Raw genomic sequence first — 72,089 nt, 5'->3', positions numbered from 1 at the left:
TTATGTGTTTACATGCCTGACTAATTTCTTGCTCTGGTAAGCAGTTAGAACTTAAGTGGTGGAGGATTCTGTCATCTGCTATACAGATTCACAAGATATTATCGGGACATCTAATTTCACCCATTCAGAGAACTTTCTGTCACTTTTGAATTTTTCTGTGATACATCCTTCATATGGACTTCCGCACATATTTTTCACTTGCTTTTATTCAGATTGCACTGGTGATTTGTGTGCATCACATACAGCATAATTGATTGTTTATGTTGATTCATTTTGCAGCGCAGCTTTACCTTTTTTATTTGTATTTCTATGTTTATCTGACATATGAGCTGCAGCAGCTTTTTTTATTATTTTTATTATTTCTTTATTTTTCATTTAGTATTATTATAGTGTCATCACTATTCACGTTCTTTTAGACCTGCGCAGTATTTTCCAATATACACCCTATTCCACATGTTGTGGTCTTGCAGGAAATTAGCCAAATTTTGGGTTACCATTTTTTCAATTCTCCAGCAGGTCACAGGGCTACACATACAACCCTCTCCATCTTTAGCCATATTGAACTTAGGCATTGTAGACATACCACCCCCTTTCAGGAAGTTCACCACTCACTTGTTCCTAGCTGCCAAACTAGCAATGCTCAGATTATGTAGGTCATCTGCGACTCCTAGAATAGATGAAGTCATCCGAACGTTATTGTTACATTTTACATATGAAAGCATGTTAGCATCTATACGCAAACTTTTATTCCTAATGGAACCCGTGGATAGAATGGTATGAAGCTTACAAAGTCCATCACCAATAATGTTAATAGCCCAACTCAAAAACATATTTAAGGACTATTAACTAATTATAAGAAGTCCTGAATAACATCAACATGAATTAGGCAGAAAAGGTGCTAGTTCCTTCTTTTTCTTTATGTTTCTGTTATTTCCCCCCCCCACTTACAAGTTTATGCACCCTTATTTTCTTTTCTGTATCCAGAATGGATAACACATATGTCATATGTCATATACGTGCACACGTTTATGGATAGGCACACGGACCGATAAGATAGTCTTTGTTACTTTGTCCATTTATTCCAACTATGTTTAGCTAGTTCTGATCCCACAGGTCACAGTTAGTACCCAATGGGGTCACCTGGTGAGCGGAGAGGCTCTTGAAAGTTGCTTAAACTGTTGGATTTCCGCACCATCCTGTGAATGTGGTATCGAATTGTAATCTTACCGTAATGATGATTTTCTTAATTGTCTGTTACATTGGATATCTACATGTAATATGTCTTGTGTTATTTGTTTGAATTTAAAACTCAATAAAAAGGTATCGATTAAAAAAAACAAAAAAACACAGAGAGAGTTTTTAACCATGTCCTCTGATGTAGATCCATCACCAATCACGCTGCCACTTCCGGTCCCGAAAAATAAAAATAAAATCTTCGCTGTCAACTAAGGCAAGCCTCTGAATGCCTGGCTCCCCGTTTGACAGTTCTTATATAGGAAAGGGCGCGATCGCTCGTTACAGAGCGAGGACCGGGAGCTGTGTGTGTAAACATACAATGTCATTTCCCCTAGTGAGTCCACCCCCCTACAGTTAGAACACACCCAGGGAACATACTTAACCCCCTAGTGTTAACCCCTTCCCTGCCAGTGGCATTTTTATAGTAATCCAATGCATTTTTATAGCTATAAAAATGCCAATGGTCCCAAAAACTTGTCAAAAGTGTCCGAAGTGTCCGCCATAATGTCACAGTAGCCAAAAAAAAATGCTGATCGCCGCCATTACTAGTAAAAAAAAAATATTAATAAAAATGCCATAAAACTTCCCCCTATTTTGTAAACACTATAACTTTCTGTGCAAACCAATCAATAAACGTTTATTGCAATTTTTTTTTACGAAAAATATGTAGAAGAATACGTATCGGCCTAAACTGAGGAAAATTTTTTTTTTTTATATATTTTTGGGGGATATTTATTATAGCAAAAAGTAAAAAATATTATTTTTTTTTCGAAATTGTCGCTCTATTTTTGTTTATAGCGCAAAAAATAAAAACCGCAGAGGTTATCAAATACCACCAAAAGAAAGCTCTATTTGTGGGAAAAAATAGATGTCAATTTTGTTTGGGAGCCACGTCGCACGATCGCGCAATTGTCAGTTAAAGCAACGCAGTGCTGAATCGCAAAAAGTGCTCTGGTCTTTGACCAGCAATATGGTCTGGGGGTTAAGTGATTAAAATCGCTGCTCCCTTAAAAATAATATTTTTTTTGTTTCCTTGCATTAATACATGTCCCCCAGGGCAGTACCCACAATCCCATACCCTTTTAATGGCCAAATACTTACAGTATATATAAGCCTTCAAAATGGGGATTTTTGATTTTTCTGGGTCGTGTTCTATAGACTTTAACCACTTCAGCCCCGGAAGATTTGCCTGCTTAATAATCCGGCCATTTTTTGCAATATGGAACTGCGTCTATTTAACTGACAATTGTGCGGCCGGGCAATGCTGTACCCAAACAAAATTTACATCCCTTTTTTCCCACAAATAGAACTTTCTTTTGGTGGTATTTGATCACCTCTGATGTTTTTATTTTTTGTGCTGTAAACAAAAAAAGAGCAAAAATTTTGAAAAAAACTCTATTTTCTACATTTTGCTATAATAAATATCCCCATTTTTTTATAATTTTTTTTCTCAGTTTAGTTTTGGTAATACAAATTGCAATAAGCGTATAGTGATTGTTTTGCGCAAAAGTTATAGGCCCAGCTTCTCAAAGATTTACGATGGCGTATCTCCAGATACGCCGTCGTAAGTCCGAATGGCCGCTGTCGTATCTATGCACCTGATTCATAGAATCAGTTACGCATAGATTTGGCCAAGATACGAGCGGCGTAAGTCTCCTACGCCGTCGTATCTTGGGGTGCATATTTACGCTGGCCGCTAGGTGGCGCTTCCGTTGATTTCTGCGTTGAATATGTAAATGAGCAAGATACGCCGATTCACGAACGTATGTATGCCCGTCGCAATTGGTTACGCCGTTTACGTAAGACATATGCCGGCGTAAAGATAAAGCTGGTCTCTAGGTGGCGCAGCCCATGCAAGGTATGGACGTTGGAAAAAGCGTATCTTTTTACGTTGTTTACATAAGGCGTACGTGAATGGGGCTGTGCGTAGGTTACGTTCACGTCACAGGCATTGAGCCGGCGTATCTTTGAGCGTAAATACGACGTGATACTGAGCATGAACGCGCATGCGCCGTTCGTTCGGCCATGCATCTACATGGGGTCACGCTTAATTTAAATACAACACGCCCACGACCTGCCTACTTTGAATTACGCGCGCTTACGCCGGACGATTTATGCTACGCCGCCATAACTTAGGACGCAAGTGCTTTGTGAATACAGCACTTGCCTCTCTAAGTTGCGGCAGCGTAAATAATATAGGCTACGCCCGAACAACATTATGCCGTCCTACGTGAATCTAGGCCATAATGTCTACAAACTATGGCAAAGATTTATGGCATTTTTATTATTATTATTTTTTTACTAGTAATGGCGGTGATCTGCGATTTCTATCGGGACTGTGACCTTATGGCAGACAGATCGAGCACTTTGACACATTTTTGGAACCATTGACATTTACTGTATACAGTGATCAGTGCTATAAAAAATGCACTGATTACTGTGTAAATGTCACTGGCAGGGAATGGGTTAACACTAGGGGGACTGTGTTCCCTCATGTGTGTTATAAATGTATTGGGATGGGACTGACTAGAGGAGATGGCAGATCATTGCTCCTAGCTAGTAGGAACACACAATCTGTCTCTCCGATGTACAGCTATGTGGGATTGTGTCGACCTGATGCTGTATAATGACAGCGGATGGTCAGAAAGTGGTTAATAGGGTTCGTCGTTCAGATGACAACTTTTTCTCCTTGGGAGTTCTCTTGCAAATCGAACAGGGGGGGTGTTTGGCCCATCTCTAATTTCTAACACACATACTCAGATATTTATAATTATACCCTAAAACTCATTTTTTTACATTGTGGTGATACCACATGTGTGAGACTTTTCACAACCTAACAACATAGAAAGTACCACCAGGGCCCCCCTGGGGGTTACCCAATGACGTGGACAGGTTACCCCGCCACCTCTTACGTGTCATGGGGGTTTCGTTCCTCGCTGGAGAATGAGTGGAGACTGCAACGTCACTGGAGAATGGATCATCGTTCGACATCACTGGAATCTATTTTTTATTTTTAAATAAATGACTTATCCAGCTGTGTCTGTGTGTTTTTTTTTTTTTACACTTTCTTTGTGAAATGGTAGGGGTACAATGTACATTGTACAAAGGGGACTTCCAGATTTCGATAAGCCCCCCGCCCACAGACCCCCACAAGACCCCCAAGGGTTGTGGGGATGTGGCTCTTGACATCCTCCCCATGTTGAAGGCATGTGGCCTGGTACAGTTCAGGAGGGGAGGTGCTATATCATTCCCCCCCTCTTTTCCTGCGGCCTGCCAGGTTGCATGCTCGGATATGGGTCTGGTATGGATTTTTTGGGGAACCCTACCCCATTTTTTTTATTTTGGTGCGGGGTTCCCCTTAAAATCCATACCAGACCTGAAGGGCCTTATATGGAATTTGGGGGAACCCCATGCTTTTTTTTTGGCGACTTTGATCTGTATTCCCGGGACCGACAATTCATTAATAGCTGCGAGTAGTTTTAAATTACTTTTTTTCCTTTAGAAATTACATTTTGTGCAGGGACAGTTCTAAACACGGGAAACATGTGCTACATTACAGGCATACTATACACACCCCTCAGGCCCCGTACACACGACCGAGGAACTCGACGTGCCAAACACATCGAGTTCCTCGGCGAGTTCAGTGTGGAAGCCGACGAGGAGCTCGGCAGGCCGACTTTCCTCATTGAACAACGAGGAAATAGAGAACATGTTCTCTTTTCGGCCCGACGAGTTCCTCGACGGGTTCCTCGCTGAAAAGTGTACACACGACCCAGTTTCTCGGCAGAATCCAGCTCCGACCGAGTTTCTGGCTGAATTCTGCCGGGAAACTCGGTCGTGTGTACGGGGCCTCAGATATGAAATTTAAAGGAATATTTCACTTGTATTGTTTCACTTTAAGCATTATTAAAATCACTGCTCCCGAAAAAATTGCAGTTTTTTAAAACTTTTTTTTGCATTGATATATGTCCCCTGGGGCAAGACCCAGGTCCCCATACACTTTGTATGACAATAACTTGCATATTAACCTTTAAAATTAGCACTTTTGATTTTTCATGTTCGTGTCCCGTAGACTTTAACGGTGTTCGCGTGTTCGAACACATTTTTTGCCTGTTTGCATGTTCTGGTGCGAACCGAACTGGGGGGTGTTTGGCTCATCCCTACTGAAGAAAGTAAGAACAAGAGTTCCTGTGGTTCCAGAATTGCAGTTGTCCACAGGGGATGGCTGGGACTGGTGTTTAGCAGGAAAATAGCCAGTCTGACGTGCAGATGGCTGGGGTCTTTCGTTACTTGGTACAAAAGGACCTCCCGAAAGTGAACTGGACAATTAAAGGCAGAGATAATCTCGGACCAGAGGAATGTGAGGCCCTTGTGGAGCTCCAAAGTGCTGAAGGGGTAGTCATAAAACCAAGTGATAAAGGAGGCAACATGGTGCTTCTCTATTCTGAGAAATATGAGAGAGAGGTATGCAGACTTCTCTCTGCTGACTCTATATACAGTAAGTTAGATCTGAATACCTTTGAATCTGTAGTGGCCCTTGTCAATGACAAATTGAAAAGGGCATTTGAGGCTCACTTAATCACTAAAAAAGTGTTGAATTACCCTCCTGGACGGCCAATTGTTTCTGCGATCAGGGGACCATTAGAGATGGTCGGAAAATATATTGACTCCCTTATAAAGGACCTAGCTAAACAGAGAATATATTACACCAGGAATAAATAATAGTTGTTGCCAACATCCAATATGATATTTAGAATAGTTTAATCTTAAATATTTAAGAAGCCAAACATGTGGCAACATGTAATTGACTGATGAATAAAATTCATTAACAAATCAAAATACATTAAAACATAATAAATTGAATATACAATTGTCTCCAATCTGTAGGTGAGGCCTCACCCACAGATTGGAGACAATTTTGTATTCAATTATATATGTTTTAATGTATTTTGATTTGTTAATGGATTTTATTCATCAGTCAATTGCATGTTGCCACATGTTTGGCTTCTTAAATATTTAAGATTAAACTATTCTAAATATCATATTTTTGTTATTTTTTGGTTGCCTTAAAAGTCCCAGTCCATTGTTAGGGGGGCACCTTCTTTTGTTCTTATAAAGGAAATGGTAATCACCTTACCCTCATATGTACACGATACTGGAGATGTACTTTACCGGGGAGGTCCTCCTGGTGGGGATTGATGTAGAAGCGTTGTATACATCGATACCGCATTAATAGAGCATCCCAGCAATGTTCTTTTTAGAGAAAAAATACCCCACCATGGGTGCACAAAATTAATTTGTTATCAAACTCAATGGGAAAGCCTTGGGCACCCACATATGCCTGTCTCCACTTGGGATGGTGGGAGGAGGAGGTGGTTGTAACGGCTACCCGGACTAGTGAGAGGGTCTCAGCCGTTGGAGACGTCCTTTTCCCTGGCAAGCTGCGATATGCAAGTACCGCCGGTATATCCCATCGAACGCCCTTTCAAGAAACGAGACGGGCTACGTTTGCAGAGTCAAGCAGGACTGACTTTTAATGCCACATTTTACCTCCTTATATCTGGTTACAAACTGTACAGAAACAAATGACACTCCCCCCCCCACCCAGGGGGGGCTTCAATACACATACTTTGAAATAATGACATTCCCTTGAGCCAATCAGCCACTAGACGTTTTGGCTCCTAAACTTAGCTTGATCAGACAATAGAATTCAATTAACCTTTAAAACAATTATAACTCACACATAATCCCCATCAGCATACACCTCACAGGAGGCTGTTACCTACACAACAGAGAGTTCATTAGCTATGCAAAGGGAACATTAGCATTCAGCAGTGAAAGAGACCCTTGTCCAATTAACCCTTTGAGCTCAGAATACAATGTGGTACATCCAATTGTGACAAGCCATGCAGTTCCTTGTAGTCCTCCCTGCATGAAGATTATCGATGTCCAGGCAGCATGCATATGTCCGTTACAGTGGTATATAGTTTGCTGATGTACCTGAGCCATGCACACACCTGGCTAAGATACATCGACAATATTTTGCTGGTATAGGATGGCTCCTACGTAGAACTGATGATGTTCATGGATGAATTGGGCCATAACCCCCGTAATATACGCCTCACCTTTGTTTTTTAGATCTCTCTATCTGATTGGAGAAGGGAAAATTGCTGACCAAAACTTCTAGAAAAACTACAGCAGCCAACACTATATTACTAGCCGATAGTCACCATCCTATATAATTTTCCAAGTATATCTTTGCCACACTTTATATAAATATTCTTTCTCTTGTTTGTTTTAAATCACTGCAATATGACCTGTCACCACAAGATGGCCCCCTAAATCATACTCTGACGTATTATACATTGATTGGACATTGGTTCCTTTAAAAACACTGAAAACGTATGTTGTACGTCCTGAAGAAGCGCACGGTCACGCATGTGAAATAAATTGACGTAGGAAGCGCCTGGCCTGCCCCAAGATACACCATGTGCTCCAGCTAAACGTGCATGGTTTTTCTGCACTTCCATCTTTATTTGGTCTATCTGGACAAGTCTGCTGTGCTGATACCTTTAAACCACCATAGCTAAATAATCCAGACAGCTGATCGGAGGACTCCACACTCAACCGAGACAGGACTGACTGCAATGCACAGATGAACATCCTGACTGGATTTTTTTGTCAGTTTTACCATTACTATAGGAGGATTCAAGTAAGGTGAGAAACCACGTAGACTACGGAGATCCCAGACTGACTGTGGAACGGTGAGAGCCCTTCAGGTCATGATTTGAACTTACTGCTTTTTCTCCTTCCTCACCTTGCCTCCATACTGAAAGTGATTATATGGTGTATTCCAACACACGGTGTATATCAACCACGGATGAAAGTCAAAGAGGGATTGCAAATGCATGCTAAGTTTACCCAACCCCTAATTTTTTGTTTGTTTTTTCAAACATCTGCAGAATTTATGTCTGGACTATAGCACTTAATTGGCTCAAACTTCGGTCAGTGATTATAATATGCATATCTTACCAGGAAACTCTATCTATATATATGAACATTAGTAATTGTGTCAAGTCCGATATGGACATCTAGCTAAAATCCTTAGCACCATTTAGTCCTTTTATTAGCATGAGATTCCTAGGTAAACTATATTATATACTTAGCAACACCACTTAGTTCCATCTGAGCTAGGCGTATACGTGGGTGTGTATAAGTGGGGCCCATAGGTCTGGCTCCATATTGTGACAATGTTGTCATGTTTTTTATGTATGTTTTTTTTATTATTATTGGGTATGATGGGCATGTATTCCTTATTTGTATTATTTAACATTTAATGGATTTTTAACTTACTTTTTGATACATTAATAAAGCTCATTGATATACTTGATATACCATGGCTGATTCTCCCCATGGTTTTCCTGGGGCATTCCTTTGCTCGACCATCCCATTTTTCTTAATATATTATAACTGAATGTTATTAAAGTGATTGTAAAGTCTTGTTTTTTTACAAGACGAGTGCCCCCGATCCTCGACTTCTGAGGTCCCTCGGCGGCTCTCACGGCTCCTCCCCACATCAGATAACCCCCCCTACGAGAAGCGCTCTTTTGAGGGGTTACCTTTCGGGTGCGCTCCCGAGTCCAGCATTTATGTCCATAGACACGAATGCCAGACTCGGCCCCACTCCTTTGCGCCCACGATATTGGATTTGATTGACAGAAGCGGGAGCCAATGGCTGCACTGCTATTAATCTATCCAATCAAGACCCCGTGCAGAGGGGGATAGCGTGTCTCAGCCGAGGGAAATTTGGGGCTCAGGTAAGTAAAAAGGGGGAGGGGCTGGGGGACTGGTCACTGTCAAAAGTTTTTTCACCTTAATGCATAGGATGCATTAAGGTGAAAAGACATAAGGGTTTACAACTTCTTTAAAAATTAACTTTCCTTTTCAATCTGAAGCACTGTAATTTTCTGTAAAATGCAATGCAATATGGCTACCTGGAGGCGTTCTGTATACAGATAATGTATAGAATAGAAACATAATTTCCTGTTCAAGTTATTGGCTCACTGATTTTCCCAGAAATCTTCACTAGGATGCAAATCAGATTTTGACCATCCCCTGCAACAAAAATGTTTTTTTATGGTGTGATATCACATCTAAAGGCATACAGACCCAGTAGCTTTCCTCATTAGAACCCTGCAGGTGTATAAGCTGATTGATAATGACCCAGTGGAGTTGCTCTTTAACTGCTTGCCGACTTCAGAATGCAGATATACATCTGCAGCATGGCACAGACAGGCAAAAGGACATATATATATACTCCGACCGCGGATCCCGCAGACTTGATGTCTGCGAGCATACCCGCAAATGTGTCACGGTGAGAAAGAACAGGGAAATGCTGATGTAAACAAAGATTTCCCCAGTCTTCCTAGTGACAGGACAGTTTTCACAGCTTCCTGTAATCGGAGGCTGTGATCACTGTTGTGTCACACACAGCCCATCCCCCTACAGTTAGAAGCACTCCCTAGGGCACACTTAACCCCTTTAGTGCCACCTAGTGGTTAACCCCTTCACTGCCATTTTTATAGCACTGATCGCTGTATAAATGACAATGGTCCCAAAAATGTGTCAAAAGTGTCTTATGTGTCTGCCATAATGTCGCAGTCACGATAAAAATTGCAGATCACCGCCATTACTAGTAAAAAAATAATAATAAAAATGCCATAATTCTATCCCTTATTTTGTAGATGCTATAACCAATCAATATACGCGTATTGCAATTTTTTGTACCAAAAATATGTAGAAGAATATGGGGGATATTTTTTATAGCAAAAAGTAAAAAATATTGCTTTTTTTCAAAATTGTCGCTCTATTTTTGTTTATAACGACAAAGATAAAAACCGCAAAAGGTGATCATTACCACCAATAGAACGCTCTTTAGGGGCATGGCTTGTCGGTGGAGTGGATGGAAGACTTCCAAAACCACCACACCTTCCTGAATCAAAACCCAGAGATGTACTCGTCCGTATTCACTTTTTCACTGCAAAAGATAAAGTAATGATAGCCACAAAGCATTCAGCTACCCTTCCAGAACCATTTACCACAGTCAAACGCATGCGGACCTCTCAAAAACAACAATTGATACCCGGCGACAATTGGCTACTATCACAAAACCACTACAGAACCACCACATTCCCTACAAGTAGGGATTCCCTGTCAAATTGCTAATAACCTACCAAAACAAAACCTATACCATAAAGTCACTTGCTGGGGGACTCAAACTCCTGAGAGACTGGCGGCTCATCCCTGAGGAAACCACAGCCTCTGGCAACCCCTCATACTCACAAATGGACATGGACTGGTCCCTTCAAGATGCCTGACAAAACCTGATTGCCCTCCACCTTCCACCTTACTAACCAGCTGGATAGTAGCGGGTTACTCTGCAGAAGCCAATTCCTATTCTCACGGATCCGTCCGTGATGGCTACCGTTGAGAATCACTGTTTTTCCCCTGTTAATATCAGCAGTAGTTACTGCACATTGAGCTCACTTGGTAAAGAGCTCCCAGTTTTTACTTGTTCTGTACCTTTGGACTCATCATCCCCCCACTGAGACTACCAATAACTTTAATTGTATGACGATCTAACCCATCTTGAGACCACAGTTGCACTCTCTAATATCAGTGAACCTACCACTACAACTGCTCTCACGACTCCTGGTTATTACCTTAGTACACCAAAAATTTAGACTTGTATGACTACCTGAAATGCATCATGCCCATCAACATCGTTTAACTAAATGTCAGAGGCTTAAACAGCCCACAGAAAAGAATGATGCTGCAAAAGGAAACTACAAAACAAATAGCCATACATAGTCTTTGTACAAGAGACGCACTTTGCGTCAACCAAAACCAATTGACAATCAAACTCAAAGGCTATGACCAACTTTTTCTTGCCTTGGGCCCAAAAAAGAAAAACGGTGTCCTAATAGCGATTAAAGATAGTCTCCAGTTCCAACTTCACCAATCTTATGCTGACCCCCAAGCTCCCTATTTAGTCTTGATATGTGAAATAGGGCAGACCACCCATACCCTGGTTAATATATATGGACAAATCAGCTTCCACAAACACCTATGTAAAAAACTTGGAAACCTGCAAAAAAGAAGCCTTATCCTAAGGGGCAATGTCAACATAGTTGGGGACCCCTCAATGGACACCTCTGCACACAGGCAATGGCAGAGTGACGCATTAAACCCCTTTCTTCGGTCAACAGACCTTTACGATGTATGGAGATGCCAGCATGAATTCAAAAGTGATTACACATATTTCTCCCCGTCGCAGATGACCTACTCACGCAAAAAACATGTTTGTGATCGACAAATGGACTTTGCAAAGCATCAAGAGCTCTGAAACAGGCACAATTGCCTGGTCAGACCATGCCCCAATAACTATCATTCTGGAAGAATATGGAGGCTCAACTCCACCCTTCTAGCGGATAAAAAAATCTGTCAGGAACTCATTCGGGAGCATTGCTCCTTCTTAGAGCTGAATTCTCTTCCTAACACGAATACCTGCACCCTTTAGTCAGCTTGCAAGGCCTACATGCGTGGAATACTTATTAAGCTAAATAAGAGATTAAAGAACCAGAGGAACAAGCAGATTGACGAGATCATGCTATAAATTGAAAACTTAGAAAAGCAAAACAAAACCTATCCCTCTCACAAATTATCTAGTGAACTCCTAAAGCAGATTTATTTGTACAAATATGAAAACAACGTTAAATACATTAAAGCCAACCATTACGAGCTTGGCAACAACCAGGAGCTCTAGTGGCTCGAAAAGTCAAAGCGCAACGTTTGAAATCTAAAATCTCCTCTCTCCTCCACCCCCACCTTCAGACAACTCCTAACGGACCCGCGAGACATTGCAAATGCCTTTGGCGAGTATTATTCATCTTTATACAACTTAAAAAATTACCCTCTGACGCACCAGCCTTCAGAATCACTTATACATGAATTTTTACATTCTTTAACCCTACCCATTATATCAGCCTCCCAAACGTATCCTGCTAGCAGCCAAGCTTAACATCACTAGGTTATAGAAAACCACAGATACACCCTCCATATCTAGCACAATTGCAGATCTTAATCAACAATGTAAATTGGAAAAGATAATAGCCAGGAACAATATGCAACTAAACAAATTTTCTGTACAATGGTCCCAATGGTTGACACGCCCAAAATATAAAGTTTATGTGTGAATTGTTGTGTTACATCTCCTCTCTCTGCTATCTGCATGTCTCACTCCTAATAGCCAGCACCTCAGCCTCCTGGGACATAGCCTGGTCTTCCTCCGACACACAGAAAATAACTTATACCCATAGTTCTATGTTTCTCTCAGCCTGTGAAGAGGGGGTGTGTCACTTTCCCCCAATCAGTTTTCAGAAAACACTCAACACTGTGCTCTAGCTGTGCAGTGTGTGAAGGCTGAACAGGACAGATAGCTGCAGATAAACAGGTGCAACATATGTAGGAGGTTTTGTTTCATCGGTGTGTATTTCCTGAGGCTAGTCACTTCATTGGGAATATGTAAGTCTTTACAACTGCTTTAAGAGCCACTGCATACAAATCACACAGACTGATGTGTTCCAATTAAAAATCAGACTCCAGGAAACATTAAAGTGATGCTAAAGTCTTGTTTAAAAAACAAAAACAAATAACAAGCATGTTAAACTTACCTGCTCTGCGTAGTTGTTTTGCACAGAGCAGCCAAGAGCCTCCTGATCTCGGGTCCCATTTCTGTGCTCCTGGCCCCTCCCTCCTGTTGAGTTCCACCACAGCAAGCAGCTTGCTATGGGGCACCCAAGACAAGCTGCAGCTCCCTGTGTCCATTTAGACATGGAGCTGCTGTTCGGCCCTGCCCCCTCTCTCTCCTCATTGGCTAACTGACTTTGACAGCAGCAGAAGCCAATGGATCGAGCTGTGGCTCAGGTAAGTATTAGAGGGACTGAGGGGGGCTGCTATACACTGAAGTTTTTTTATTTTTATCTTAATATATAGAATGGATTAAGATAAAAAAAATCTTCTGACTTTACAACCACTTTAAATTATATTATAGACTACTGTACCCTATAGCTAGAACAACGTGGTTTGTAACAGAGAATGAACCATAGTTCAAGAAGGTTGATTTTTCAAGTAGATGTATTGACCATTTACTGGAATAGGGCAATTGAAATGAAAGCCAGCTATCTTCCATTGACTTACTAGTGAAAGTAACTGGAAAAATTACACATGGGCTAAGAAATTAAATTAAACAACCCTTGGACTAATTAAAGCAAAACTGTCTTAAATAAGTATGAAGAATATCATTGCTGACATTTTCTTCTGAAAATGCCAGTTTTCAGTATTTTTTTAACTAACTAGTTCAGTTTTTAGTATTGTGTTGCATGAGAAATAATAACTGGCAGGAGTTTGACAAGACAGTGCCTGCCTAGTAACCAGGCCATTTTAAGTTGTTTGGTTGTTTAATGGGTGTGGATCACACCCACACACTAGGCTCTACATGAAGTACAAAGAATCACGGATAAAGAATCACATCTTTTCTGATATCAAGGTACAGCATATAGTCATTCTGTGCTACTATACTATGTTATAGTAAATATATTTTTGCCTTTAGTAAAGTCAAGAGTGTTTAATCAATATTTTTTGAGTGCTAAATAGAGAAATAATGATTTCTTGAATGAAGAGAAAAATACAATACTGTATGGTGCTGCTCAGCTTTAGCAGAACAATGTCATTATTTAAGAGCTGATTTCATCTCCTGACCTACCAATTTGTGTGCTCAGTTTACAGCAGAACAGTCACAAGGAGATTTCAATTCATAAAGTTCACAGTCTATTTTAAAATAATAATATAATGATATAATACTAGGTTGTACCTGTGCTGTAAACCAATGGCTCTGGATGTGCAGTTGGCTCTGGGCATAAAAATGATTTACATGGCTTCATCTGTTAGAATGAATTGGAGGAAATGATTTGTTTTTAGATAAATAATAGAAGTGAGACCTATAGATACTGTCTGTTACAAGAAGGTTATACTGTGCTTTCTATTGATTTAGTAGTGGCTTTATGCTTTCATTTGGCCTACCTTACCATAACCTCTGGTTATACTTTCTTATTGTTCTTCATGCGCTACACGATAGAAGCCATAGATTTCATACACACTGCACTGATGATAACCAGCAGGCTGGAAAATTATATATGAAGTTTGGAATGATTGGCTGTGTAATATTAGGCTGTTTCTCTGCTGTAAACGTTCAGTTCTGAATACATTTTCAGCAGAGGGACAAGAAGTAATTATTTGCATAAAAATTAGGAATAAACCCCTTTTAATTTTTGATATGATGGAAATAAGATATGCAGATACCACAGCTCTACTTTCATTTACATTGGCTTATTAGAGGGCTTTTTGTTTCCTTTCAGCCCATTTTGGCAAAAACTGTATACTGTCATAATTCCTTGTAAAAAAAAAAATTCCTCTTGATATACCTGTATATGTATATTAGCATCCATGTGCAATACATTGTGGCGTCTTCAGACGTACCCAGACATCCACAACATTAGATTGCTGCACACACTGAAACAAGAATGTGTCCTGTGGCACCATTTTCATGTAAACAACATATGAGCATCTCTTTACATACTATAATGGACACTACCTAGGAGAAGACCTCAAAGCTCTTCTATGATAAGGAAAAAATAAAAGTATATGAACACCTAAATGATTCCTACACAATATATGTCAAATTTGTATTTACTTTTTTTAAGCAATTAAAGTATATTTTTTGTAATGCAAATACTTTGAAATTGAAAGTTAAAATCAATCATACTCTGTGTTACCTTTTGCATCATCCATATGACATACAGCATTGCCTAGTTTGTTTATCAGCATTATTGCAAAGTAATAAATGGATGTAACCATTTGAGAGAAGTGATGTAGATTAAAATCACATTGTTTTGCAAGTATTCATGTATGCACATTTCATGATGCAATTTCAGAGCATCTGCATTAAAAAAAAAAACAAAAAAACACAAACTTCTCCTTAAATTTAAATCCTTTAAAGTAATAGTAAAGGCTTGTTTAAAAAAAAAAAACACAAAAAAAAAAAACAAGAAACATGTTGTACCTACTCTGTTCAGTGGTTTTGCACAGAGCAGCCCAGATCCAACTCTTCTTGAGTGCTCTGTCTGTGCTCCAGGCCTCTTCTTCCTGCCAAGTGCCTCCCAAAGCAAGCAACTTGCTGTGGGGGCACCCAAGAAAAGCCACTGCTCTGTGTGTCCACACACAAAGCCTTGGATTGGCCTCGCCCCCCTCTCTCTTCTAATTGGCTCAATGGCTGTGATTGACAGCAGCAGGAGCCAATAGCTCCCACTTTTGCCTCAGCTAATGAGTGAAAGTCTTCAGAGAGCCGAGGCTGACGTGCACATTGCCGGATCGAGAGGGGGCTCTGGTAAGTATTAGGGGGGCTATAGGGGGCTTCTGCACAGAGAAGATTTTTTTACCTTGTAGCCTGTACAACCACTTTAATTTCATCAAACCCATCATGAAAGAGCAACTCCATGCAACAAACAGATTTGGTAAAGGAGTAGAGATTGATGACTTTGTAAAGGAATGTACACTGAGCTTAGTACACAAAAAGTGAAGATGTGTATACTACAATATTTGTTTCCTTAGTAAAGGAACCCTAATATGTTCTTATATTATCCAAAACATATGTAGTGTTAAGTGCAGTTGTGTGTAAGTCAGACACTCTTTTATGTAATCCAATCACTTTTGATACAGCTGGATGATACATTTTATTAGTTGGGTATTTTAGCATATTGGATATTTCAGCATATTTTTGCAGTTGTGGCCTGGGTGTAATGGGCCAGATTCACGTAGAATCGCGGCGGCGTAACTTATCCTAGATAAGTTACACCGCCGCAATTTTTCATTGCAAGTGCCTGATTCACCAAGCACTTGCGATGAAAACTACGCCCGCGGCCTCCGGCGCAAGGCGGGCCAATTCAAATGGGCGTGTGCAATTTAAATTAGGCGCGCTCCCGCGCCAGACCTACTGCGCATGCTCCGTTTTCTAACTCCCGCCGTGCTTTGCGCGCCGTGATGTCATTTTTTTGAACGGCGACGTGCGTAGCGTACTTCCGTATTCCCAGACGGCTTACGCAAACGACGTCAAATTTTGAATTTCAATGCGGGAACGACGGCCATACTTTAGACAGCAATACAATTGCTGACTAAAGTTAGGGCACCAAAAAAAACGACTAACTTTGCGACGGGAAACTTGACTACGGACGATGTAGCGAACGCGAAAAAACGTTGTGGATCGGCCGTAACTCCTAATTTGCATACCCGATGCTGGTTTACGACGCAAACTCCCTCCAGCGGCGGCCGTGGTACTGCATCCTAAGATCCGACAGTGTAAAACTATTACACCTGTCGGATCTTAGGGATATCTATGCGTAACTGATTCTATGAATCAGTCGCATAGATAGAAACAGGGATACGACGGCGTATCAGGAGAAACGCCGTCGTATCCCTTTTGTGAATCTGGCCCAATGTTCCCTATATGGAGCTACTGTATGTTTCCTATATGGGTACCAACATTTATTTTGTATTCTGATTGCAGTATGTGTCTATATTCCAACTCCAAAACTTTTTTTTGTAGTTTTGGAAACAGGTACAACTGGTTTCAAGTTTCTATTGCTATCTGTGTCCCCAATGGGGAGCTTACCCTTTCTTTTATTTCTTGGTGCGAGCAGGTCAGAAGAAGGGAAAATAATGGGAAATATATCCAATGAGAACACATACAGAAGTAAAATACCTTTTTACTGCTGTCGGTGGGGAAGAGATGGAACCAGTTGGAAGTCAATGACCTATTTATTGCTGACGATATCTTCCTGTCCCTATAAACTCTGCTTCTTTTATTTCTTGTTCTGCTGTTACAGGAAAAACATTTGCAAGTAATTAGAAAAAAAATGTTTTTGAAATTTTATTTTAGCTATTCTTTGGGTGTGTGCAAGATTTTTCTTAACGTTTAAATAATAAAAAAAGTTTAATGGTCTAATAATACAGAAGTTTAAAAGATGTCCTACAAAGGTTTACACTGAGATGAAAAAATAAAATGACAGTTTTAATAACTTTAATTACATGCTTTACTTTTGAAAACTATTGTAAATTCAAAAACAACTTGTCAATATATTAATTCATTTGCAAAACTTTGCTGTTTACAGAATGACTGAAAGGCACACGATGTGCAAATGACTAAAGCTAATCAAATCTCAAAATGCTTACAATGCCATTATATTTCAATCAATAAAAAGCCTAAACAGCATGAGATTAATTGAATCATGTGAAAGCATTGCAGTGGCCTCCATGTGCTGGACACAGTAATAGGAAAAACCCAAATGCCGCCTTCATATTCCCTGAATAATGTAACCAAATAATGATTACTGGCGTTATATCTTGAAAGTGTGACAAGCAGAGAAAAAAAATGTTTAATCTTAATCTCATACAAAATACATTACAATGCATGAAGATTAATTTGAATTAAATTTGATAACACACAGATGGATCTGTAACCATAAACCATTTTTCTCTGCTTGGTGGGACCAGAACAGTAGAATTTGCCACATTTAATATGCTCATTTGTGTGCCTGTAATAAATGAGTTTATGTTTGCAGTGTTCTCATGAGATTTTAAATCTTCCTTTTATTGTTTCCCACATGTCTTGCAGTACTAAGTGAAAACATTTGTTTAGATAAAGTGAGCTTTATTTCTATATATTGCTACTATTATTTCACTGCTTCAACTGCTTTCATACAATCACTTGAATGCCCACACACAAAAATCTGAAAACCTAGTGAGCTACTACATTAGGAGATGGAAAAAAATACACTAATATATATTTTTATTGTATCAGTTAGAGGTACCCATATACAGTAAAAAAGTACATTTAAACCCTAACTGATTGGCAGTCAGCTCACTAAAGCATTATTTGTTATATAGCAAGGGTGCCCTACATTTTGAAGCACGAGGGCCAATTAAGCGACTCGGTAACTGGTCGTGGGCCACTATGAGCGGAGCGGGCGGATGGCAGGTCCATGTCCACTCTGCATATGCAAAGCAGACACAGCCCACTAAACTCTTTTTTTTTTTTTGCGGATTGGAGGTAGGACATTGGAGGTAAGTCCGTTTACATCTATCACTCCTTAGAGGTGAATGGAGACTCCAATTGGGTCAGACTGACCGTGTGAAAGGGGCCCGAGGCTGCTTTCACACTGATGCACTGCGGTTTACCCACACCGTGGGTGCAACTCAATGTACCTTTGGCTTTCCTGCACTTTGCAATAGGCTTCTACTATATTCTGCAGGTTTGGTGCACTTTCAGAAAGCTCACCAAACTCACAGGTAATAACAGAAATCTATGGCTCAGTGCAGGTAACCCGCAGGTGCACCGCTCTACATCTGCGGATCAGTTTGGAAGCAGCCCAGTAACCACTGCAGAACAGATATGCCCATATATACACTGTGATTTTAGTAATAAACTGACCTTTAATACCAGTTTTCTTTTCTATCAGAGAGCAGGAGGTCGCGGGCCACATCAGTGGGCTCCGCGGGCCACATGTGACCCCCGGCCACTGGTTGGCACCTCTGTTGTATAGTAAACTACTGTCTTGATTTTTCTTACTTCTTTTCACCTTTTTCATCCTTTTTTGTATCTCTGCTCATTTCCTTGCAGACACTTCATGCATAAGCAGCAAATGCCAATCATTTGTTAATGTCTGCATTATCACCACTGTCACCACAGCCGATTGTAGTCTCAACTTAACACACATGTAATAGGGTAACAATGAAGGAGAACAGCTGGAAGGCATGGTTGGAACATTGTTACCCTTTAACAGGAAGTACCTGAACAAGAACATTCATGGCAGGACGACCAGGTATTATTTTATTAAAAGCTGAAGATTTAAAAAGTGCACTTTTACATTATCATATTGAAAGTGATATGATGGAGCTGCGGTGGCTCAACGCGATTGGCACTGCGCTGACAAGCCATTCACCTCTGCAGCTAGAGGTTCGGATGCGTGAAAGAGAACCTGGTTGATGGAGAGTGTGATGAGGCTGAAGCATTATGGGTGGAACTGCATACAGATGTGCGTAGTTCAAAATTAATCATTGGAGTTTGTTATAAACCACCCAATGTTAATGAGGAGGTGGAGACTCAGCTCCTTGCACAGATGGAAAGGGCTGCAAGGTCTGGGACGGTGATAATAATGGGGGATTTTAACTACCCAGAAATTGACTGGATTAATGGCACTTCTGGGACAGTTAAAGGACAAACATTTAAAAACCTATTGCAGGACAATTTTATGGTGCAGTTTATTGAGGCCCCAACTAGGAATAATGCCCTGTTGGACCTGATAATCTCAAACCATGCAGAGCTTATTACTAATGTTCAGATAAAGGAACACCTAGGTAGCAGTGATCATAACATGATTTCATTTAATATTAACTATAAGCAAGAAATACATACAGGAAATATTAAAACACTAAATTTTAAGAGAGCAAATTTTCCAAGGATGAGGGCTGCTCTCCAGGACTTGGACTGGGAGGGACTATTGGCACAGCTGAACACAGAACAGAAATGGGAATTCTTCAAAAAGACTGTGTGGAACCTCACTGCAAAGTATGTTCCCATGGGCAATAAGTTTAAAAGGCTAAAAATAAAACCTATGTGGCTCACGGTCAAAGTTAAAAAAGCTATAAACAAAAAGAAAGTAGCTTTTAAAAAATATAAAAATGAAGGAACACTAGTGTTGTTTAAATGTTACAAAGAATATAACAGGATATGCAAAAAGGAAATCAAGGATGCAAAAATTCAAAACGAACGACAGATTGCAAAAGATAGTAGGACAAACCCCAAAAAATTATTTAAATATATTAATAGTAAAAAGGTGAAGTCTGAGCATGTAGGCCCCTTACAAAATAATCTAGAGTGGGTGACTGGGGACAAAGAGAAGGCAAATTTATTAAATGTTTTCTTCAGCTCTGTGTATACAATGGAGCATGGGGGAGCTCATGTCCAAAATGGGGGTGGGGGTGACACAGCCTCAAATCCACAATGGCTTAAAAGTGATATGGTCCAGAAATATTTAGACAGAATAAAGGTGGATAAAGCACCTGGACCAGATGGCATCCATCCACGGATCCTAGGTGAGTTGAGCTCTGTCATTTCAAAGCCACTGTATCTAATATTTAGGGACTCATTAAAGACAGGAATAGTACCACTGGATTGGCGCAGGGCCAATGTGGTGCCCATATTTAAAAAGGGAACAAAGTCTTTACCAAGTAACTATAGACCTGTTAGTCTAACTTCTATAGTTGGGAAGATACTGGAACGTTTAATAAAAGACCACATGGATGAGTTCTTGCAGGAAAAAAACTATTTAAGCAGCAGACAACATGGATTCATGAAAGACAGAAGTTGTCAGACAAACCTGATTTCCTTTTATGAAGAGGTAAGTAAAACCCTGGACAGAGGCGTGGCTGTGGACGTGATATATTTGGATTTTGCAAAAGCGTTCGATACAGTTCCGCACACACGGCTCATGTGTAAGGTAAGGTCTACAGGATTGGATATATCAGTTTGTAAATGGATAGAAAACTGGCTGAAAGACAGAATTCAGAGAGTCGTGGTTAATGATTCTTACTCTGAATGGTCCAAGGTTATCAGCGGTGTACCCCAAGGTTCAGTGCTGGGACCCTTACTTTTCAATATATTTATAAATGATATTGGGTCTGAGATCAAAGGTAACATTTCTGTCTTTGCAGATGACACCAAGCTATGCAGTGGAATAACGTCCTTACAGGATGTCTCCAATTTACAAGCCGACCTCAATGCTCTGTCTAATTGGGCGACTAAGTGGCAGATGAGGTTTAATGTTGATAAATGTAAAGTTATGCACTTGGGGGCTAAGAATATGCATGCATCATACATACTAGGGGGAGTACAACTGGGGGGATCTGTAGTGGAGAAGGATCTGGGGGTTTTAGTTGATCATAAGCTCAATAATGGCATGCAATGCCAAGCTGCGGTTTCCAAAGCGAGCAAAGTCCTTTCTTGTATTAAGAGAGGTATGGACTCCAGAGACAGAGATATCATTTTGCCCCTGTACAAATCATTAGTAAGACCTCATCTGGAATATGCAGTTCAGTTTTGGGCACCAGTTCTCAAAAAGGACATCGGAGAACTGGAGAAAGTGCAGAGAAGGGCAACCAAACTGATAAGAGGCATGGAGGAGCTCAGCTATGAGGAAAGATTAGAGGAACTGAATTTATTCACTCTTGAGAAGAGGAGAATAAGGGGGGATATGATCAACATGTACAAATATATAAGAGGTCCATACAGTGAACTTGGTGTTGAGTTATTCACTTTACGGTCAACACTGAGGACAAGGGGGCACTCTTTACGTCTAGAGGAAAAGAGATTTCACCTCCAAATACGGAAAGGTTTTTTCACAGTAAGAGCTGTGAAAATGTGGAACAGACTCCCTCCAGAGGTGGTTCTGGCCAGCTCAGTAGATTGCTTTAAGAAAGGCCTGGATTCTTTCCTAAATGTACAGAATATAACTTGAGTATTAAGATTTGTAGGTAAAGTTGATCCAGGGTAAATCCGATTGCCTCTCGGGGGATCAGGAAGGAATTTTTTCCCCTGCTGTAGCAAATTGGATCATGCTCTGCTGGGGTTTTTTGCCTTCCTCTGGATCAACTGTGGGAATGGAGTTGGGTGTATGGGATTTTACTGTGTTTTTTAATTTTTGTTTTTTTATTTTTTTGTGGTTGAACTGGATGGACTTGTGTCTTTTTTCAACCTGACTAACTATGTAACTATGTAACTATGTAACTATGGATCCCGGTCTCAGCTACATGTGAATTGAGTTTGGTGGTCTCAGCCCGGCTCCCGGTGGGTGTGCTATGCGAGGTAAGCTTGCGCTTAGTACGCCCACCCCCCCTCCCACAAAAACCACCACACTTACACGCACTCGAAATTGGGTTAACATGCACGCACTTTGACCACGCGGTCTCTAAAAAGAGAGGCGAAGGACTAACGGGGCTGGTTGAGCGGGCTAGATCCTCTCACTCCCTTATAGGGAGTCCCTCTGCCCCGTTGGGCTTCAAAGCGGAGCAGGTAGGGCAGGCTGTGTGGGAGGACCCCCTCACACCCGCCATTGCCACCCGGGGCATGGAGAAAGGTGGCAGATTGCCTCTGGGGGAGGCCTGCCTACTCCCAACTCCTGCAGTCTGGCTCCTCTCTCGAGTACACGCACAAAATACACTTAAAAAAATAAAAATAAACAACCAAGAAAGTGATATGATATTTTAATATCTGGGTTTAGATCTATTTCTCTCGTAATTAAAATAAAAAATAAATGGCAGCATAGAATTTTTTCAAGATTCTTCAAGTCATTCTTTAACCACTTTCCCACCGGAACATTTGTCAGCCTTAAGACCAGAGGTGTTTTTACAATTTTCCACTGCGCTGCTTTAACTGGTAATTGCGCGGCCATACAATGTTGTACCCAAACAAAATTTGCGTCCTTTTTTTCCCACAAATAGAGCTTTCTTTTGATGGTATTTGATTGCCTCTGCGATTTTTAATGTTTGCGATATAAACGGAAAAAGAGCGAAAATTTTGAGAAAAAATGATATTTTCTACTTTTTGTTATAAGAAAAATCGAACAAACTCAATTTTAGTCATACATTTTGGCCAAAATGTATTCAGCCACATGTCTTTAGTAAAAAAAATGCCAATAAGCGTATATTTATTGGTTTGCGCAAAAGTTATAGCATCTACAAACTAGGGTACATTTTCTGGAATTTACACAGCTTTTATTTTATGACTGCCTATCTCAATTCTTGAGGTGCTAAAATAGCAGGGAAGTACAAAACCCCCCCAAATGACCCCATTTTGGAAAGTAGACACCCCAAGGAACCTGCTGAAAGGCATGTTGAGTCCATTGAATATTTTTTTTTTTTGTAACAAGTGATTGAATAATGACAAAAAAAAAAAAAAAAAAAAAAGAAATTACAAAAAGTTGTCACTAAATGATATATTGCTCACACATGCCATAGTTATATGTGGAATTGCACCCCAAAATACATTCTCCTGCTTCTCCTGAGTACGGGGATACCACATGTGTGAGACTTTTTGGGAGCCCAACCACGTACGGGGCCCCGAAAATCAAGCACCGCCTTCAGGATTTCTAAGGGCGCAAATTTTTGATTTCACTTCTCACTACCTAAGACAGTTTTGAAGGCCATAAAATGCCCAAATAGCACAAAATCCCCCCAAATGACCCCATTTTGGAAAGTAGACACCCCAAGGAATCTGCTGAGGGGCATATTGAGCCCACTGAATATTTTTTTTTTTTGTACCAAGTGATTGAATAATGACAAAAAAAAAAAAAGAAAAAAGAAATTACAAAAAGTTGTAACTAAATGATATATTGCTCATACATGCCATGGTTATATGTGGAATTGCACCCCAAAATACATTCTGCTGCTTCTCCTGAGTACGGGGATACCACATGTGTGGGACTTTTTGCGAGTCTAGCCGCGTACGGGACCCCGAAAACCAAGCATCGCCTTCAGGATTTCTAATGGCGCAATTTTTTTATTTCACTCCTCACTACCTATCACAGTTTTGAAGGCCATAAAATGCCCAAATAGCACAAACCCCCCCCAAATGACCCCATTTTGGAAAGTAGACACCCCAGGCTATTTGCTGAGAGGCATGTTGAGTCCATGGAATATTTAATATTTTGCCACAAGTTGCGGGAATATGACAATTTTTTTTTTTTTTGCACAAAGTTGTCACTAAATGATATATTGCTCACACATGCCATGGGCATATGTGGAATTACACCCCAAAATACATTCTGCAGCTTCTCCTGAGTACGGGGATACCACATGTGTGGGACTTTTTGGGAGCCTAGCCGCGTACGGGACCCCGAAAACCAAGCACGGCCTTCAGGATTTCTAAGGGCATACATTTTTGATTTCACTCCTCACTACCGATCACTACCTATCACAGTATTGAAGGCCATAAAAGGCCAAGATGGCACACAACCCCCCCAAATGACCCCATTTTGGAAAGTAGACACCCCAAGCTATTTTCTGAGAGGCATTTTGAGTTCATGGAATATTTTATATCTTGCCACCAGTTGCTGGAATATGACAAACTTTTTTTTTTTTTTTTTTTTTTTTGCACAAAGTTGTCACTAAATGATATATTGCTCACACATGCCATGGTTATATGTGGAATTGCACCCCAAAATACATTCTGCTGCTTCTCCTGAGTACGGGGATACCACATGTGTGGGACTTTTCGGGAGCCTAGCCGCGTACGGGGCCCCGAAAACCAAGCACCGCCTTCAGGATTTCTAAGGGCGCAAATTTTTGATTTCACTCCTTGCTGCCTATCACAGTTTCGGAGGCCATGGAATTCCCAGATGGCACACAACCCCCCCAAATGACCCCATTTTGGAAAGTAGACACCCCAAGCTATTTGCTGAGAGGCATGGTGAGTATTTTACAGTGCTCATTTATTTTTGAAAATGAAGAAAGATATATATATATATTTTTTTTTTCTTTTTTCAATTTTCAAATCTTTGTGACAAAAAGCAAGATCTGCAAAATACTCAACATACCTCTCAGCAAATAGCTTGGGGTGTCTACTTTCCAAAATGGGGTCATTTGGGGGGGTTTTGTGCCATCTGGGCATTCCATGGCCTCCGAAACTGTGATAGGTAGTGAGGAGTGAAATCAAAAATTTACACCCTTAGAAAGCCTGAAGGTGGTGATTGGTTTTTGGGGTCCCGTACGCGGCTAGGCTCCCAAAAAGTCTCACACATGTGGTATCCCCGTACTCAGGAGAAGCAGCAGAATGTATTTTGGGGTGTAATTCCACATATGCCCATGGCATGTTTGAGCAATATATCATTTAGTGACAACTTTGTGCAAAAAAAATAAAATAAAATAATAATAATTCTCTTTCCTACAACTTGTGTCAAAATATAAAATATTCCATGGACTCGAGATGCCTCTCAGCAAATAGCTTGGGGTGTCTACTTTCCAAAATGGGGTCATTTGGGGGGGTTTTGAACTGTCCTGGCATTTTATGAACAACATTTAGAAGCTTATGTCACACATTACCCACTCTTCTAACCACTTGAAGAAAAAGCCCTTTCTGACACTGTTTGTTTACATAAAAACATATTATTTTTTTGCAAGAAAGTTAAGTTGAACCCCCAAACATTATATATTATTTTAAAGCAAAGGCCCTACAGATTAAAATGGTGGGTGTTGCATTTTTTTTTACCACGCAGTATTTGCGCAGCGATTTTTCAAATGCATTTTTTTGGGCAAAAATACATATTTTTTTATTTTAATGCACTAAAACACACTATATTGCCCAAATGTTTGATGAAATAAAAAAGATGATCTTAGGCCGAGTACATAGATACCAAACACGACATGCTTTAAAATTGCGCACAAATGCGCAGTGGCGACAGACTACATACATTTTTAAAAGCCTTTAAAAGCCTCTACGGGTTACCACATTAGATTTACAGAGGAGGTCTACTGCTAAAATTACTGCCCTCGATCTGACCTTCGCGGTGATACCTCACATGCATGGTACAATTGCTGTTTACATATGACGCCAAACCGACGCTTGCGTTCGCCTTTGCGCAAGAGCAGGGGGGGACAGGGGTGCTTTTTTTTTATTTTATTTTTTTTATTATTATTTAATTTGCTTTTTTAATTTTATTTTAAACTGTTCCTTACTTTTTTTTATTATTTTTATAATTTTTATTGCCATCTTAGGGCATGTAAATATCCCCTATGATAGCAATAGTTAGTGACAGGTACTCTTTTTTGAAAAAATTGGGGTCTATTAGACCCTAGATCTCTCCTCTGCCCTTAAAGCATCTGACCACACCAAGATCGGTGTGATAAAATGTTTTCCCACTTTCCCAATGGCGCAGTTTATATCCGGGGAGGGGACATACCCTCCCACTGCTTGTAAAAGCAGTTTAGAGGCTAATTAGCCGCTAGGACTGCTTTTACATGAAAGCCGACCGCTGGCTGAAAAGAATGATACCAAGATGATGCCTAAACCCGCAGGCATCATTCTGGTATAACCATTCAAAGTCCAGCAACATACCAGTACGTTGATGGTTCTTGTTGGACATGTATTGTAATCTTTTTTTTTTTTCATGCAGCCTGTTGGCTGAACGAAAAAAAGATTGATCGGTGGGTATGCCCACCATTAGAATACCTCCCTTCATCCACCCACTTCTAATGATGGGCATACATGCACCATTTATATATGCCAAAGCATGGGGGCATCCTCCCGCAAAAAAGTTATGCCGCTCACACACGTATGTACGCCGCATAAAAAGTTATGGCGCATACACACGGTCGGACTTTTCCACGGGCAAGCTTCCGACGGAATTTCGACCGTATGTACGCGGCATTAGGAGCAAAATCGCTCCTCCGCCCCTAATGCCCCCATGCTTCGGCATATATGCTCTTTTTTTAACTGTGGTGGTGAAATCACCTCCCACAGTGTTGGAGTCGCGGCTTTATGTATCGTGGGAGCAAACGCTGTTGCTGTCACGCTAAATAAATCCGCGCTGCAACTGAATGGCGTACCTGCTAAGCAAATGATGGTTAACATTATAACAAAGTAACATTACATTTTAACAGTAAGATCTTACCATACCATACCTGCAAAGCAAATATCAAAAACAAAACAAAACATTTTTTAACGCAACCTGTGCCTAAAAAATATATATGCCGAAGCATGGGGGCATCCTCCCGCAAAAAAAGTTATGCCGCGTACACACGGTCGAACTTTTCCACGGGCAAGCCTCCGTCGGAATTTCGACCGTATGTACGCGGCATTAGGAGCAAAATCGCTCCTCCGCCCCTAATGCCCCCATGCTTCGGCATATATGCTCTTTTTTTAACTGTGGTGGTGAAATCACCTCCTACAGCGTTGGAGTCGCGGCTTTATATATCGTGGGAGCAAACGCTGTTGCTGTCACGCTAAATAAATCCGCGATGCAACTGAATAGCGTACCTGCTAAGCAAATGATGGTTAACAATAAAACAAACATTACAGTATAACATACCATACCTGCAAAGCAAATACAATAAAACATTGTAAAAATAGAGAGAATAGATATAGAACAATAGTGAGTGGACAGTAGAAAGTGAACATAAGAGAACAATAAAGAGAGGAGAAAAATACAACCACAACTATTTTTGGATTTTTTATTTTATATTTTTTTTGTGTTTTTGTGTGTTTTTTTATTTTTTTTCTACTTTTTTTCACTTTTATGAAAACTATAAACTGAACGTTGCAGATTATGGTCTCTCAAAATGTGATGGCCATCACATATTCCGAGACCCTGTGTTGGTGTGCCTAGGACTGTGTGGTGCTGTACCCTACGCTAAAACTCAATTAGTGTGTGGTAGCGTTTGAAACATACACCAATGCAGAGACCAGGTTGGTCAGGACAGTCGGGACAATAAAAGCGGGTGTCACGCCTAAATCCGAGTTTGCTGCAGACACGACATCTTTTTTGGCGGGTTCTTTGGGTAGGGGTACCAGCGAGGACAAAAGGAAAATTCCTCTCATACAGCCGGCTCACTGCATTTGCGTTGGGAAGGTGGGGCACAGCACCATCTGGAAACAGAAGGGCTTCGACGATCTCTTCCTGGAATTTTAGGAAGGATCCAGTCCGTCCTGAAGCTCTGTATAGCACATGAGCGTTCAGCAAAGCCAATTGAAACAAATACACTGATACTTTTTTGTACCAGCGTTTGGACCTCCGGGCAATTAGGTACGGCGCCAACAACTGGTCATTGAGGTCCACCCCTCCCATGTTAAGGTTGTACTCGTGGATACAGAGGGGTTTCTTCACAACACCAGTCGCCGTAGGAATTTGGACTGCCGTGTCTGCGTGAAGCGTGGACAGAACGAAAACATTCCGTGAATCCCTCCACTTCACTGCTAACAAATTATTACACCGTAAGCAGGCTCTCTCCCCCCGACTAAGACGGGATTCTACAAGCCGTTGGGGGATGCCCCGGCGATTAGGTCGCACGGTGCCACATGCGCCAATTCCATAATCAAAAAGGTGACTAAAAAGTGGCACGCTTGTGTAATAATTGTCCACGTACAAGTGGTACCCCTTTCCGAATAAGGGTGACACCAATTCCCACACTATCCTACCAGCGCTCCCTATGTAATCAGGGCAATTCTCCGGCTCTACGTGACTGTCTTTTCCCTCGTAAACCATAAAGCTAGATGTATAGCCTGTTGCCCTGTCACAGAGCTTATACAACTTGACCCCGTATCTGGCACGCTTGCTGGGAAGGTATTGTTTGAATGACAAGCGGCCAGAAAACTTAATCAGGGACTCATCAACGCAGACAACTTGTTGGGGATTATACAAGGCTGCAAACCGTTCGTTGAAGTGGTTTACGAGGGGCCGAATTTTGTAGAGCCGATCGAATTCAGGGTCTCCCCGAGGACGACAGAGTTCATTGTCACTAAAATGCATGAACCGCAAGATCTGCTCGTATCGTGTCCTGGCCATGGAGGCAGAGAAAATGGGCATATGGTGAACTGGGTGCGTGGACCAATACATCCGCAGCTCACTCTTTTTAGTAATGCCCATATTGAGGGAAAGGCCCAGAAAGATCTTAAATTCGGAAACCGTAATTGGCTTCCAATCTCTGGCAAGGGACAGCTGGGGATTAGCGGCGAAGAATTGACCAGCGTACAAATTGCTTTGGTCCACAATAGATCTATAGAGATCTTCGGTGAAATACAGCGAATAAAAATCCAGTGACGTAAAATCAACTGTATTCACCTGAATTCCGGGTTGGCCAGTGAATGGGGGAAGTACGGGTGCTGCAGAAGTGGTGGGTACCCAATCAGGATTGGCGAATGCAGCAGGAAGGACACTATGGGGACGGGCCTGTCTTTGTCGTCTTCTTCTTCTTGGTGGCAGCGGGACACTACTAGTGCTTGCCACCTCTCCAGCTTGAACTGCACTTATGGGACTCGCCACGTCACCAAGTGTTACTGCAGTGCTGGATATATGACCAGGATGTACTAGGCCGCTGGTGCTTGCCAGTTCACCAGAAGGAATAGCGGCGCTAGTACTTCTCTCCTCCATACGAGAGCCCTGCGGTTCTTGCACCTCAGCGACAGCAGAAGATCGGGGTCTGGTACGCCTGACCCTAGCAGGGACCACTCCGTCGTCAGAGCTATCTGTCAGGGAGCCACTGTCGTCTACAGGATCGTATTCTGAGCAAGAATTTGACAGATGCGTGACCTCCTCATCACTATCTGACAGGCTCATAAACAAGTAGGCCTCTTCATCACTGTACCATCGATTTGCCATTTTGGGCTCTAAATTTAGGGGTACAGTGGTGAGATTCACAGGCAAAAAAGCACCTGACCTGTTAGCGACTGAGTCAAGCGCTACCAAAAAAACTGTTAGCGATCGCAGAGATCAGGCCTGACTCTGCGAACGCTGCAGTTATGTGTTTTTGTGTTTTGTGTCAGTGATCGATCGATCGATACTGCACTTCGGTGGGTTGGGCTGGGCGAAGGGGCTAAACGCAGGTGCTAGCAGGTATCTGGGCTGATCCCGCTAACAATGCGTTTTTGGGAACCCTAAACTGCAGGGGACGCTAGTATAGATTTGATCAGATCAGGTATCGATCCGATCAGATACTATACCACTAAAGGGAGGCGTATGGTGCGTGCGTGGGTGTTAGCGCTACTGGCACTAATCTGACGCTGCCTGGGGCGACGCAGACCCTATCTGGCGCTAAAACCAAACTTTTATCACACGCCGGGCGATCAGGGGGTTAAAACTTTATTTAAAAAAATATGGCGGGTGCCCTGATGCTATAGAAAATAAACAAACTAAACTGCGTCACCTGTGACACTTATACTGTGATCACTGGTGACAGGGGGTAATGAAGGGGTTAAACCTTTATTGGGGGGGGTCCCTAGACTTTTTATGGCCTAAGACTGATTACCTAAACACTTATTTTTGTCACTAATGACACTAGTACAGCGATCAAAAAAAAATCTGATTGCTGTACTGGGTGACACAGTGACAGGCAGTGAATGGGTTAATTTGGGGGGTGATCAGGGGGTGATCAGGGGGTTAAATGTGTGCCTATGTGACCTGGTGTTAGAGTAGTGTTGTGCAACTCACATTTCAGATGCTCTCTCCCTCTCGGTCTGGAACGGAAAGACCGACAAGAGGGAGAGAGCATGACTTCCCCTGCCAATGTTTACAAAACATTGCCAGGGGAAGACAACCATTGGTTAGTGTGATCACCAGGTCCAGGCCAGATTTTATTGGCCTGGACCTGGTGATTGATCAGTTCTGAAACGAATCTGATCATCGGGAACGGCGGGGGGGCGCGCGCGCGCGCCCCATCGCCGTTCACGCGCAGGACGTATAGCTACGGGCTCTCGCCTGGGAGAGCCGACCTGCCGCCGTATTATGACGGTGCGCGGTCGGCAAGTAGTTAACAATGACTAACTATTAGATACAAATATTTAATTAATTTTTAATAGTCACAACAAACTCATCTATTCATCCATGTCTCCATGCTTTATTTTGTTGAGAAATAACTTTGGAAAAAAAAAACCTCTTAGAATTTCTAGCTATGGCCATCTTGAGAAAGGGTAGATGATTCATTTAGCATTTATTTTCCTGGACTACTTTTGCCCTTAGAACAGGCACCCAGTCCAGTGGGTGTGCTTGGCTAAGAAAATCTCTCTTCCCCTCCTCGAGATAAAATAAAAAAAGTCCATGAAGACTCCAGGTAACAGCTGAGAAAGGTTAACAAAAGCATAAAATAAGTTAATATAATGTACTTTCCTTTCTATTTACAAATAATAGCAGCCCAAGGATTAAACATATTTAAGGTTGATTGAGAGAGTTTAGCTTATTTGTATATATATATATATATATATATATATATATATATATATATATATATATATATATTGTGAGGGTGGGACTCTGTGCTATGTGAAAGGTTGGTGGTTTACACCATATTCTGGAGAGAAAGACGCACTTATTGCACAGCTGTGTGTTCAGCTATTTAGTTCTGACCTGACTATGGCTCAGGGCCCCACCCTACAGACAGGAAGTCTGTGCTGGGAGTCAGGAGGACTCCCAACCCCTCTGAGTGGAGTCAGAGGCTGTGTGCATATCTGCAGGAGGCAGATGTCATTAATGATTGAGCAGCAAGACGCTGACAGGAGTAAGCAAGGTTTGAGCTTATCTCTAGGAAACTGTTTGGTTCTGAGGAACAGACCCATGGCCTAGGCTACAGGCCTGAAACAGCCGGATGGCAAGTTTGATATCCCTGATGAAGTCACGAGACGGTGACGCAACGCCGTAGGACAAGGAACCGTGTGATACAGGCAACCAACCGGAGGCCAGCAGACTGTAGCCGGCTAGTCACACGCCGCGTTCTGTGCTGGGCGGCTAGTTCAAACTGCACTGTACCGCAACTGTATGGAATAAATACGTTTTATCCTTTACTTGGACGTGCTTCACTATTTTTTGGCACCTTTCCTTCCCACTGGGCCCTACCTGCTTACACTCACGGATCGGAGGATATTGCACCCGAGGACCATCCATCCTACCAGGATATCGGTGGAGTGTATTTGGAACGGGGGACCGGTGACGCTGAACCTGCAGGAGAAGACAGCATTTGCCCTCTATGTGAACTGACTACTGGATGAAGGTAAGGGCAATGTGAGACTGCTGCTGGATGTATTCACCTGACACAGAAGACCCATTCCCCATCTTTTCCCATTGAGTTTAACAAGTAATGCTCAGTGACTTGTGTAGTTGTACACTCCATATTGCACCCGTCCTAACATTGATCATTCCCTCCTTTTCAATTAATTTTTTTCTTGTTTTTCACTGGACTTTTTCCCTCATAGAGGCTATTGTCACTGTATAATTTGGTCTTGCAGTAGATTGGCTTTATCACCTTTAGGGTGACCTGCTGCTGTAGCCAATCCGATGACTACACGGCTCATTATATGTTAGGTTTGCACTGTTATTTTATAGTTTAGTTGTTTTTTGTTTAAATTGTAGCGCTGATCACCATTTTTACTTATACTTAATTCACGGTTCTAGTGCACCCTAAGATTAAGCAGCTTCAGTTTTTTACACGTGTTCATTTATTATACGTTCCAACACTCGCAGTAGCGCAATAGACCTTTTCACATATTCCCCCTACAGTTAGGGCACACCCAGGGAACATACTTAACCCCTACCCCGCCCCCTAGTGTTAACCCCATCCCTGCCAGTGGCATTTTCATAGTAATCCAATGCATTTTTATAGCACTGTTAGCTATAACAATGCCAATGGTCCCAAAAATGTGCCAAAAGTGTCCGAAGTGTCAGCCATAATGTCGCAGTACTGAAAAAAAATCGCTGATCGCCGCCATTACTAGTGACATTTTTTTTTTAATAAAAATGCCATAAAACTACCCCCTATTTTGTAATTGAGATTTGTTTTACAAAAAATATGTAGAAGAATACGTATCGGCCTAAACTGAGGAAAAGTTTTTTTTTATATATTTTTGGGGGATATTTATTATAGCAAAAAGTAAAAAATATTATTTTTTTTCAAAATTGGCGCTCTATTTTTGTTTAAAGCGCAAAAACTAAAAACCGCAGAGGTGATCAAATACCACCAAAAGAAAGCTCTATTTGTGGGAAAAAAAGGAAGCCAATTTTGTTTGGGAGCCACATAGCATGACCGCGCAATTGTTAGTTAAAGCGACGCAGTGCTGAATCACAAAAAGTGCTCTGGTCTTTGACCAGCAATATGGTCCGGGGGTTAAGTGGTTAAAAAGTCAGCAGCTGCACTATTAGTAGCTGCTGGCTGTTAAAAAAGAAATTTCGGCTGCACCTCCATTTTAATAACTAAAAGAGATGAGCATTCACAAAGTGAAATTTCCTTGACAAGTTAGAACTCCTACAACCAGAGGAGCAAGGCAGACACTCCATCAAGTATAATACAGAACAATAGCAACAGATGGGCAGCACCCTACAATCTTTTCCAAAGTTTATTCAAGAAGCATATCAGCAGTAAAGGATACAAGCAACAACGTGGGTGGTTTGAAATGCATCAGTGTACTTGTTTGTATCCCCTAACTGTATAATGTTTGAATAAACTTTTGAGAAAAGCACAGGGTGTTGATAATATAAAATAACTAATTATAAATACTTTTAGGAAGTTGATGACTTTTACTCTTCAGCTAAATGGCATTAAAAGGGAGTACAGCATTCATTTAAATGTCAATTCTTTGGAACATGCTAATTACATTTAGATTGGCTTAATAGTTTCTCTCATTGGCTTAATTTCTCCCAGCACAGTTTATCACAGAGCAGTGAAAAGAATCTGAAAATGTGAATTAAGGCAGAGATGGTTCATATATATTCCTTGCATGTTTAAAGTGGCAGTGCAGCATCCAGCATCAAACATGATATGGCAGCAACAAAGATGCTTGGATAGAACATTGGGATTTGTGTGACTACAAGTATCAACTTTTATGGACAGCCAGCCACTGGAGTCTAGTGGAGTACTTAATAATGATACCTGCCTTTGGACTACCACTAAATGTAACTTAATAGAATGTTGCTGACATATAAGACATGTCTTGAGTTGCTACATCCCCAAAAATATGCCAAATTGTGTGAATCTGGAGATATCAGCTGAGGAGTGCATTCCTGGATCAGACTACCTTCCCTAGATGCCATGGGAACGACTATTCTGGTAAGGATGGGTGCAAAATTACAAGTAAATATAGACAGATACTGTTGCTAGGGGACTCAATTACTAGGGCAAATAGGGCAATCTGTCACAAGGACCATGATCACGGAACAGAAATTTGTTTGCCAGGTGCTCGGGTTCAGGCCTTTCCAGATCAGATAGACAGACTGCTTTGTGGGTCAGGGGAGAACCCAGTTGTCATGGTACATATTGGCACAAATGCAAAAGTCAGAGGAAGGTGGAGCATCCTTAAAATTATTTCAGGGTGTTAAATTAAAGAAAGGTACTTCCAAGGTGGTATCAGAAACACTGTCTGTACCTCAAGCCACACCAGAGAGTCAACAAGAGCTCAGAGAGGTAAACAAGTGGCTGAGAAACTGGTGCAGGAAGAAGAGTTTGGGTTCATGGAGAACTGGGCTGACTTTTTAGTTAGTCACTGGCTCTATAGCAAAGATGCTCTACATCTAAATGGGCAGCTCTGTTGGGGGAAAAGATGGCCGAAAGGTTGGAGATACTTTTAAACTAGGATGTTGGGGGAGGATCAGAGGAAGGTATATCATGCAGATAACAAGGGTCACAGTGTACATATGCAGGTGAAGTTGGGGGATTGGGAGTCGAGCATTTCAAAACTACAAGAGTGCAATAAGAAATGCAAAAGTTTAATCAGGGTATCTGTAAGGACTAGAACTACAGAAGAAAAAGATATGGGGGTGCTTATTTCAGATAACTTCAAAATGACCAAACAGTGTGAGCAGGCAGTAGGAAAAGTGAATATAATTCTAGGATGCATCAATAGAGGGATAACCAGCAGGAGGAGGAGGTTCTGATCCCCTATACAGATCTCTAGTGACACCAAATTTAGAATACTGTGTCCAATTCTGGAGGCCTATCTTACAAAAAGATATTAATAAGATAGAATGAGTCTATAGACAGGTAACAAAAATGGTGAAAGGTCTGGGGGATAAAATAAATTGAGAGCAACTTCGGAAACTTAAGGGCCCGGATTCACATACATCAGGGCATATTTATGCCGGCCTAGCGTATCTAATATACGCAAGCACCGAATTCACAATGCCCTTGCCTCCCAAACTGCGCTGGGTTCCCTCAGCGTAAGTCGTCGTAAGTGGAAGTGGGCGTGAGCCATGATAATGAGGCGTGACCCCATGCAAATGATGGGCCGAGCGCCATAAAGATACGAATAACGAACGGCGCATGCGCCGTCCCGTGGACGTATCCCTGTGCGCATGCTCAGAATCACATCAGAACTACTCCCTAAGATACGACGGATCACTGCCTACGACGTGAACGTAACCTACGCCCAGCCCTATTCACATACTACCTAAACGACGTAAAATACAATGGCTGTGTTCTCTGGTCCATACCTTAGCATGACTTGCGCCTCATATATGGGGCTTAAATTTACGCCGGACGTACGACTTACGCAAACCGCGTAGATTATGCGCCGGGTGCAACTACGTTCGTGAATCGGCGTATCTCCCTCATTTGCATATGTGCATAGAAAATCAATGGGAGCGGCAAATGCGCCCAGCGTAAATATGCGCCTACCATACGACGGCGTAGGCAAGTTACGTCGGTCATAGGAAGCCTATTTTTAGGCGTATCTCAGTTTGTGGGCACGGCGCACAGATACGACGGCCCATAGTTAGACTTAAGCGGCGTATCTCGAGATACGTTGGCGTAAGTGCTTTGTGAATCTGGGCCAATATGTACAGTCTGGAGGAAAAAAGCAAAGGGGAGACATGATTTATTACATCAAGAGGGTAATATAAAATATTTAAACTTAGCGCTGCACTTATGTATCAAATATAAATGAATAATTAACCACTTCAGCCCCAGAAGAATTGGCTGCTCAATGACAAGAGCATTTTTTTCAATTTGGCACTGCATCGGTTTAACTGACAATTGCGCGGTCGTGCGATGTTGTACCCAAACATAATTGATGTCCTTTTTTCCCCCCACAAATAGAGCTTTCTTTTGGTAGTATTTGATCATCTCTGTTGTTTTTATTGTTTTGCAATATAAACGAAAATAGAGCGACAATTTTGAAAAAAAAACACAATATTTTGTACTTTAGCTCTAACAAATTGCTTTTTTTTTTTTTTAAATGGGGCTATTTTTTTCTCAGGTTAGGCCGATATGTATTCTACATATTGCAAAAAGCGTATATTGATTTGTTTGCGCAAAAGTTATAGCGTCTACAAAATAAGGAATAGATTCATGGATTTTTTTTTATAAAAATGCACTCATTACTGTATAAATGACACTGACAGGGAAAGGGTTAACACTAGGGGGTACTCAAGGGGTTAACTGTGTTCCCTATTATGTGTTCTAACTGTAGGAGGATGGGACTGACTAGGGGAAGAGAGAGATTGATGTTTATACATTGTATGAACATACAATCAGTCTCCTCGCTCCTGAGAGAACTGGGATTTGTGTGTTTACACACACACATCCCTGTTCTTGTTCTGTAACAAGCAATCACGGGTGACCCGCTCCGGGGACACGCTTTGGGCACGTGCGCGCTGCCAGAGGCATGTTAAAGAGCCGACGCACAACTACGACGGCTCACACAGGGGGGCCAATCAGCCTGTATAATTGCGGTGGCTGGCCCGGAAGCAGTTAAAGTGCTGGGACAATAATAAAGTTCTTAGTGGTACCATCATAAGTGGAAGTCCATCCATACAAATAAAGTGTTAAACATGTTTGGTTCCTGCTTGTGAGAATTCCAGTGCCACCCTGTGCTCCCCTCTTGGGTCCCCACTTATCAACAATAAGCTTTAAAAATGCAAGGTTTTCTGCTCTTACAGTAAAGAACTCTCTTCATAGTTTAAGTATAAGCCTCTTGTCTTCTAATTTTAATGAGTGACCACGTGTCTTGTTAAACTCCCTTCCGCAAAAAAGTTCTATCCCTATTGTGGAATCACCAGTACGGTATTTGTAAATTGAAATTATATCAACCTTTCCTCATAACTAATATCCTCCAGACCCTTTATTAGCTTTGTTGCCCTTCTTTGTACTCGCTCCATTTCCAATACATCCTTCCTGAGGACTGGTGCCCATAACTAGACAGCATACTCTAGGTGCGGCCAGACCAGAGTCTTGTAGAGTGGGAGAATTATTGTTTTATCTCAGGAGTTAATCCCCTTTTTAATGCATGCCAATATTCTGTTTGCTTTGTTAGCAGCAGCTTTGCATTGCATGGCATTGCAGAACCTATAATCTACTATAACCCCCAGGTCCTTTTCCATCCTAGAGTACCCCAGAGGTTCTCCCCCCAGTGTAAAGATTGTATTCATATTTTTGCCACCCAAATGCATTATTTAAATTTTTTCTATATTAAATCTCATTTGCCATGTAGTTGCCAACCCCCATAATTTGTTCAGATATTTTGCAAGGTTTCCACATCCTGCAGAGAAGTTATCGCCCTGATTTGCTAAGCATTGTCCGTAAATACAGAGATTGAACTGTTTACCCCATCCTCCAGGTCATTTATGAACAAATTAAATAGGATTAGTCCGAGCACAGAACCCTTGGGGACCTCACTACCCACCCCTGACCATTCCGAGTACTGCCCATTTATCACCACCCTCTGAACTTGCCCTTGTAGCCAGTTTTCAATCCATATACTCACCCTATGGTCAATTCCAACGGACCTTATTTTGTACAGTAAACATTTTTAGGGAACTGTGTCAAATGCTTTTGCAAAATCCAGATACACCATGTTTACAGGCCTTCCTTTATCTAGATGGCAACTCAACCCCTCATAGAAGGTTAATAGATTGGTTTGGCAAGAACGATTCTTCAAGAATCAATGCTGATTACTGCTATTGATATCGTTCTTATTACTAAAATGTTGTATATAGTCCCTTATTATCCCCTCCAAGAGCTTACATACTATTGATGTTAAGCTTACTGGTCTGTAATTCCAGGGATGTATTTTGGGGCCTTTTTTAACCACTACAATACAGGGCATTTTCACCCCCTTCCTGCCCAGACCAATTTTTATTTTTCAGCGCTATTGCACTTTGATTGACAATTGCGCGGCCGTGCATGTGGCTCCCAAACAAAATTGATGCCCTTTTTTTTCCACAAATAGAGCTTTCTTTTAGTGGTATTTGGTCATTTATATTTTTGCGCTATAAACAAAAGAAGAGCGACTTTTTTGTAAAAAAACACAATGGCCCGGATTCACAGACATCGGCGCAGATATTAATGCCGCCGTAGCGTATCTTCTTTACGCTACGCCGACGCAGTGCAGAGAGGCAATCATGGAATTCAGGAAGCCAGTGCTCCCAAAGCTGCGTCGGCGTGGCGTAGATTTCGAAGGCGCAGACCGGCGTAGGTGGAAGTGGGTGTGACACCATAAAAATGAAGGTCCGAGCATGGTGCAATGTTTTATGCCCGGTGTATCATGATGCGGACGTATGCCCAGCACCCCTATGCCCATGCTCACAACTACGCCGGCGCAACTTCCTTAGATACGCCGGCCCACTGGCTTACATCAAGCACATAAATACACCCAGCCATACGCCCGTCCAGCGCAAAAGTACACCAGTTTGCTTGTTTTCCCCCTGGAGCACAGTACTTTTGCGGTGCCATGTCTGATGCTGAGGTGGATAGGGAGAGGAGGAAGAAAAACTTCTCATCAGAAGAGAGGGCGATCCTGACCTCAGCAATAGGCCAGTATGATGTGTAACGATGGGTCAGGGAGAAGCTGGCCAAGGTGAGGAGGCACCTCAGGGGCACGGGAGGCGGACCTGCTTCATCTCTGAGGTTGACAGCTGAGGAGGAGGTGATCACCAGCTGTCTGGATCGGGAGCAGGTGAAGGGCCTGGAGGGCTTTGACTCCAGTGAGCAGGACTTGAGGACAGGTAAGTGTGTTTTATCCACCATCCGGTGTGTAGCATGTGAGGGGGTGGAAGGGAATATGTGACAAGTGTGTGGGTCCACCAACATGTGAATGCTTTGTGTCATTCACAGATGTGCTGGAGGGAGCTGGGCTGTCGTCTGCCGGTGTCCGACCCGCGCCATCCCCGGAACATCTGCCTCAGCCTGACCCCCTGGGAAGCCAGGATCCATCAGTGGAGGGGAGTGCCCACACCTCTCCTCTAGAGGTAGTAGAGGAGGAGCCGGTGGATCTCCACCAGGAGGAATGCCTCTATTTTGAGGAGGCTTCCACCTTCCTCGGACCCTCACAGACCTCCACCCCATCCAGGGGAACACCCTCTCATCCAGAGGGACACATGCCTCTCCATCCCCCAGGAAGGCATTGTGGAAGACCAGGAGTGTACCCGGATCCCTCCAAGAAGGGCTGGCGAGGGAGCAGGCAAGGCAGACACGCCACATGGGTGCTCTAGCCTGTGACCTGCACCGTGTGGCAGACAGCCTGGCCTCCTCAGCCAAGACCCAGGCTGATTGCACAGTGGCTGTGCAGGGCACTGCAGCTGCTATGCAGCAGTGCCTCACCCAGCAGGCTGAGCAGACCATCTCGATCTCTGACTGCCTGCAGGATGTGAACGCAAACTGCGCAGCCATGGTCACATGCATGGGTGACCAAGCCCAGACCCTTGAGGCCATGCATCACCACATGGTGGCAGGGGTCCCTCACCATCTGGTGACCAGGGCTCGGTTGTGCAGGTCAGCCTGGAGCGTCATACCAGGGCGATAGGGGAGCTGCAGGCCACAGCAGCAGGCCTTGTGGTGGAGGTGAAGAGCCTGGGAGTGGCTGTACAGGCCAACACTGCTGCCATCGAGGCGGAGGGAAGGCAGAACAGGCGCCTTCAGCGGCAGACCAACACCCGCCAGCTGCGGATTCAGGCGGATACTAACTCTATTCTCACCAGCATTGCCGTTGCGTTGGAGAGCATGCAGGCTCCATCTGCCAGGAGTGACAGACCAGGGGATGAACCTCCTCCTGATGCCCCACCCCCCCCACCCGAGGCTACCCCCAGACAATTGAGGAGCCGTACCCGTGGCACCAGGCATGGCCCACGAGAGGGCAAATGACTGCTCTCTGTTTATTTTTTGCTCAGAGAATGAGCTTTATTATTTTTTTGGGGTTGGACGTGCAGAGGTATGTTCCGTCCTCCTGTAAGGGCATGATCCCTATTTTATTTAACATTTTTGTCAGAAGTGCAGATGTGGTGCCCGGACACCCGTTTGCAGGGGCAGGGTTGGCCCGGTGCTGCTACAGTGTGACTGGTGTGTGAGTGTGTGGGTGACATTCCTGCCAGCAAGGCGTGTCACCTTGGTTCGTCAGGGAGAGGTTATCCCCACGACCGTGTGAATGTGGTATGAATGGACAGCAACATCATTGGGGTCTTGGCATGGCGTTGCTGCTCCCAAGTCCTGCACGGTGGACTTGGGCTAAACCAATGTGAGGTGGATGTGGTGTGTGTGAGCTAGGGACCACAGTGGTGTGCATGCATGCATTGTCCGTGTGCCATGATGAATGTGTGTGTTTAACATGCAAAGATGCGTTCCACGAGGCAACTCCTGACTGCTGTCCCCTCAGCAGATGGGGTAGCCTCAGGCAGGGGGGAACTGTGTGGTTCGGGGGTCAGGTCATCCCATATGTCAATCTCCAGGCCCTTTCTCATGGCGTAGTTGTGCAGCACGCAAAATGCACCAATGATCTGGCACACAAAATTTGGGGAATACAACAGGGTCCCCCCGGACTTATCCAGGCATCGGCATTGTGACATCCCAGACACGACTCCACTTGTACATTGGAAAGATCCACTGGCGAGGAAATGCAGTGTTGCCAGTACCTTGACTAGTGGCTGCACTGCATGTGAGCGTTCTGTCTGGCTGGTGATTTCATCATGCAGGGCTGTGGCTAATTCCAGGATGGCATCAGGACTGAATCTGAAGATGCGATACACCTCCGATTCCCCCATGCCAAAGACGTTCATGCGCGTTCGGTATATCCTCTCCCGTGCCCTCCTCCGTGCCTGTGGACGCAGTAGTGCTATGACCATGGCTGCCCCTGGCATCAGGGCCGCCATCAGGGGGGTACAGGCAGTGCACCTGTAAGGGGCCCGGAGGTCCCCAGGGGCCCGGAGGTCCACAGGACCCCAGATGGCAAGCCCCCCCTTTTTTTTTATATAAAAAATATATATATTTTTATATAATTTTATTTTTTTAGTTCTTTTATATATGTATATATATATATATATATATATATATATATATATATATATATATAACAGGGCTCAAAATTTCAAGTCCTGAGCTACTAGCCAGGCCTCAAGAGTAGGGTTGAGCGAACCCGAACTGTAAAGTTCGGGTTCGGTACGGACTTTGGTTTTTTCCCGAACCCGGACCCGAACCCGAATAATTGAAAAAAGTTTGGGTCCGGGATCGGAGTTCGGGAAAAAAAAAATGTGCGGAGGTCCCCGCAAATTCAATAACCAGACCCTTTAGGTCTGGTATGGATATTATGGGGAACCCCGCCGTCAATTAAAAAAAAAAATGACGTGCGGTTCCCGGTAAATATCCATAACCAGACCCTTCAGGTCTGGTATGGATATTAAGGGGAACCCCGCCGTCAATTTAAAACAAAAATTACGTGCGGTTCCCCCTAAATATCCATAACCAGACCCATTATCCGAGCACGTTGACCTGGCCGGCCGCAGAAAAGAGGGGGGGACAGAGTGCGGCCCCCCCTCTCCTGAACCGCACCAGGCCACATGCCCTCAACATGGGGAGGATGTCCCCATGTTGATGGGGACAAGGGTCTCATCCCCACAACCCTTGCCCGGTGGTTGTGGGGGTCTGCGGGCGGGAGGTTTATAAGAATCTGGAAGACCCCTTTAACAAAGGGGACCCCCAGATCCTGACCCCCCCCCTGTGTGAAATGATAATGGGGTACACTGTACCTCTACCATTTCACGAAGGAAGTGAAAAGTATTGTAAAAAAAAAACACTGACACCGTAAAATAAAGTCCTTTATTAAAAAAAACTCCAGCGCTGAAAAATCCACTCGTTCCCGGCTTCCAGCGTTGTCCTCATCCTGCGACGGTGATCTCCCGCGATGAGAAGATCCTGCGGCGTCCATGTCATCTTCGATCCATCGCTCAGAAGATCCATCCGGAGCGCAGCATCCCCGACCTCCTCATCGCCGGACACAGCCCAGCGGAATGACGCGCTGGGGCTGTGTGACATTACTTATATAGAAGAGGCAGGGGCACCCGTCACGTGACCCCGCCCCCTCTGACGTACCCTCTGCTACGTCACTGGCGAAGCCCGGCTTCCCTCTTTTTGGGCTTCCCCAGTGACGTAGCAGAGGGTACGTCAGAGGGGGCGGGGTCACGTGATGGTTGCCCCTGCCTCCTCTATATAAGTAATGTCACACAGCCCCAGCGCGTCATTCCGCTGGGCTGTGTCCGGCGATGAGGAGGTCGGGGATGCTGCGCTCCAGATGGATCTTCTGAGCGATGGATCGAAGATGACATGGACGCCGCAGGATCTTCTCATCGCGGGAGATCACCGTCGCAGGATGAGGACAACGCTGGAAGCCGGGAACGAGTGGATTTTTCAGCGCTGGAGTTTTTTTTAATAAAGGACTTTATTCTACGGTGTCAGTGTGTTTTTTTTACAATACTTTTCACTTCCTTCGTGAAATGGTAGAGGTACAGTGTACCCCATTACCATTTCACACAGGGGGGGTCAGGATCTGGGGGTCCCCTTTGTTAAAGGGGTCTTTCAGATTCTGATAAACCTCCCGCCCGCAGACCCCCACAACCACCGGGCAAGGGTTGTGGGGATGAGACCCTTGTCCCCATCAACATGGGGACATCCTCCCCATGTTGAGGGCATGTGGCCTGGTGAGGTTCAGGAGAGAGGGGGGGCCGCACTCTTTCCCCCCCTCTTTTCTGCGGCCGGCCAGGTCAACGTGCTCGGATAATGGGTCTGGTTATGGATATTTAGGGGGAACCGCACGTCATTTTTGTTTTAAATTGACGGCGGGGTTCCCCTTAATATCCATACCAGACCTGAAGAGTCTGGTTATGGATATTTACCGGGAACCGCACGTAATTTTTTTTTTTAATTGACGGCGGGGTTCCCCATAATATCCATACCAGACCTAAAGGGTCTGGTTATTGAATTTGCGGGGACCTCCGCACATTTTTTTTTCTGAAAGTCCGTGTCCCATTGACTACAATGGGGTTCGGAGTTCGGGTTTGGGTTCGGGTTCCCGAACCCGAACTTTTTTTTTAAAGTTCGGGTTCGGACCCGAATTCGAAAATCCAGGTGTCCGCTCAACTCTACTCAAGAGTTACTCGCCACCAGTTGCCCCACCTAATTCATACACTGCCCTGCGCCTAATTGGACCCATAAACACACCCTCGTAGATTATCTCATGGAATGACAATGTTTTATGCAGAATCAAGTTACAAAATTAAATATTACCAACAACAACTTTAACAAAATGGGACAGGGCACTGGGGGCAGACCAGAGGGACAGGGCACTGGGGGCAGACCAGAGGAACAGGGCACTGGGGGCAGACCAGAGGGACAGGGCACTAGAACTGGGTCTCTTCCCCATTCTCTTGCTGTCTGCTCTGCAACTCCCATCCATCCTCTCTCTCTCTCCCATTCATCTCATCATCAGGAGCCTGTGTGTGCGGCTCCACGCTTGCATGTCCCCACTTCCCCCTTTTATTCAGTAGGGATGAGCCGAACATACCCGTGTTCGGTTCGCACCAGAACGTTCAAACAGACCGATCGTTCGCGCAAACATTTAGAACCCCATTGAAGTCTATGGGACTCAAACGTTCGAATTCAAAAGTGCTCATTTTAAAGCCCAATATGCAAGTTATTGTTGTAAAACGTCTTTGAGAACCCGGGGTCTTGCCCCAGGGAACATGTATCAATGGAAAAAAAAGTTTTAAAAACTGTAGTTTTTTCTTGAGCGCGTTTATGGGCAAAAACACAGGAAACGTGCAGTAAAATCGACTGCATTTATGGCCAAAAACACAGCAAACGTGCAGTAAGATCGACTGCGTTTATGGGCAAAACCACAGCAAACGTGCAGTAAGATCGACTGCGTTTATGGGCAAAACCACAGCAAACGTGCAGTAAGATTGACTGCGTTTATGGCCAAAACCACAGCAAATTTGCAGTAAGATCGACTGCGTTTGTGGCCAAAAACACAGCAAACGTGCAGTAAGATCAACTGGGTTTATGGGCAAAAACACAGCAAATGTGCAGTAAGATCGACTGTGTTTATGGGCAAAAACACAGCACACGTGCAGTAAGATCGACTGTGTTTATGGGCAAAACCACAGCAAACGTGCAGTAAGATCGACTGCGTTTATGGGCAAAAACACAGTAAACGTGCAGTAAGATCGACTGCGTTTATGGGCAAAAACACAGCAAACGTGCAGTAAGATCGACTGCGTTTATGGCCAAAAACATAGCAAACGTGCAGTAAGATTGACTGCGTTTATGGCCAAAAACACAGCAAACATGCAGTAAGATCGACTGCGTTTATGGGCAAAACCACAGCAAACGTGCAGTAAGATCGACTGCATTTATGGCCAAAAACACAGCAAACGTGCAGTAAGATCGACTGCGTTTATGGCCAAAAACACAGCAAACGTGCAGTAAGATCGACTGCGTTTATGGGCAAAAACACAGCAAACGTGCAGTAAGATCGACTGCGTTTATGGGCAAAAACACAGCAAACGTGCAGTAAGATCGACTGTGTTTATGGGCAAAAAACACAGCAAACGTGCAGTAAGATCAACTGCGTTTATGGGAAAAACCACATCAAACGTGCAGTAAGATCGACTGCGTTTATGGGCAAAAACACAGCAAACGTGCAGTAAGATCGACTGCATTTATGGGCAAACACACAGCAAACGTGCAATAAGATCGACTGCGTTTATGGCCAAAAACACAGCAAACGTGCAGTAAGATCGACTGCGTTTATGTGCAATTAAATAGCCCACTTGCATTAACAGCGACTGCGTTTATGTGCAAGTAGCACACGTACAGTAACAGCAACTGCGTGTATGTGTGCAATTAAATAGCACACGTCCACTAACACTGAGTACTATGTTTAGGTGTAAACTTAACACTATGCAGGCAATACAACACGTTAGAGCACTGCATCTAGCACAATCTACTGCCTAACAATAGGAATAGCTGATCTAGCTAAGCTATACAGTGTATAAATATATGTACAACGCTAGGATGTATATATATCCTCTACACACTGTAAATTTAACTAAACTCACTAGCTTTCCTGCTCTATCTATCTATCTATCTATCTGGTAGAAAAAACACTGTTGGGTTGATTCAGTAAGCAATTGTGTCTGCCTAACCATAGTTACGAAGCGCAATTGCTTAGTTGCGCCGGCGTAATGACTTTTCAGTATTCCGAAAGCTTGTTACGCCGACTGCAGCCTAAGATATGACTGGCATAAGGTTCTTATGCCGTCGTATCGTAGGCTGCATTCTTACGATGGCCGCTAGGTGGCGTTCCCGTAGTGGTCAGCGTAGAGTATGCAAATTGCATACTCACGCCGATTCACAACCCTACGCGCGCCTTGCGTACGCATTTTACGTCGTTTGCGTTCGTCGGGTTCCACGTAAGGCTGCTCCTGCTATTAGCAGGGGCAGCCAATGCTAAGTCTACCCGTCGTTCCCGCGTTGCGATGTTTGAAAATTACGTTGTTTGCGTAAGTGAATCGTGAATGGCGCTGGACGCCACTTACGTTCACGTTAAAGCAATTCATTTGCCGCAATGCACGTCGAGAAAGTTGCCCGACGGAGCATGCGCACTACGTTCAGCGCGGGAACGCGCCTAATTTAAATGATCCACGCCACCTACGGGATCATTTAAATTACGCGCGCTTACGCCTGCCATTTTTACGGAGCGCCTCCGCAAATTACGGAGCTACTGCTTCCTGAATCAAGCGTAGCGCAAGTAATTTACGGAGGCGTAGCGTAAAAACGTAACGCTGCGCCTCCGTAAGAAGTGCGCAGCAGTACCTGAATCCACCCCAGAGTCTCTATCTATCTATCTCTCTCTAACTGTCTGACTGACTTCTCTTTAACAAAGCCGGGACACACTACACGCGGCCGCCTTGTAGGCGGCCTTATATAGTGTGGGGCGTGTACTAAACCCCCTGACCCATAATTGGCCAAAGCCACCCTGGCTTTGGCCAATTATTGTTCTTTGTTTTTTGCGCGCTGTGATTGGCCAAGCATGCAGGGTCATGGTGCATGCTTGACCAATCATCAGCGCGCAACGCCGCAGTGAATTATGGGTCGACGCGCGTCACTCGAATTTGGCGCGAATGACCCGTGTTGTTCGAAATTTGTCGAATGTACAAACAGACGATGTTCGAGTTGAACATACATTTGAGTCGAACGACAAGCTCATCCCCAATGGCGAGCTGTTACAATGCATTCATCAGTGACATAATCCCTGTTGTGTTCCTGCTGGAGAAGACTCTACGTGGCATTATGGACAGGGCACTCGAGGCAGAGCAGCGGGAGGAAAAGGAGGACTTCCTTTTCTCTCAAGGCTCACTTTATGCAGACACCATTCTTCCTACGCCACGGAACACACAAGAGGAGAGGGGAGAGGAGGGGGATTTTGGCAGCTTTGGAGGCATTGAAGCAGAGCAAGCTACCTACCCTCCCCAAATTTAATTTAAATAATGACACATAACAACTTGTTGGCAAAAAATTGTTTGGCTGTGGCACGTTTATTGGTCTATTCAAATCAATAAATAATAATAACAACATCTTGATAATTTTATTAATTCATACAATTCTTAAATTTCAAGCAATAAACTTAAAACAGCTCAGTCTTAAAGGCCTTGAGAATACAAAATATTTATAACCAAAGTCCCCACACGCCGGGTTTGAAATCTCAAGCCTGGCCTACCCCACAACCATGGTCAATTCAATGCTGTTTTGCAACCCTATGTTAAAGATATCTACTCCTATTTCTGACAAATGAATGCCATCTGATCTATATAATCCAGAAAAACCAACCTCTCTGTCTGTAGGAAAAACCACCAATGCGTGGCATGAATTTCTCCATAGATTTATTTTGACGTTTCCTAATTTTAGAGGTATTCGAGGATGCTAACTTGAATATATAAAGGTCATGTTTCAGCATTTTCCCAACATTTTTTCCCCCTAGATGAACGATTAACACATTGGGGGCCGGCCATAACTCAAGCAAACTGGAGAGATAGAAGCACAAATGAGACAATTAAAGACCTCTAATTCCTTTCCAGCATATGTGAAATTTTCCAGGATCCAGAGACAAATTGGATGTATAGCAGCACTTGATGGCTCTTTTATTTGCCCAGTACACAAAAGAGTGGCCCAAAATCCAAATATATCTTCTGGTGCCTAAAATTAAAGAGAGAGATCAGGTCTGACATAAATTTGAAAATGTTGCGATTCCCATCTACCCAGCCTTTTGATTATTGCATTATCCAATCCCATCTTAGCAGCCTTCATAGCCACACCGATCCTGAAATAACAAACATGTCATACTTACTGCCACTGTGCAGCTTGTTTTGCACAGAGTGGCCCAGATCGTCCTTTTCTGGGGGTCCCACGGTGGCTCTTGCGACTCCTCCCCGCATTAGATAATCCCCTCTGGGAGCTCTCTCCCGAGGGGGTTACCTTTGCGGGTGCGCTCCTGTGTCATACATTCGGTGTCGATTGATGCTGAGTGTATGACTCGGCCCCGCCTCCATCCCCCGGTGGCCACGTCATTGGATTTGATTGACATCAGTGGGAGCCAATGGCTGCGCTGTTATCAATCTATCCAATGAAGAGCCAAGAAGCCACGGAGAGAGCAACGTGGGATCGTGCCCACAGAAATTCAGGGCTCAGGTAAGTAAAACAGGGGGCTGGGGGGCAAGGTTTTTTTTTTCACCTTAATGCATACGATGTATTAAGGTGAAAAAACACGAAGATGTACAACCCCTTTAACTTAAAGAAAAATGATACGGCCACCAGGATTTTGGCAATGTGGCTATGAGATAACTCTGACTGCATTAAACTACATAGAAACATCTGAATATCTGTTTCAGAAGGAGAATCAAATTGTATGTCAAGTTCCTTAGCAAGTTGAGGTCCACCTGTGCCATGCGGCTGAATATTCACTGTGTACTGTCCACAACAGACCGTCTTATTGAAATTAGGCTCCACAGATGTTCTAGACATGCAGGGCAGCCATCAGAAGTTTTGGGCCCCCCTACATAGCTTCAGGCCTGAACCCCCAGGACCCGACAGCCAACCCACTGGCCGTCCTACTGAGTCCTTCAGTGCACCCATTTTTATTTCAACACAATCCCCACCACCGCCCAGAATCATCCATCCCTCTCCACAATATATCCCCACCTCCTAACAGCATCATCCATCCCTCTCCACAATATATCCCCACCTCCTACCAGCATCATCCATCCCTATCCACAATATATCCCCACCTCTGACCAGCATCATCCATCTCTAGCCACAATATGTCCCCACCTCTGCCCAGCATCATCCACCCCTCTCCACAATATATCCCCACCTACGCCCAGCATCATCCATCCCTTGCCACAATATATCTCTACCTCCGCCCAGAATCATCCGTCCCTCTTCACAATATATCCCCACCTCCACCCAGCATCCTCCATCCCTCTCCACAATATATCCCCATCCACACCCAGCATCATCCATCCCTCTCTAGGATTCTGGGCGGGGATTGGGATATATTGTGGAGAGGGATGGATGATGCTGGACGGAGGTGCATATATAGTATGGTGAGGGTTAGATGATGCTGGAGGGAGGTGGGGATATATTATTGAGAGGGGTGGATGATGCTGAGTGGAGGTGGGGATTTATTATTGAGAGGGATAGATGATGCTGGGCGGAGGTGGGGATATATTATGGAGAGGGATGGATGATGCTGGGTGGAGGTGGGGATATATTATGGAGAGGGATGGATGATGCTGGGCCACAGTGTTGCCAACCTTCCAGATTGTGACACAACACCCAAAATTTACTGGCACAGCCAAGTTTTTACTGGCATTTCCAAAGTTACATTACTGTTTAAAGTGCATATTTCTGTATTTAGGCTAAAAACAAGTACAATATGCAATTAGCAATATGATTTAAGAAAAATAATAATAAAAAAAAAAACAAATGCGTTCAACTAAACCTCTGTTTTTAACACACACTGTTAGACAGGTGAATTTGGTTGGTCGCTGATTGGTCGGTAAGTTTGAGCCTGGATATTCCATGTTTTTGTATGTATATACGCCCTTTCCAGCGCTCCTTATTATATAGACCAGTCATAGGTAGGGGCAGTGACTTTTGTTTGTTGTATTTATGTCATTGTGGTCAGGCAGCGCACTGGCACCTTTGCTTCCATGTGCTGAGTGTGCAGTGTGCTCCTGCCCCTTTAATGAGGACTGGGCTACCTCCAGTTACCTGTCCCTTATCTATCCATCAGCAGTCATGTGCTCCTACTGAGGAGACTTAAAATGCAATGTTGTAGTTAGGACTGTAGTATACAGAGAGCCTTGACGGGGCCTGAAGCTTACTATATGCATTTGCAAATGCGTGCAACTAAACCTCTGTTTTTAACACACACTGTTAGACAGGTAATTTTGGTTGGTTGCTGATTGGTCAGTAAGTTTGAGCCTGGATATTCCATGTTTTTGTACGCATGCTTAAATCTTTAAGCCTTCTTAGTCCATTATTGCTGCAGCAGGCTCTATACATGGTACAGATGTGCCACATGACAGGCAGACTAAGGCAACCATGCAGGCACTATATTTAAAGGAATTTTTCATTGGGAGGCGTGACCAAATGTGAGCTGCGGCAGACACACTGGATAGGACCTTCGGGCATTCTGTACACTAAGCCATCTTACCGTCTCCTGGGCTTCCCATGCCTCATCCACTCCAGGGTCCCAGTCTTCCGGTGCGATGATCGCCTGGCTCTCCTGGCCCTGGCACAGCGTCCATCTGTATCCTGATCATCTGGTGGCTGTCTGCTGGTTCCTCATGGCCGCTTTCATCTTGACTGTCTTCTGAGCCCTCTGCTGGCCACAAATCCACTTGCAGCTGCACCTCTATACAGTGAGAATCCTTGTATCCTGACCTCAGTGCTGATACCCTCAAAGAGCAGGCCCAACAATCAGGCCACCCCATCTGTGCAGCCTGAAAAATCACTAGTGGGCAGGCTCCAGGCCTTGCTGGCTAAGCTGGAGATGGAACCCAGTGGGGCCCAGGCGGTAGTAGTGCTGGCCCCGTCGTTCCACGCTAACACTTCCACAATCCAAGCAGAGTAAAACCTCCTTGCTTTGTGAGAATTGATGACCTCGCAGAAGAATGCAACCTTATATAGAATGATTTTGACAAAATAAGGGGGAGGTTGACCGAAACCGTGTCTAGAATATCAATCGCAGAGGATCTTACCGCTAATCATACCTCCAACATCGCCATTTTACAATGCACAGTATAAGCCCTTGTTGCCAAGACAGATGATGCTGAGAACAGTCTAAGATGCAATAATATCAGGGTTTTGGGTATCCCTGAAGGGGAAGAGGGAGACCGCCCAACAGAATTTGCAGAGGATTTTTTCAAGACTCTCCTAGACCTCACAGATGTCCCTCCCACTTATGTGGTTTAAGGGTCCATCAAGTGCCTATGGGTCAAGCCCTTCCACAAAATAAATCCTAGACCCTTCCTGGTCCGCTTTCTCAACTACCAAGACGAAGATAAGATTCTTTCGAAAACACTCTGAGCTTTGGCACGGTAATACCTCTATTCTACTTTTCCCCGATTTCTTGGCTGATTTATTGAGGAAGACCTTTAATGACGTCCGCAGATGACTTTGAGATAAGAATATCAAATATGGTATGCTTTACCCCAGCCACCTTTGCATTCAACATAATGGATTAGTCCACTTCTTCGACACTCCTTCAGGCACTGATGACTGGCTGACCACCTTGCAGTAAAAATGGTAATAGGATCGGGGATGCGGTTTCTGCATCCACTTCTCTGTGTTTGGTGAGAAAACCTCCCACACCCTCCTCCCTCCTTGTATCCTACCTGCCGGCCACAGACCAGAGTATCCTGACACCTGACTCCCTTCATCTGTTGACAAGACACATTTCTATGGCCTGGTTATCCTCAGGGATGGTGGGGTCTGGGGGGATGCCCCTAGTTAACTCTGGGCTCCCCGAAGTGGTTTCTTCCAGTCCCTTGAACTAAATATGCAGTGCTTTCTATCTTTGATTTACTTTTAGCATGTTTTTTTCTTCAGTATCCACATATATTTTCCTACATCATTCTCTGAAACTAAGGAGCTGCCTCGTGTATAATTTTTGGTTTACTTCACACTTACCCATCCCAGTTTTGCCCTTCGCTAGAAGCACGACAAAAGTGGAAACCCCACTTTTTTCTCCCTTTGTGTAACTTTGTAGAAGAAGGTTTGTTTACGTTGTTACAGCAGATGGAATTGACCTCTACAGTGTAAATCTTCCCTTACTTCGATCTCCACAGAAGAAAGAAACAAACATTGATCTTGGTTTGGGTATTAAAACTGACTTAGCCAGTTAAGTTGAGGATTATGCTTTTCAGTAGGGTAGTTCTTATGTCTGGTCTCGTTTGTGACAACTCACCTGCTTGGATACTCCATTACCTGGTTATTTCCTACTGGTTTAGTATACTGATTTATTTTGCATAACTCTCACACTGCCTTTGTGGTCCCTCAAGACTCATGGGTACTGATAATGCAGGCAGACCTCAGGCAGTGGTGCCTGTTATTATTCCTTGTACTTAGTCACTATGGCTATGATGCAACTTAAATTGACCTCTTGGAACATACTGGCCCTTAATAATAAATGCAAATGCTCATTATTATTTAAATACTTAAATTCCATGAACCACACATCATGTTTCTTCAGGAGACTCAACCTAGGGGTAATAGGGTTTTGGCACTGTGCAGATCCTGGGTCAAACAAGCATTTCATGCCACCTACCTACGCCTGGGGTGTGACAATCTTAATCTTAAATCCCTTCAAGCTAAAGTTGAAAGAGTCATCACAGATCCAGGAAGGCGTTATGTTATCCTACTCTTGGACATGCATAATATCCTATGGGCTTTTGTTAATATATATCTGCCTCCGCCTGTTGACCACTTATTATTGTACACAATTTATGAGAAATTGGCTCCCTATCAACTTACACATATCTTGTTTGGAGGAGTCTTTAACTCAATTCTTGATCCAGCACAAGATACCTTCAAGCTGCAAAGATCTGCTGACCAGGATCTGCTGCAGTGGGTATAAACTTTTGCTCTCACACAATTATGCAGATGGAAACATGCCAAAACCAAATCCTTTTCCCACTTATCAGCCTCACGGCGACTGAGCTCTGGCATCGATCTGGCATTTGACAGTTCACCTGCATTACTAAAGTTATCTCAGGCTTCCTATCTTCTTACAGGTTTGTCTGATTATTCACCTCTGGAACTATGCTTCCGAATTAGTAAGCAGAAGGATCTGTATATGTGGAGATTGGCTCCCAGTTGGGTGCAAAATGAGACAGTTCATGAGCTAATCTCCCCTCAAGTTGACTCTTACTGGTCCACTAATATTGATTCTGCCCCCAAACAATGGTGATGGAATATATCTCAGCAATTAAGGCTGCAAGGAATGACTATGCTGCCCAGACAGTACAGTTAGAGAGGAGTGAAACTGAAGCTGCTCTAGCCTTTGCCGCAGATCCCTCATCAGAGGCTTACCTCGCTTTGGCTAAGGCCAGAAGGGATGTTAAGCTCCACTGCACCAACCTCACACCAGAACGCTATTAAAACTCAGGCAGGTCACATTTTTGAAACTGCCGATAAAAATGTCTGCCTTCTAGCTTTTTTAGTGGCAGAACACCATTTCCAGACTATAGTGTCTGAGCTTAAAACACCTACAGGAGAACGGATTCCTGAGCCACAGGCTATACTAAAATAATTTGGTAAATTCTTCACAAATTTATATAGCCAACCCCTAGGCTCTACTGAATTAGATATGCTTGCCAAACTCCAACATCTCTCCTTTCCCATTCTGACTCCCGAAGAGACTATTACTCTAGAGACCCCAATCTCAATACTTGAAACTGTAAAAGCAATAACATCCTTTCCCCCAGGCAAAATACCTGGCCCAGATGGCCTTCCCGGAAACTGGTACAAAATGTATGTTAAACGTTTGGTCCCCGAACTTCAAAACCTTTATTTAGCTTGTTTTAACATTTCCTTTTTATCTCCCACAATGTACCAAGCTCATTTAGTTCTAATTCCAAAACCAGGGAAGAACCCATTTTTCTGCTCCTCCTATAGACCAATATCTCTCCTGAACTATGATCAAGAATTAAGGTCCTTGCTACCAGACAATGTCAACTGACATTAATTTGAGATGGGTACTTACACACCTACAACTCCCTTCACCAGATACGCAGAGTAGGGTTTTGGCAGCTTTAGATATCGAGAAAGCCTTTGACTCCGTGAACTGGCGTTACAACGGTATTAAAGGATTTTGGTTTTGGTCCGGTATTCTATAAATGGATTAATATACTTTACAAATCCCCAGTGGCTCAGATCAAATTGGAAGGCAGGCTTTTATAAACCTTCCGAGTTGAGCAGGGAATGCGTCAGGGTTACTCCTTATACCCGGCTTTGTTTGCATTAGTAATGGAGCCTCTGGCCATTGCCATTCGACAGTCCACAGAAGTTTGTGGTATCAAGGTGGGATCAATAATAGAAAAATGGGCTTTATATGCCGATGATCTTATTCTTTTTCTCCATGACCCTGGCCCTTCACTCCATGCAGCACTTGATATTTTTTCCTGGTTCACAGCTTTGTCATGCTTGAGAGTCAATTGGAAAGAGTGACAAATCCTCCCTGTTGACTCTTGGGCTAGACAGTTTGTAGATCCTTCCCTTCTCTTGGTCTGGACAGCTATAATTAAAACCAGACTGGAAGCATGGGACAATTTGCCATTGACACTTATCGGAAGAATAAATCTTCTAAAAATTTAAATACTCACAGTTTTGCTATACGTTATACGTCACTCACCGACCTGGATCCGAAAGTCTTTTTCGATTCCAGAATTACTCCTTTTTTTGGTGGAAGTCCAGCACTCCCAAAAGCACTCCCAAATCTAACAAAACAATTCTTAAAAGGACATGAATACAGGGAGGTCTGGCTTAACCTGATCTTCAGAAATATTTCAATGCAGCACGCCTCATGCAAGCACATAATTGGGTGGTTTCTAACATGTTTCTTATTTTTTTTTTTTAATTACTGCCTTTAGAATCACTTTAAATCATATTTTCTCTAGATATGCTTTTAACTCATATTATTATTATTATTATTATTATTATTATTATTATTATTATTATTAATAATATTGCTATTATCTTTTGTATTATTATTATTATTATTATTATTATTATTATTATTATTATTATTATTATTATTATTAATAATAGTGATAATATCAACAATGACTACCTAAAGGTGGAATAATTAGAGGAAAATAGTATGGAAAATAAAGAAAACATGCAGTTTAGTAAAACATTTACAATATTTTTTTTCTGGACACATCATTGGTAGGTTTAACTTTCTTGCAGCTTGTATTGTATCACAGTAGGAAATGCATTAGTTAAAACATTAAATATATAAAAAGAAAAGTGTAGCACTAAAACCATAGGGAATACACTCGTGTTTAATGCAACATCTGTGTCATAGCACTTGCTTAGTTTAACACTGGCTTAAAATCACTGTGTTATTTTGTGCAATGAACAAGTGTTAAAATATATTCCAACTTAGTGAATGTTTATAAATACACAGACTTTACAAGGTAATGAAAAACTAATGCATGAAGACTAAATTATTAAAAAATAAAAAGGATGTCTTTTTTTTTATTGTAAATATTCATTTTCAGTAATATAGATATATCATAACTCTATAATTACTTCTGCAATCAACAGAATTCTTGGAGAGCCATCCGAACCTCAAATGTTGTCAATTATTGAACAGTTACAGAGTAGATTTGGTCAAATCACTGTTCACATCAATGTTACTTGCGAGGAATATGTAATCCTAAATCTTAATCGTGTAGCCTTTAACTATACTTTGACTATCATCACATGAGAGTATTTCACGGAAGCAATTTTATACCTGCAATCCTTTCAACTGAGAGAACGTCTTCCAAAATATGCTGCATATCTGACGGGATCAAACTATTTTTCATTAACTTGCATACTGAGATTATGCGGCGTTCATCAGCTCAGTCAGACATTTGTGCAATAGGATTTTCAATTAAAAATATATCACTTGCATGAAAAGCTGAACAGTCTTGCCTTTTCCCCCAAAAAAGTTACCTTTCTGTAACTACACAGGATTGTTTCATGCCTATGATTAAAGTGCAGCTTGCAAATTCTTTCCCTAAGGTCATGGGTGCTGTATCATTTCAGTCTGGGAGTCAAAAGAAATATGTTCTGATGCTGCCATAAGAAAGAAGAGCCTCTTGTTTAATAGGATCAGAGGTCTTTTTACACTGCGATTGTGCTTAGACCACCATCAGCTTGGTGAGAAATTTGCAAAATATGCTTTTCAGTCTAAGATTAAGGCGATACACAGGGATTGTATAGTCTTAACTAGTAAACTCTATTCTGAAGAGCATTGCATTTAAAGAAACTCTATTATGAAAACATTACCACATGCTGGCATATCTGAAAAAAGACAACTCTAGATACTAACTTTTTCCCTCTGTCTGGGTTGCCTAAATACCCCTATGTCCAGGCAAAGCAACACTTCTAGGAATGTTACTCTACTGGGTCCTCTGCAGCTCTCAAATACTATAGATTCTCCTGCTTGTTGTAATATGTTGGCCGATTTATGTGGGATATTATATTATTATATATATATATGTTTAAGTCCAAAATTGACAAGGCCAGATTTCAGTTGACATTTGGTACCTGTTAATATAATAGCACATATCAAAAGAGGGTTGTCGATTGTCAATATGCAAAGATCCAGGATAAGTCTATTTTACACATCAAACCTGTACTCAGGCCACATTTGGTATCTGTAATCTAATTGCACATATAAAAAGAGGTTAGTGGTAAAACTAGATTTACTACACATATCAAAGGGGACAGATAATGACTCTGATGTGCTCAGGCCACCTTTGGTATCTGTAATCTAATTGCACATATCAAGGGAGACGTGTTAGAATGCAAATTAGGGCATGTCTCCGGCTGGGGTCATTATCTGTCACTCAGAGAGACAGAATGCGGATCAAAGATAGCCAATCAAATTGCTCAGCCATTCAGTGGATAGGCAATATAATTCTGGAGGTCAGTCTAGTCATGCTCTGAATATTATCTATGAATATGAAGGCACAGGTCTAGGAAAAGATGGGACTCTAAATCTACTTTTCGTTGTCATTTTTACTCTGTGGATTTGTATCATCTGTGGACTTTGGACTTTGTTCTGTGTTGGAAGCCAAAAGAATTGCACTCTCTGGAGAACTTGGGTGTTGCTGCGGAACATAACTTATAGTCATCATACTAATACCTAAATATCAATTATCTAACCGGACTCCACTATACTACTTCACTACACTGCCCACCTCCACGTCACCTCGGGAGACAGTAGTAAAATGGAGCTCATCAGGAGGAAGGGGAGAGAATCATTTGTGAATGTCAGGATTTCTGTTGACCACACCAGTGTTCTGGCTGCACGGAAAGCAGTACGGCTAAGTATTCACAGTCTTTTTGTATTCATTTTTTTATTGTTTATTTATATATTTTTTATAAAACAGATAATAAGGTACGGGATAAGAAGCATTTCAACATATAGGCAGTATCACATGCACACAGGAATGTGAACACTCAAATGCATAGTGTAGTCTAACAAATCAACTTTCTATCTTTGTTTAAAAAATAAAAAAAGTAAAACCTTCAAAATGGCAAACCTAGGAGAAAGAAAAAATAGCTCAGAAGGGGAAAGGGCAGATAGTCACAATCTTTACCGAACCATAGTTTGAGTGGTGTGCTGGACTCTAAATTAAGGCACCAAATGGATCGTTTCCCGGAGAGAACTCAGATTTATCCCATGCCTTCCAGAAATTATAGAACCTAGGTAATGGACTAATGGACTATCAATTAATGTAGTCAAATGTTCCATCCTTCGTATGTCTGTCACTGTAGCTAAAAAATGTGGGAAGGTGTGGACAACCTGCATCTAGGTATGACCCGCTTTGCAGCCTATAAAATAAAGGACATAAGTCTCCCTTAGGCTTTAGGGATTCCTGGTAGAGAAAGACCCGATAGTTAATGTATAGGGTTGAATGGTATGGGGGTTTTAGTAGGTTTTGCAGAAAATCCTGAATCTGGCCCCAGAACAAACTAATAATGGGACATTGCCACAATATATGGAAGTGGGTACTTGTGCATGTTTGGCATCTCCAGCATATAAAATAATCATATATGGAATCTCTTTCTGCACAACACAATGTGAGGTTCTAGATGTGGATTCCCATATTTCCCCCCAATCCTCTAAAGAGATAGGTTGCTGTAAAATATGGGACCATTTTTTTTATATGTGTGGGAGGATTCAGTTAGGGGGAGGGCGTCATGTAGAATTTTGTATATAGACACAATTAATTGAGGTTCATAAGGACCATTTGCACAAAAGAGTGGGTTTCTCCAGAAACAGTGAGGGAGATTTTATAGAGAAGTAGTGTTCAAATTGCAAGTAGAAGTAAACAAGTTTCTTAGAGACCTGGGCCCAGATTCACAAAGAGTTACGCCGGCGTATCAGTAACTCCGAATCTAAGCCCGTCGTACAGTATGTTTAAGTGTATGCTCAAACATAGATACACTTAAACATGATTAAATCAGTATGATGAAACATGTCGGGGCGTGGGTACTAAGTTACAACCGCATACCTTAAACTGAACTGGTCGGGCGTGGAACGGTCCATCTGTCACCAACATAGTCATCTGAAGAGCGACTCCAGTACACCAGTACACCTTCATAGGGCTGTGAGTAAACCTGGGCTATTTGTTGGTCCGCCGTGACCACTGGTTCACCTGGAGGAAAATTTTCGTTTGTGTTTACACCGTATGATGTTTGGATTTAATCACTGTTTATGACAAGAGTCATTTTTGTGAGTGCATCTATTGGGAGATTTTTAGTGTTTTTATTAAAAGTTGTGTTGCAATATCACACTATTGTGCTCTCTCTCTTCATTATACATGTGGCTGTCATCTTGGAGCTTTTCCTTTTTCCAACGGATCTCCATTTATTTAACTGAGTGCTCCAGTTTCCAAAGAGGGAGTTCCATCAATTAAACTGAGTGGTTCAGTTAAAAAGCCTGTGTGCCTTAACACGAGAGTGTTAGGCCATTTATTGTGGTGAGTTTGCATTCTGATGGGTGGTGGAATCACGCAGTCACTGTGGTGTGGTGAAAGCACTGTCTGAAGATCGTGAAGGGATTTCTTCTGTTCTCCATTTATGAACTTCATTTACGTTCACACAATCAGTTTATGGATTTTTTTTTTTTGCCAACCTGTTATTTTGGGTGTATTATTGACACCTATTTTTTGACACTGATATATTGTTTCACATAGAGGGTGGATCACTCATTATTTTTCACTTAATAGTATAGCAATATTATATGTGTGTTTTTTTTATTTGATTCTCTTGAGCGCTGCTTAATATCACATTTGATACCTTTTTTCACATCAGGTAGCACTGTATTTGCATATTACATTTTGAATGCCTAAGATACGACGGCCTGCACCGTCGTATCTTAGGGTGCAATATTTACGCTGGCCGCTAGGTGGCGCTTCCATTAAGGTTGGCGTAGAATATGCAAATTAGTCGTTACGCCGATTCACGAACGTACGCTTGCCTGTCGCAGTAAAGATACGCCGTTTCCGTAAGAGATACGCGGCGTAAAGATAAACATGCCCCCTAGGTGGCGTATCCAATGTTAAGTATGGCCGTCGTTCCCGCGTCGCAATTTGAAAATTTTACGTCGTTTGCATAACTCGTCCGTGAATGGGGCTGGACGCCATTTACGTTCACGTAAAAACCAATGAAGTCCTTGCAACGTCGGGAAATTTTAGGGACGGCGCATGCGCACTACGCCCCCATCCGGCTCATTTGAATTACGCAGGCTTGCGCCGGGGGATTTACGCTACGCTGCCACAACTTCACAGGCAAGTTCTTTGTGAATAAAGCACTTGCCTGTAAAACTTGCGGCGGCGTAACGTAAATGACATACGTTACGCCGCCGCAGTTTTACGCCCATCTACGAGAATCTGGGCCCTGGAGTTTTGCTTGGAGATCTGAAAAATACATAAATCTACGTGTCACTGGGTTCACAAGGTGCTGAAGCTGGAAAACCCCTGCCTGGGTCCAAGGTAGCATCCGCTCGTAGGATAAACTATAGGGAATATATGGGTTTAAAGAGCACATTGAAAAAAGGAGGACAGAGGGAGGAAAGGAAAAACCGTTCCGAGCTTCTCTTCCATATAAATAACGTGAATAACATTGGGCCTAGCCATATGGATCTCATTAGTGGCATATGTTTGCTCGAGGAAGGCCACAACATGTACCATGGATAGACCAGGGAGGTAATCCCCATTTCGATTTCAGTCCATCTATTTGGGGCCTTCCTAGATATCCAAGATGTCAGTACCCACAAATGACAAATAAAAGCTATCAAATGCTTTTTGAGCACCCAAGCTCAAATCTATGGCAGGAAGTTTTGTCTTAGTTAGGAGATCTATCAGATCTATTGTATGTCTTGTGTTGTCTCCTGCGTGTCTAGTCGGAACAAAGCCCACCTGATCTTTATGTATTAGAGATGGCATCAATAGCGAGAGTCTATTGGCTAGAATTTTGGTAAATATTTTATAGTCTAAATTTAACAATGCTATGGGACGGTAGTTATCTGGTAGTGAGGGGTCTTTGCCTGGTTTTGGTATAACAGTTATCTACGCATGTACAAATTGGGAATGTGGGAGAGTGCCTTTGAACAATGATAAGAATAGGGCCAGTAGGTGTTGGCCTAGTGTTGGGAGGAAGGTTTTGTAGTAAGAATAAGAGACCATCAGGTCCAGTAGACTTATGGGACGGTAAAAGGTTGATCATGTCATCAATTTCCTTGGCCGTAATAGGCAAATTACGTTTAGAACATTGTTCAGAGAATATGTCAGGCAGTTGTAGAGAAGACATAACATCCTTGAATTTACCTTGTGTGAAATGTGAGGTAGGATCTGAGCTCAGACAATTATAAAGATCTTTATAGAAATCTCCAAACACCTTAGACCATTCGACTGCATTAAGTTATCAGGTATCGATAGAAATAGACGTGGCTTGAGTCTATTCACTAGCATTATGTGTAGTTTATTAGCGTACTCATAGAACTTTTGTCTAGACCAAAACAATGATTTAGAAAAGTATTCACAGTCTTCTTTCCAAGATATGTCTGTTTTGTGAACATTTTCCTGACAGGGTCTAAAAGCTAAACTCTAGGCAAATACTGTATAAAAATACAAATTAATGCAGCTCTGTATTCATTAATACATCCTTAAATGTATTTTTTTTGCAAATATGTTTTATTGAATTTTAGCTGAAAGAAATATACAAGCATTGACCAACATTGTCAATTGGAAAGCAGAATAGAAAATAACAAAGGTTAGCCAAGGGAATTTCTGATACATGATAGTTATTTACATCACAAAGAACTGATACCATGAAGATAGCATAACCAACAGTACCCTATGGATATTTCACAAGCATCAAAGAGAGCAACAGAAACACAGAAACAAGAGGAATGGTCAGATACTCCACTGTTCAAGAGATATGCCTAAAGGTTTTCCACAGTACCCATCTAAGGTGGAATTTCTTATTTGTGCCATCTTTATATGTCATCAGTTGTTTGTAGGCATAAATCATATCTCATGGGGGGCGTGGCCGGACCTGACTAGAAGATGGACGCTTGAGCTCTGAGCTCCTGCCACCTCAGAGCGGATTACACTATTTCAGGCCTCGTACACACCACATGACATGTCCGATGAAAACGGTCCGCGGACCGTTTCCATGCGCCTCGACATGCCTGCCCTGAACGATCGGGTCATAACCGCTGAAAGGGTACTAGAGGATCATGATCTGGTCCTTCAACATTCCATACGGAAAATTGATGCGCATACCCTCCAACTACGTGAAGTCAACCGTCATTTAGAAGATTTTGATAACAGGGGCCGGCGTCATAACCTGCGTGTGAGGGGTATGCCTGAAACAATTGAGGGGGAACAGATTCCCCAAGCGGTGATGGGCCTATTTAACTCGGTCCTTAACAGACCCCCCCAAACGAACATAGCGATGGAACAAATCCACAGAGCTTTGCGCGGGACACGGACCCCCCGAGGGACATTGTTTGCTGCCTGGTGGACTACGGGCTGAAGGAAGACATTCTGAAACAGGCGAGGGGCCAACATCTCACTCACGGTGACTCCCCAGTGCAGATCTTTCAAGACCTCTCTGGAATTTCTCTCCAGCACCGCCGGGACCTCAAACCTCTCCTGGACGTTCTACGCTCCAAAGAGATACGCTACAAGTGGAAGTTTCCGTTCTGCCTCGCGGCATCCTATCAAGGCCGCACTGCTCAGCTTAAAGTACCGGAGGACTTGCCACGCTTCTGTGAGACGTTGGATATTCCACTGGTAGCAGTCCCGGATTGGTATGCCACATTTCGCCGCTCTGTGGGCAGATGGGGCAAACCCCCGGGAAGAGCAAATGGAGACTCAAACCACGAGATTCCGCAGGAGTAGATCGCCCTCGGGCACCAGGAACCCCTCCAATGGTACCAAGTCCCGGAGAGAACAGGACCCCCTGGCCTCTCCAGGCGCTAGGATTAGCCTCTGGTAATGTTGGAAACCGAACTTCCACCTGGTTATGACTACTGTTTTTGAGGGCCAGCCATACTCGGTTGAACTGTTTTGTTCTATTTTTGGTCTTTTTTTTTTTATTTATTTTTTCTCTTTCCCGTCACCTACTATGGCACGGACTATTTTCCCTACCCCATTTTATTTTTACACTATGGCGGATTCCCGCGCTTGCATTCTTCTGTGGTCTGTCACATATCCCTCGAGAGAACTACGTTTCCCAGGTAGCATTGGGTCCGGAAGCATCCATCAGCAAAGCGGAAGCCGTCTCTGAGCCTCGCTATTCCGGATGCTGTGCAAGTTGACTCTTTTGGTTCCGTGCTGACATGATGCTCTATAAAGACGGAACGATGTCCCATCTGCACAGCTCAGCTCGTGACAGTGATTGCCTGTGCAACGGTTGAGACCGCTAGCGGACAATGACTGTCTTAGCAATGACGTTGGCCATGCTGCAGCGGCTGCACATGCAGCAGAGGGCCATCAATGAGTATCTGTGCCAATATGGCAGCAGAACTGGGTCAGGGGAGCTTGTATTTTTCCCCACGCCAGTGGGCCATGATCAGGGATGCATGCACTGTCCTGTCACCATTTGAGGAGGCCACGAGGATGGTTAGCAGTGACAGTGCATGCATCAGTGAGACTGTCCCTCTTATTCACATGTTGGAGCACACGCTGCGTGGAATAATGGACAGGGCCCTTGAGGCAGAACAGAGGGAGGAAGAGGAGATCTTCCTTACCTCTCAAGGCCCCCTTTATCCAGACAGTGTTCCTGCTTGCCCGCCTATCACACAGGAAGAGGATGAGGAGGAGGAGGAGGATTGTGTCAGCATGGAGGTGGAGCCTAGCACTCAGCATCAGCAGCAGTCTTCAAGGGATCAATTACAGTCCCAAGAAACCCATGGACTTGTACGTGGCTGGGACGATGTGGCTGTGGATCATGTCGTCCTCAGTGACACAGAGACCTCCGCACCGAATGCCTCAGCAAACCTACGTTGTATGGCCTCCCTGATCCTGCAAAGCCTGCGGAAGGATCCTCGTGTTCGTGCTATCAATGAGAGGGATCATTACTGGCTGGCAACTCTCCTTGATCCACATTACAATAATAAGGTTGCAGACCTTATCTTGCCAGTGCAGAGGGAGCATAAGATGAAGGAGGCCTTGCAGAAAGGTCTGTGCAACGCATTCCCAGAGACTGGGAGGTTACAAAATCCTGGTCCTGGACAACGTGTTGCTGAGGCTTTGGTCAGTCAAAGAAGGAGCGGTGGAGAAGGTGGCCGTCTGACCGATGTGTTCAGACAATTTTTTAGTCCGCAGCTCCAAGGTATGACCGGTTCCAGCAACCATCGCCAGCGTCTGTTTTACACAGTGCAGGAATATCTAGGGGCAAGATCAGACTTGGACACCTTTCCCAATGAAAATCCTCTGGCTTACTGGGTCTTGAGGATGGATCACTGGCCAGAGCTTGCACAGTACGCAATTGAGCTACTGGCTTGTCCTGCATCCAGTGTTCTTTCAGAACGCACATTCCATGCTGCTGGAGACTTTGTAATCGATCACAGGGTGCGCCTCTCCACCAACTTGGTCGATCGACTGACCTTCATAAAAATGAATCAGGCTTGGATCACCACCAGCTACAAAGCACCTGATGCTGATGTAACTGAAGATTTTTTTTTTGAAATGTCAGATCCCTTCAAGACTGCCTATGCTGATGCTGAGTGACTATCCTGTTATGCTGAGTGACTATCCTTTTCCTCCTCAATGATCATGCTGATAGCTTGTAAGAACATTTTTGGTTCTGGGCACCGCCACCAGTGGCTATGACCCAATTTTTCTGCCCCTGTTTAACAGGGGCATGTAATTACAATTCTTGATCTAATATTTCACAGCAGGGCCCATTCCTGTGCCCACCAAGAGTAACTGTGAGGTCTTACAGAGTTGTGGCACCAGCACCACCAACAAAGGCCCAATTTTTCTGCCCCTTTTCAACAGGGGCATGTAATTACAATTCTTGATCTAATATTTCACAGCAGGGCCCATTCCTGCACCCAGCAAGAGTAACTGTGAGGACTTACAGTGTTGTGGCACCAGCACCAGTGCCTAAGGCCCAATTGTTCTGCCCCTGTTCAACAGGGGCATGTAATTACAATTCTTGATCTAATATTTCACAGCAGGGCCCATTCTGCACCCACCAAGAATAACTGTGAGAACTTACAGTGTTGTGGCACCAGCGCCAGCACCAAATGCCCAATTTTTCTACCACTGTTTAACAATAGCATGTAATTACAATTCTTGATATAATAGTTCACACAGCAGGGCGTTCCAGCACCCACCAAAACTAACTGTGAGGGCTTACAGTGTTGTGGCAACACCAACACCTAAGTCCCAAATGTATGCAGAGTATATCATCCAACTTACAAATGACTCCTACTTGCAAACGGAAGGAGACAACAGGAAGTGAGAAGAAATCTACCCCTAGGAAGGGAAATTCTCTTCTGTAAGAGGTGTCTCCTGTCCACTGATGCTTTATCACCAATTCTTGTTTCACTACAAAACCCAAATTTTCAAAACATCATTTGTCATTGGGACAGAAAGTGAATTGCAATCTTCTGAACAGATGCACACAGACAGCAAAACAAATGTTACAGGGGTGATAACCCTTCTCTATGTTTTCAGAAAAGCTTAAAAATAGATTTTATGGCTGGAGCTACACTTTAAAAAAGTACCAGTTCAAAATTACAAACAGATTCTACTTAACAACAAACCTACAGTTCCTGTCTTGTTTGCACCGCCTGTATACTGCTGTTCAGAGTATATAGGGCTAAAGGGGCTGGTAATGACCTGGGGGGAGGGGGGCGGGTAAACCCATGCTTTTTTTCTCAATGATTTCCATCCATATTGCAGGGACCAGACATTACATTAAAGCCGCAAGCAGTTTTAAATTACTTTTTTCTTATTTTGTGCAGGGACAGTTCTAAACATGTGCCACTTCACAGGCATACTATAGACACCCAGCAGGTACGATATTTAAATAAATGTTTCAATTTTTTTTCACTTTAACCACTTGCTTACCGGACACATATACCCCCCTCCTGCCCAGGTGAAATTTCATTTTCCGGCACTGCGTCGCTTTAACTGACAATTGCGCGGTCATGCAACGTGGCTCCCAAACAAAATTGACGCCCTTTTTTTCCCCACAAATAGAGCTTTCTTTTGGTGGTATTTGATCACCTCTGCGGTTTTTATTTTTTGCGCTATAAACAAAAAAAAGCAACAATTTTGAAAAAAAAAACAATATTTTTTACTTGTTGCTATAATAAATAGCCCATTTTTTTTTTCCAAAAAAAAAAAATTCTCAGTTTAGGTCGATACGTATTCTTCTACATATTTTTGGTAAAAAAAAAAAAAAAACGCAATAAGCGCTTACAAAATATGGGACAGAATTATTATTATTATTATTTTTTTTTACTAGTAGTAGTTTTTTTATTGGGACTGCGACATTATGGCGGACACATCGGACACATTTGACACATTTTTGGTGCCATTCACATTTATACAGCGATCAGTGCTATAAATATGCACTAATTACTGTATAAATGTGACTGGCATTGAAGGGGTTAACACTAGGGGGTGAAGAAGGGGTTACATGTGTACCTGTATTGTGTTCTAACTGTGTGTGGAGGGGGGTGACTGGGGGAGGTGACCGATCTGTGTCCCTATGTACAAGGGAGACAGATCGGTCTCCTCTCTCCCCTGACAGGACGTGGAGTTCTGTGTTTACACACAGAGCTCCACGTCCCTGCTCTGTCATTACCGATCGCGGGTACCTGGCGGACATCGCGACCACCAGGCATGCGCAACGGCAACTCGGGGACGCGCCGGGCGCACTCGCGTGCCACCTAGTGGCCGGAGGAATCCAGGACGTCAATAGACTTCCTGTTGGATTTTCAGAGCCACCGTGAAGCCGTCATTTTACAATGACCCAGGGCTCAAGTGGTTAAGCATCATTAAAGTCACTGCTCCAGAAAAAACAACTGTTTTTAAAACTTTTTTTACATTGATACGTGTTCCCTGTGGCAAGACCCGGGTTCTCAAACCCGTTTTACGACAATAACTTGCATATTAGGCTTTCAAAATTAGCACTTTTGAATTCGAACGTTCGAGTCAATGGGGTTCTAAATGTTCGCGCAAACGTTCGGTCCGTTCGAAGGTTCTGGTGCGAACCGAACGGGGGGGGGGGGGGTTGGCTCATCCCTAGTGATAATGATATCCCTGTACAATAAAGCCTTAATGGGGGTCTTCAAATGGGTCAATCAGTTGTGCTGCAAGGAGAATGCTGACAGAGAACTGAGCTTCTCCATGTGCTGCTTCTTCTGAAACGCTGCAAATTACATGTTAAAGGCACCCCAAGTGTGGCAAATGCACCAAAAACTATGGTAATGCACGTTGCTCCACTCCAAAAAAAAGTTCTGGGGCTTCTTTGTGGTAATTGTTGTGTGTAGGGCAACCCATTCAAGTTTGTTTTCTGTCATTTAAATTTCCAAAACAACAAGCTAACCATCATGAGCCAAGATTGCAGCCCATGACAAGACTCCCTTCCAACATGCCAGGATGAGCATTTTTGCATACATAAACAATCTTGTAATGTTAGAGGAAAGGTGGAAAAAAATATGGAACATGTTATTTTGGCCAGCATGGAAAAAGAAATAAAATCTGAAAAAGAAATAGGGAAAAACATCCATTAAACCGTGACCCTTGTTAGAGTGACAGTGAAGGTAATGGTGGCTCCCAGCCTTGGGCTCTGTAGTCATGTTTATATGTTGTAAAGCAAGCAATGAAGAAAAATTGACAATAAAACTTCTTGTTTGTGCCTTGAGCATTTCTTGTTTGTGCCCAGGCTCCACTTACTGGTTGCAACACTAGCCCTCGAGCTGTTTTATAGGCCAGTCCCCCTACAACTTTATATTGTGCTGCATATTGTCACAGCACACTCCAGTAAAGCCATATCCATAATTCCTGGGAAAATGTGTTTACAATGTAACCTCCTTACCACTGAGACTTAAACACACATATATACATCCAAGAGCCAATTTGTTCAAAAGGCAATTAACATGCTATCATATTATAGTTTGTTGACAGGAGCCAATAAAGAAAAGTAAAAGATAGATAGATAGATAGATAGATAGATAGATAGATAGATAGATAGATAGATAGATAGATAGATAGATAGATAGATAGATAGATAGATAGATAGCGCCCGCGTCATTGGAATTGTGGACAGCAGCGGGAGCCAATGGCTGCACTGATATCAATCTATTCAATCAGGACACGAGACACCAGCCATAGCTGGTGTGCTCACCCCCGAGGAGAAAAAAGCCAAGCACAGGTAAGTAAAATGGGGGGGCTGGGGGGGCCGGTGACTGCAAGAAGTCTTTTAACCTTAATGCATAGGATGCATTAAGGCGAAAAAACATGAGGTTTGACAACCCCTTTAAGTATATTTATAGATGGAAACAACAAGTATTGCCCATTTTTAGCAATGTATAGTAGCACAGTAAGGCCACACATATTTTTTTTGATAACACCATTCTCAGACCAATCTCACACTTCCATGCTTGAAAACTGTCCTGATCATTAAAGTGGATAAGCCTACCAGACATTAAATAGTTAGAGAAATGTTTGGGAAGTGATGCGCTAATTTGTATGTTTTAGATTTTATTTTTAATTACATACACTTTTACTAAAAATAAAGTTCTTTAATTATAGAAGATTTTCAGTCATTAGAGTTTCCTTCAGAAAACTTTCCCTTTCTTAATTTCTTTTGCCAGTGTTGTCCAGCTGGGAAAAGACGATAAATCACATTTACTATAGCAGCAGATTAGAGAAAGATATTTTTACCATCCAGAGTTGCAGAGGTTAATCTCTTCTCTTCTAAGAGGTACAGCTGCAGCTGATGAATTCCAGGCAGCAAAACTTTCAAATCTGCCAAAACTGCTCACACAGTAGAGTGTTTATGAAGGCAGAGAAACACTTTAATAAATGGATGTCTTTCTGTTTAATATTTGCTTAAATGTAAAGAATTATTTGTGCACTGCCTTTGCTTACAAGTGTGAGATAATAAATATGTTTGGTGCAAAATTATGTCAGTGCTGTGACATTTTAAGCTCCACTGCAAAGGTTTTGCTAATACTGAAACCATAAATTATTCCATCTCAAGAATGGACGTTGGGGATAATATGAGAACAAAAATGAGTCAATTGTGTCTGAACATTCTATAATTATTATTTTTTTGTAATTATGATTTTTTAACCACTTCAGCCCTAGAAGGATTTACCCCCTTAATGACCAGGCCATTTTTTGCAATATGGCACTGTGTCACTTTAACTGACAATTGCGCAGTCATGTGATGCTGTACCCAAACAAAACTGAGGTCATTTCCCACGTATAGAGTATTCTCGTTGTGGTATTTGATCACCTCTGCGTTTTTTTTGCTCTATAAAGAAAAAAAACGTAAATTTTGAAAAAAATATATATATTTTTTACTTTTTGCAATTGGCAATAAGCGTATATTGATTGGTTTGTGCAAAAGTTAGAGGGCCAGATTCAGATAGAATCGCCTATCTTTAGGCGGGCGTAGCATATCTCAAATACACTACGCCGCCATAACTTAGTGAGGCAGGTCCCGTATTCAGAAAGAACGTGCGCCCTAAGTTACGGCAGCGTAGTGTAAATGGGCCGGTGTAAGCCGGCGTAATTCAAAGTAGGCTGGTAGTGGGCGTGTCGAATGTAAATGACTCGTGACCCCACGTAATTGACGCTCCTAACGAACGGCGCATGCGCCGTCCGTGAACGTATCCCAGTGCGCATGCTCAAAATCACGTCGCAAATAGTCAATGCTTTCGACGTGAAGGTAACTTACGCACAGCCCTATTCGCGTAAGACTTACGCAAATGACGTAAACCACGTAAAATTCGACGCTGTTCCGATGTCCATACTTAACATTGGCTACGACTCATATAGCAGGGGTAACTTTATGCCGACAAAAGCCTTACGTAAACGACGTATATCAATGCGCCGGGCGCACGTATGTTTCTGAATCGGCGTATCTAGCTCATTTGCATATTCTACGCGTAAATCTATGGAAGCGCCCCTGGCGGCCAGCGTAAATATGCAACTAAGATACGACGGCGTAAGAGACTTACGCCGGTCGTATCTTAGCCAAATTCTGGCGTATCTGATTATTTGAATCAGGCGCCAAGATACGACGCCTCACACTCAGAGTTACGACGGCGTATCTGGAAATGTTTACGTTGTTTGTGCAAGTCGTCCGTGAATGGGGCTGGACGTAATTTACGTTCACGTCGAAACCAATACGTCCTTGCGGCGTACTTTGGAGCAATGCACACTGGGATATGTACACGGACGGCGCATGCGCCGTTCGTAAAAAACATCAATCACGTTGGGTCACCACCCATTTACATAAAACACGCCCCCTCATTTGAATTAGGCGCGCTTTATCAGGCCCCATTTACGCTACGCCGCCGTAACTTAGGAGGCAAGTGCTTTGTGAATACAGCACTTGCCTCTCTGACTTACAGCGGCGTAGCGTAAATATGATATGCTACGCCGCCGCAAAGATACACACATGTACCTGAATCTAGCTATAAATGTGTATGTTAACCCTAGGGTGTAATATAGAAATAGGACATGTGAGTGTGAGTAAAAAAAGATGTGGAAGAAAGTATATGAAAAAAAGTATATATATATAAAGGGTGAATGGATGAAAAAAGTGAATGGATGAGAAGAAAAAAAAAAAGGTGAATGGATGAAAAAAGTAATATGTTTTTTCAACTGACAAGCATAATATACTTTTTTAGAGTGCCCATATAGGTAGTTCAATATGGTAATTATCATAGGAAGCAAATATTGAATTGTAATATGACACCATCAGATCTGTTCATATCTCTGTGGTAAAAGCAAAAGAGAGAACAATTCAGCCCATATACATTTTACTTCATCAGTGAGCAATTAGGAACCCATGTTAATTTTTGGTAACATACTAAAACATATACATATATCCAATATATATATATATATATATATATATATATATATATATATATATATATATATATATATATATATACACACACACACACATATATATAAATATCGTAGTGCATTTTAACACACAACACCATATAAACAGATATAGATTATTTTTTGTTCTATTTTCAGGCAAGAGCATGCACAAATTATATAGGGAAATGCAGAAGCTCTACACTAAGGCATGTTGAAAATGCACATCCACATACAAAAACATATGCAAAACACAAAAATCACAAAGATTTGATAAATAGAGTTTAGAAGGATTTAATTTACTGTCGGGAAGATTGAACTGCTGAAATTAAATTGAAACATGCTTTCTGCTACAAATATTGAGGATGTGTTACTGCCAGGGCCAGATTTACATCTCATAGGCAGAGAATTCATAGTACAAATCCTCTCCCTCAATTCCCCCTCCTAGTACAAATCATCTCCCCTAATCCCCCTTCCTAGGACAAATCCTCTCTCACAAACCCTCTCCCCCAAATACCCCTTCCCAGCTTCAACCCCCCCCCCCCCAAAATACCCACTCTTAACATAGACCCTCCTGCCAAATCCCTACTCCTAGTGTAAATGCTCATCCCGAATCCTCACTCTTAACGTAAACCCTCCTCCCACATCCCCACACATCTTCCTCTTTTAATCCCCCCTCCTAGCACAAATTCCTTCAAATCTATCCTGTAGCACAACCCCCTCCAAATTACCCTTCCTAGCACAAATTCCTGCCCTAAATTCTCCCCTCATAGCACAAATCTTCCCCAATTCTGTCCCCTAACACATACGTTCCCTACATTCCTCTATTAGCATAAATTCCCCATTCTTTCCCCCATTACCCTTCCCTTCTCAGCACAAACAGCCACTCCCCTCCAATGCTTAAGGAGTAGTGAGGAGGTGCGGGCTCCCTGTGCCCACCCATGAACATTGTATCCCCACCTGCTGCAAGTTCGGACAGTAGAAGTGTCAGCGAGGAGCAAACTAGGAACACAGGATCCTCTTAGATCAGATGGTACATGGGTTGATTACCCATACCCCCAACTCCTCCAAAGACTGCTCATCTACCAGAAATGTGGGTAGAGGGTGGGTAATTAAGCCATGCATTGTGCGATCTAAGAGAATCCTATGTAATCAGTTGCTCTGACAGGAGCGGGGAAAGCACACAAAGCCCACTCCTCCTTCCAGCTCTCTACTTGCTGACAATTCTTCTGTCCAGATTTGCTGTGGCCGTGGACATAATGTTCATGGGGAGCGGCCTGGGGAGGCACAACTGACATCTGGGGGGGTTGCAGCCCACGTCAGCACCCCCCTATATCCGACCATGTGTAATCCGGTGCTCCTCTAGGTAGGGTGCCTGTAGACATTTGTCTACAATGCCTAATGAGAAAACTGGCCATGGTTACTGCACAAAAACTGCAGCTACAGGGGATTGTTCCCCACATCCCTAGCCCGCTGTATGTGAGAGTCTGTGGGGGGGACTGATTGGAAAATTAAAGTCCCCCTTAGAATAGGAGGGGCTCACAGATATCTCCCACCACCACCACCACCATAGAACCCTCGGTTTTTCATTTACAAAGACAAGATACGTCAAAATTGCACACACAAACATACACACCACAAACAAAAAATGGCATTCATCCACATCCATAAAATAATCTAATAATGTTCTATGATGATCATCTCCTGATGATACCTTTTTACAAATTATATCTCTATGGCTGACTGCTGAATGTAAACAAACTACCTGGGGATCCAGGGTAATTTCATAGAACA

The sequence above is a fragment of the Rana temporaria genome, chromosome 1, assembly GCF_905171775.1.
Source record: "Rana temporaria chromosome 1, aRanTem1.1, whole genome shotgun sequence".
Taxonomy (NCBI): domain Eukaryota; kingdom Metazoa; phylum Chordata; class Amphibia; order Anura; family Ranidae; genus Rana; species Rana temporaria.
Note: the sequence above shows the minus strand (reverse complement) of the source record.